This window comes from Taudactylus pleione, unplaced genomic scaffold (genome assembly GCF_031769625.1).
Source record: "Taudactylus pleione unplaced genomic scaffold, aTauple2 ptg000039l, whole genome shotgun sequence".
In the NCBI taxonomy this organism is placed as follows: Eukaryota; Metazoa; Chordata; class Amphibia; order Anura; family Myobatrachidae; genus Taudactylus; species Taudactylus pleione.
The window spans coordinates 5,503,017-5,575,105 of record NW_028284441.1 but is presented as its reverse complement, the minus strand read 5'-3'; the positions used below and the strand labels follow the sequence as shown (position 1 = coordinate 5,575,105).

Below are 72,089 nucleotides of genomic sequence, written 5' to 3'. Positions count from 1 at the left end.
CTTTGGATTTTCTACAGCTCCACGGGTCTTTACCAAAATGATGATGGTCATGACAGCCCACCTGCGTTGTCAGGGAGTCAGACTACTACCATACCTGGATGACCTCATGCTCTAAGCACTCTCCCCAGAGGTTCTTCAGTTCACGAGTGTGCAGATTACTCTGCAGACTCCGAGCCTCAGTTCACTCAGTAATGCAGATTCTGGGATCCATGGTATCCACCTTCAACGGTGGAGTATGCTCAGTTCCATTTGAGGCCTCTACAACACCTAATCCTCTAGAGATGGAATGGATTGCCCCACTGGATCAGATCCCAGACAATGATTCTCTCTCCAGGGGTTCGTCTGTCCCTTTTCTGGTGGTTACAGATGTCCAACCTAAAAAAAGGTCACCCCTTTTGGATCACAGGGTGGGTACTCCTTACAACAGATGCAAGCTCCAGGGCTGGGGCACAGTGACCCGTCAACACTCCTACTAGGGCTGTTAGACATTGGTCGAGTCAACCCTGCCAATCAATGTATTGGAACTCCGAGCCATCTACAGAGCCCTTACTCTGGCTCAGGACATTCTTAAGGGCAAGCCCATACAAGGATAGTCTGACCTACATCAATCACCAAGGAGGCACTTGAAGTCGGTCAGCAATGGCAGAAGTTTCACGCATTCTCGCATTGGGCCGAAGGTCACCTCCTGGCTATCTTTGCGGTGTTCATTCCGGGAGTTCTCAACTGGGAAGCGTGCTTCCTCAGCTATAACGACGTGCATGCCGGGGAATGGTCTCTCCACCCAGAGGTCTTTCAACTCCTAGTGGACAAGGGGGCCTGCCGGAGGTGGACCTCACGGCCTCACATTACAATCACAAGCTGCCAGTGTATGGGTCCAGAACAAGGGACACTGAATCAGCCTTCATAGACGCCTTGTTTGTGAAGTGGCCATTCCATCTGGCGTACCTATTCCCTCCAGTCTTCCTTCTTCATCGAGTCCTTTGGAAGTTCAAGCAAGATGGAGGCACTGTCCTGCAGGTGGTTCTGGCCTGGCCCAGACAACATTGGTACATCGATCTTCACAGCCTCTCCATAGATGCTCCTCTCCTACTTTCTCAGTGTCCGGACTGGTTATCTTAAGGTCCATGTCTACATCAGGACCTGGCCCTTCTATCTTTGATGGCATGGCTCTTGAGACATCCCTCCTAAGGTCCAAAGGATTTTCTAGCTTGGTGGTCGAGACTATGCTCAGAGCGCGTAAGCTGACCTCTGCCTGGATCTATCACAGAGTGTGGCACACACTCTGTGATAGTGATGTGCTTCCAGAAGTTTTTACATTCAAGTTTTTAGGGTCTCTAGAGTCCTGGCCTTCCTTCAAGCAAGATTGGACCTTGGACTCCGCCTGGCCTCACTGAAAGTGAATTTCTCTGCTCTGTCCATCTGGTTCCAGCACAGAATTGCTCCAATGCCGGATGTTCACACCTTCCTTCGTCCCTCCAGTGGTGCCGTGGGATATGTCAGTGGTTCTCCAGGCCATTCAGGACCCTTCGTTTGAACCCCTGCAATCTGTGGAACTCAAGTGGCTCACAGCGAAGACTCTCTTTCTTCTGGCTCTTACGTCCGCCCGTAGGGTGTCAGATTTAAATATATCCCTGTTATCAATGATACAGAAATAAGATCTCAAGTTGGTATTTTTCTCTCTGTGTTATTGATTTGGAATCTTTGCTAGTGGAAGCCCACTGTACTTCTACAAGAGACATATACAACAGCCAGGATCACCTTCTCACTATATGATATTTCTTACACTATTCACTTGTGTAACCTGGCTCGCGCTATCAATACTATAAACACCATAAAATTTATTTAATTATTTTATTATTTATTACTAGTTATTTATATAGCACACATAGGCCCTCATTCAGAGCCGCTCACAAAAAGCGAGCGCTCGTTCTGAATGAGGGCGGCCGTTTTTTTTTTTTTAAAGCGGCCTCCTGGCTGCTCACTAAGCTGTGGGTTACCACCCACAGCTTTAGCGAGTGACCATCGCGAGTGGTCGCGATGGTCGAGACCATCGTGACCATCGGGGCTTGCGATGAGACCCTTGCGGTAGGGTTTCGTCTACCGCAAGCCCCAGGTAGCTTCCTGCTCTAACAGAGCAGGAAGCTCCCTACTGACATCACTGGTGATGTCAGTAGGGCCGCCTTCAAATGGCAGGCGTTCCTTCAGGAATGCCTACGTTTGTCCGGCCACCCCCCACCCCGCCTACAAAACAGGGCGAACTGTCGATCAACATCGACAGCCGCCCTGTTTGTAGCAAGCCCCAGAGTGATTGAATTTGTCACTCGCTCTGGGGCTTGCACACGCGCACTACAAGCGCTGCGCGTGCGCAGGCCCTCACCATCGACCAGCTTGCGAGCGCATAGCATTTGTGAGCAGGTCTGAATGAGGACCATATTCCACAGCACTTTACAGAGAACATTTGGGGGCCTATTCATCATCGAAGGCCATATAGCCTCCGATGATGAAGTATTGAACTTGCTGCGAGGGATACTTAAGTATCCAACTTGCAGCGGGGGAAACATGACACCAGATCAATTCATAATTGCTCCGGTGCGGGGACAGCTGCTCCAAAAAGCAGTCATCCCTGTGGTTAGTATCGCAGCTACTTCTGTAGCTGCGTTACTTACCTGCTCCCCATCGTCCTGGCTACGCATAAGCAAAGCCACTGGGGAGGTAGTGAGGAGGCGACGGAGGGATCCGCTCAGATCTCTCTTCGCACCCCCGAAACTCGTTTCCATAAGAAGGAGCGGAACTATGAGAGCAAGCGCCTTCTGAAGATGGTGCTTGTTCTCGGCAACAAACGCTGATAACTTTCAGTTTTCAGAGTCTGCTGAATACAAGAGGGTCCTATCGGACCCCTGATGATGAATGGCCCGGTAACTTAAATATGCGGAAACTAGCATTTCCTCATGGTTACCGGGCCATTTATGAATAGGCCCCTTGGTCATTCACATTAGTTCCGGCCCCAGTGGTGCTTACAATCTATATTCCCTACCTCATGTACACGCACACACATACACACTACTAGTACCAGGAGGAAACCCACACAAGCACAGGGAGAATATACAAACTCCCCACAGTTAGTGCTGTGGTGGGAATGAAACCCAAGACCTCAGTACTGTGAGGCAGTAAATGCTATCTGTTAAGGAACCAGGCTCTGACGATTCCCCAATCTGGTGATCCAGTAGCATCACCCAGTGTGCCTGCTTACCCTGTCGCCCCGCATGCTGGGGGTTTGCCCAGCTGCGGCAGCTTGAAGCCTCTCCAGACACAGTGTAGATGACACCTTCAGCTAGATAAGCGATTACTGTAGGTTTCCTATGCATCAGTTATTTATACCTAGTGCACCTTAAGCCCTGAGTCCCTGAACCTAATTAGGTACCCAGATTTCTCATATTATGAAATATGTGTAGAATATATAATATAAATATATTTGCCCATGCCCAATATAAAAAGCCACAATGTATTCTCAGAGCAGATGCCTCTTTGCGTAAAGCCCCCGCTAGGATGGATTTTATATATCTCTGTAGGTGTCAAGATTCACTCTGGGACCAGGACATGGCACACCCAATGAGGCCTTTGAGTCCCCCTAAAGATTACAATACTATCTAGTCGCTAGTATTCCTGGTTTCACAATTTACCAAGGGTGTTTGATGGAGATTGCATTCCATGTGTGAGTTTGCCCTGAATTTGTAACTCAGAGATTTACTAAAGGCAAACCATTGTGCAAATGGAAATGGACGGCAAAACACACACATAAAAGTCAACAAACTATGGAACCAACACGCAGTCACTTTCAATAGACAGGAATGTAACTCACAGATTTACTAAGAATTGTATTTCAAAATACCATTGAACATGGAGCAAAGAAATCAATAGTGCCTGTGAGCTGCGTGTTCTGCTGCACCACTGCACAGATCAATGTGATCTGTGCAGTGCTTTTGTGTGTTAGTGTAAATAAAGGGTTACAAATTAGAAAAAAAATTGGCACCTCTGAGCCCATTCTGGTACTAGAAAAATGGGGGGGGGGGGACGGTGCGGGGTTCCCCCATATTTTCAGTAACCAGCACTGCTGATTGGCTGAGAGAAGTCTGAATCTTAGCCAATCAGTGCTAAGGTGCAGGAGACTAAGTGGGAACTGTGATTCTCGGGCTAGCACTGTATGTTTACTGTACATACAGTGCTTGCGTGTCTGTGGGATTGGGATTGCAGTTTATTTTTGCCAAGCCCCTGGATGTCTGCCTGGGAAAAGGGACTGACCGGCCCCATGGAGTAGGGATGTATGTAGTTTTAGTGTACGTGAGTGGTTAATAAAGAGTTAACATATTCGGTGTTTGTCTTGTCTTTTATTTTTCAAACTTTTTTTTATTGAGACAGGACATCATTGTAAAATTGTAAAAAAAAAAATGACATTCATCTCAGATTTGGCAAAGATACAAAACGAGAATATATATATATTTCTTTTGCATAATATAGATTTTTCCAGTAACAAAGAGGAGAAATGCAAATATACAATGTGATGCATATTGAGGCAATAACTGAAGCAGGTGACAATCGTGAAAAACACAAAAAAAATATCCTCAATCCTAATATTAATTTAAATGTAACAAAATGTCCATGTTCCAACCACTTTTCTAGTTTTCCTAAACCAAATAAACATGGCCGTCTCTGGTGTGAAGACCAGAGAGGGTCGGACAAATCTTTGACAAACGCTAAGTAGTCAGATGCATAACTAGAAGATATGGGGCAGACTGAGGAACATAAAACTCAGAGTCATCCATGGCAGACTACATGGTTAGATAGACTCACAAAGAAATGAAGGTGCTTAATGACTTCAAATTCTAAACAATAATTACAAGGGGGGATTCTTCGGGTGGGTGTGAGTAAAAAGGTTCTGAAAAGAAAGAGAAAAAATATATATATATATTTCCGTGCTGAGCAGCCGCACACTGAAGTAAATCAACAGTAGGTACACATAACATGAAACAAGTCCATGCCAAGGGCCAAATTAAGTAGAAACTAAATAAGCAATTGGGGGTGTGTAACTAAAAAGACTGAAGAGACAAAGGGTCTCATTCAGACCCGGTCGCAAGCGCTGAGCGCTCGCAACCGGGTTGATGTTAAGGCCCTGTGCACATGCAGCGGCCGCACTGCACGTGCGCAAGCCCTGGAGCGAGAGAGAATTTCTCTCGCTCCGGAGCTCACTACAAAAGGGCCGGCTGTCGATGGTGATCGACAGCTCGCCCCGTTTTGTAGGCGGGGCGGGGGGGTGGCTACACAAACGGAGGCGTTCCTGATGGAACGTCTGCCGTTTTGTGGGCGGCCACACTGACATCAGCAGTGATGTCAGTGGGGAGCTTCCTGCTCGATTAGAGCAGGAAGCTCCTTGGGGCTTGCGGTTGCCGAGACTCAACCTTAAGGTCTCGTTGCAAACCCCGATGGTCGCGATGGTCTTGACCATCGTGACCATCAACCTGGTCGGTCGCTAAAGCTGTGGGTGGTAACCCACAGCTTAGCTAGTGACCAGGAGGTCGCACTTGAAAGTGAAGCGGCCGCCCTCATTCAGAGAGAGCGCTCGCTTCTAGCGACCGCCTCTGAATGAGGGCCTGTGTTATGTGATAGGTGAGTACCACAGACATTTGTAAATAAGCAGTAAGTACACTCAACTTTAAATATAATCAAAATCCAATCCAATAGTCGAGTTAAGGGGAAATTAAGTAAGCAATGGTGAGTATGTAACTAAAACGACTCAGGAAATAAGAAGCCTGTGTTCTGCAATAAGTAGGTACCACTGACATTTGTGCAGAAACAGTCAAAATGTTAGCAGGGTATTTCAAAAATTGGGCTTGGACAAGACCAGTACTTCCATGTCCCCCCTTACCCCCAGTGGGTAATTAATGGGCTTTGTCCTCCTGCAAGGTTTCTAACCCCCAGGTAAGGGATGAGATTTGCATTAATGCTGAGAGGAATGGGTTAAACTTAGTCTGCCCCAGAACACAAGTGGAAACTTCCACAAAACCCACATTAACATGGTGAGGATCGAGCGGTAATTGTAGGTCATTGGGTTCAGTGCCTTTGTCAGTACCTTCAACTACATAACTAGCAAAAGCCAGGTCTGGGTCAGGTTGAAGAACAAATTAAACATTGGAATCATCTACCCCCTGTTCCTGTGTATCATGGCAGACTGGATGGTCGGATAAAGGGGTCAGGGCAAGGTCTAGAGCGAATATTAAGCAGTCAAATTGTTTATCTAATTCGTGCAGTAACAGCTTTAGCAATTCTGTTGCCAGTGTTTCAGCGATCAATGTAGTATCAAACGTTGACATATTGATACACAGAATGAATTAGACTAAACAAGTAATGAAAAATATAGCAACAGCAATATCCAATAATGTTGACACTAAAATATTATCTATAATATTAATGTGCACCACTAGATGGCAGTATTACAACATTAGAAACTCACAAATAAAACGATGTGATGCATATACAGTATTACAGAGCAATGTAAATGAAAAAGTACAAAAACTGCCCTGTATGAAAAAACAAAAAACAAAACTTATATCCCCTAGCATGTAAAATAAAAGATACTGCAATACACAGGTTATGATATTGCTAAACAGAAGTAACTAAAAACCAAACAGTGGCAGAGAAAGTTGGATATTTACACAGTCAGCACTGATCAGCAAATGGCTGTATTTCAAAGTAGCTGTATATATCAAAGAATAATGAAATAGAAAAATCAGGGAAATCAGCAACACCTGCCAACAGTGATGTTCAGAATTAGATTTTACCTCTACAAAACAACTAAAATACCAGTCTTATTGAAACCTTGAAGAGCCAGATCCACGGGTAATACAGCTGAGCTACTTTCTTGCAATAAGTAGTAGTTCACTGAGACAGATGATAGTGTGACTGTCTGCAGAAATAGTTCTCCACTGAGCTTGCACTGTCAGAACACACTGATTGGCAAATGTGGGACTCCAATCAACCCCAATATGCAATTAGGAGCAGTGTGATGGTGAAGGCATGCTCCAATTAATGGTATGTGCCAGAGGAGAGGGCAGACCTTGTAGGTAAGATGTGAGAAATAGGAAGAAAAAAAGGTGAACACTAGATAGGGAAAAGCTGGATAAAGATTAGGGTAAGGGGAGAAACACCAGGGAAGAATGGGAAGATTTAGAAGGGGGAGAAGTTGACAGACTGTGGATAGACACAATTCTTTCCCAGGAAAGCCGTCTGTGTGTAGTAGGAAGGGCAGACCTGGACCTCTCAGGCATAGCAGCCAGACAGCAACTTCTCCTCTCCTCACTACAGAAGTTCTCAGTAGGGCGATCGGCCAGAAGGAGCAGGGACCTCCCGAACACCAATCCTGAGCAGGCAGTCAAGCTCTCCTCCATAGCAGATGACTCCGACACCCCTTTGAGGCACTTGTAATTCTAAGTGCCGCCATTTCCGGGGCAGGCTTACTGGGATCTGTAGTATCACTGTAAAGAACAATACTTTTAACTATTTATATCACACATTAACCCTGCACCCACCACCGCCAGGGGTGAAGGAAATAGCCTCTTGCTTCCCCCCCAGCCCTGGTGTATCCTTGAGGGGGAGCGGGCAACTCCTTTTTTAGGGTGGTACTCACGTTCTGAGTAATCCAAGGCCTAGGGTGACCAGTTTGGGGCTAGTTAATGTGATGGCAGGGGGACCCAGTTGTGTGTGCCCCTCAGCTGGTTGAGCCCGGTGCTAGTTACTGGAAATACACAAGAACCCCACACCATTTCCCCCTGAATTTACAGTCCCAGAACAGACTCAGAGGTCCAGGGCTGGTTATACTTTTGGGGGAGGGACCAGACACCAATTATTTTCTATCTTTTAACACTTTCTGTATAGAAACAAATAAAAGCACTGCATGGATATGACATTGATGCATTGCTCATCGGAGTCTATTGACAAGGGTTCGATACGACTGAACTCGCACATGATACAACACAATATCATCATCGAATTAAAACAGACAGGCAAACGCAATTCTTAGTAAATCTGTAATTTTGGTCTCAAAAAACAAACGTGAGTCACAGCGATATCCATCGTGTTTATTCTCTGCTGAACACGGGGCCTGATTCAAAGCCGGACACTCTTTAAGAGCGCTCGCTCTGAATCAGGGCGTTTTTTTTGTTGTTGTTGCGGCCTCCTGGCCACTTGCTAAGCTGTGGGTGACCACCCACGGCTTTTGCGGGCGGCCAGGTGATGGTCGCGATGCTCGCGACCATCACGACCATCAGGGCTTGCGACGAGACCCTTGTGGTAGGGTCTCACCCGTCGCAAGCCCCAGAGAGCTTCCGGTTCTAACAGCGCAGGAAGCTCTCCACTGACATCACTGGTGATGTCAGTGGTGCCTCCCACAAACGGCAGGCGTTCCTTCTGGAACGCCTCAGGTTGTGTAGCCACCCCCCCGCCCCACCTACAAAACGGGGCACGCTGTCAATCAACATCGACAGCCGCCCCTTTTGTAGTGAGTCCCGAAGCGAGAGAATTTATCCCTCGCTCCGTGGCTTGCACATGCGCGTGGCGCACAGTACCCCACTATCGACCTGCTTGCGAGCGCTATGCACTCGCGAGCGGGTCTGAATCAGGCCCACAATTCTTAGTAAATTCACCCTGAAATGTACATCTAACACAACAGTTAGGTTAATAACCTTGTGAAGGAAATACTGCTTTTACAGGTAAGTCATTTTTCTTTGAAGCTAGGTTAAAGAATAGCACAATGTATATATGTTTAATATACTTATGTATAAGGCATGTGCTTATGATCATGTTTTGTTCATTACACTAACCATTATTCCATCACTTAAAGCATAGTAAAAACTTAAAGCATAGTGATAAATGACAGGCCATGGAGATTGAAGGTGGAACGTAATACAGACCACACTCGGGCTAATCCTGAAACCCATCCTGACACACATATCACACACCAGCCTCCCAGTGTGGTTGGTATATAACTGTATTCACAAGCGAACATGGACAATGGGGGTCATTCAGACCCACTCGTGAGCGGCAGTACGCTCGCAAGTGGGTCGATGTTCCCCACTGCGCATGCGCACGACGGAGGGAGCTCCGTCATGCGCATGCGCGAGACCCGGCGAGCGACGGGCTTTCCATCGCTCGGGGTCTCGCACCAAAGGGGGCGTGCTGTTGATGTTGATTGACAGCACGCCCCCTTTGGTGGGCGTGCCGGGGGAGTGCCTGCCAGACGGAGGCGTTCCCATGGGAACGCCTACCGTCTGAAGCTGGCCCCACTGACATCACTAGTGATGTCAGTGGGAGTGATTTTGGCTCTGATAGAGGGAACGCCTACCGTCTGAAGCCGGCCCCACTGACATCACTAGTGATGTCAGTGGGAGTGATTTTGGCTCTGATAGAGCCAAAATCACTCCAGGGCTTGTGGTTGGGAAACCCGACCGCAGGGTTTCCCTCGCAAGTCCGATGGTCGCGATGGTCAAGACCATCGCGACCATCTTTTTGCACGCTCGTATATGCTGTGGGTGGTGACCCACAGCTATACGAGCGTCCAGGAGGACGCCCCATTTTAATGGAGGAGGGCCCTGATTCAGAACGAGCGCTCTGGTCAGGCCCAATATGTGCTCTGATTCTTATACTACCTCTACCTCTTCTAATAGAGGCTTCATAACATATCAAACTATTTGGCTTTGTAGTAGTCACTGCACATTTGGCTGTGTTTGCTGTTAAACCTGCTGCTCTCAGGGGCATTAAGATGGGCTCCCCTTTGGCCAGATGCAATCCAGGGACAATGTTGTCTAAATGAACAATAGCTTAAATTTTAGGAGGGCTTTTCCTAGCTCTCTAAAAGGCGGAAGAGGCTCCATGTTACCCAAATGGGAGTACCGTGTACTAGTAAAGCCGGGTCTTGCGCATGCATATTCGGGCACCATCGACCCGCTTGCGAGCGGGTCTGAATCAGGCCCTATGTTTTTTTTAATGTCCCTGTACAGGTTGGGAAATGTTCATTGTGGAAGCTTTGCAAATGATTATTTTACAGTTAATTGTTTTGGAAAGCAGTATTCCTGGTCCCCTTCTGGGATGAAAATCTACTCCTAGCAGCAGAAGTTGGTGCAGGATTCTAAAGAAAGACACAATGTAAGACCTTAAGGGATAAATTTAATTTACTAATGGGAGAGTTTTTAGAAGAGAGTTTTAGAAGTGATGTTGCTTGCCCATAGAAAATAATCAGATTCTAGCTATTATCTTCTAGAAAGTGATGTTAAGTAAAATCTGATTGGTTGTTATGGGCAGATGCATTCTTCTGATTCACTTCTTGAGTGCAGGGAATTTACCAATAACCTTTTGACCAGTGGCGTAACGAAGGTATTTGGAGCCTAGAGAAAGATGAAAAATGGAGCCCCCTCCCCTATGTGCAGGCTGAAAAATTGCTGTGGTCATGTGCCACAAGGGGAGTGGCCACTGAAAAAATGGGGTGTGTCAACATGACACCCCCCCTTTTCCCGTCACTCTGGAAACATTCCTTTCCATTTCATATGCAGCTTAATGCTCCCAGTAGCAGTGCCTCTCTTGCAATGCCCACTGTAGTAGTGCCCCTTATGCAATGTCCCCAGTAGCAGTGCCCCATGTAGTAGTGCCCCAGTTGTGCCCCTTATACAGTGCCCCCAGTAGTGCACCCTTATATAGTGCCCCCAGTAGTGTCCTTTATACAGTGCCTCCAGTAGTGCACCCTTATACTGTGCACCCCTATGCAGTACCCCTTATACAGTCCTCCCTATGAAGTGCCCCAGTAGTGGTTCCAACTTATGCTGGCCCCCAATAGTGCCCCTTATGCAGTACCCCCAGTATGCAGTGCCCCCAGTAGTGGTCCCTCTTATGCAGGCCCCCAGTAGTGCTTCTTATACAGTGCCCCAAGTAGTCATCCCCCTTAGGCAAGCCCCCAGTAGTGCCCTTTATACAGTACCCCCAGTATGCTATGCCCCCAGTAGTGGTCCCTCTTATGCAGGCCCCCAGTAGTGCCCCTTATACAGTGTCCCCAGTAGTGATCCCCCTATGCAGTGCCCTCAGTAGTGATCCCCCTATGCAGTGCCATCAGTAGTGATCCCATTATACAGTGCCCCCAGTAGTAGTCCTCCCTATTAAGTGCCCCCAGTAGTGATACAGACAGACAGACATACATACATACATACACAATACACTTACCTGAATCCCCGCTCCTGCCGTGCCTGCCGCTGTGCACTCCTCCGTCCTCCCGCTCGGTACTATGGGAGAGATGTCATGATGTCTTTCCCATCACTCACTGCAGGAGCCAGGAGGCAAAGCTCATGTGTGAGCTACATTCCGGCTCCGGCAGTGGGTGCAGCAGTCAATGAGAGTCTGTCTGACTCTCATTGGCTGCTGAAACACACACCACCACCGTATACTACAAGTGTACTACCCAGCGCTGGCGGCGATGTGTGTGTTACTGTGCAGTGCAGACCGCACCCACTGCGGTCCACACTACACAGACTTTACTAATCGGACCTGGACCGTGGCGCACAAAGCACGACCCCCGGCTTGTCTGCCCTAGTTACGCCACTGCTTTTGACAAATATAGACTAGTTCAATAGCTGCTACTGGCTAGCTTTTCTATTAGTTCATGTTTCCCAGACATGGCTACATTACATGCTAAAATGTAAAACAATATTGCATTTGAGCATTTAAAGGCATTACAGAATGACCCTGCTTGGTTTAGGTACTACCAAGATTGTGCTAGATCACCAACTTGTTGACTCTATCATTTCATCAGTCCCCTCTTTTATAGCTCTTCCTAACCTCTGGTTTGGCCTCTCGCTTACAGTCACACCAGGAGGAGTAACAATATTATGCTCTTTTAAATTAGTATGTCCTGGAACATGAGAAGATATCTCTAGTCCTGCATACCATTTATACTACCTGTATCATTTTTCTGAGTACACATTCAACTGTATATGAACTATAGGCTTGTCATTGCTAATCACTAATTGCTGGTACTTGTTTCACTTTTCACCTATTAGGATGACAGAGCTCATAGTTTACCAGGCCAATTGGTGCTATCACCTCATCTGGCCCTACAGTAGCCAGTCACCATGAATGTGCTCTCTTGTACTAACACCGATACTTTATCCCCTTGTAGAAACGCCCGGGACACAGCTGACCTCTCAATGTTCTGCACTGCCTTTCTTGTGCCTCTTGTAATCAATTAAAAAAAAAAAAAATTGGCAAGACACACTATGAATAGGCATGCACCAAGCAATGTATGTAAATGATAAAGCCAGCAGAAAGGGAAATACAGTACGTTGGGTAAAAAGGAATAGACTAATTACAGTTAATTGATATGATAGTAGGGCATGATTAGTAATGATGATTACAGTCATGGAAGACATGCACTATTTTACCTGCAATGACTTAGCACGGATATACCAAGGTGTTGCTCACTGCTGTTGTAAACAAAAGTATGCAGTGATGCAATTGCACATGAATATACTGTACAGCATACTGTAGGTCTTGCTCATAGAGAATTACACTGTGGTTAAAAACACTACCCAGAATCCTTAGCAGGGAGCAGGGATATCTTAAAAGGCTATGTGGTCAAACTGGTTTCCTTTCCCCATGACTTCAATATGCATATAAGAAATCTGTGCTTTTCCTTCTCACAGTGAGTATGATGTACAGTTTTAAGTGATTCACCTTTATTCTAGAGAACATTACTGAGACAACTGTAATAGTTGTCATAAAAGTCCATAAAAAATACATAGCTATAATCATAGCTTCCAACTGTCCCTTTTTGGACTGACAATTCCTTTTTTTTAGCATCCAACAGCAAGATTTATAGAGTTGTACAATAACGCCATTACAACTGCAAACTTGTACGTCCTGCTATGCGAAAATAATCAATTGTCACATCTGCTGGGAGATGGTTTGGGACGGCCCACCTGCGGCTTTGCAAATCCAAACATCTGTGTAAAATGTTGCAGCACCTGCATAAAAGATGCAGCGTCAATCTCAGATTATTTGATTATCGCACTCCTGAGTGAAACTATAGTCTCGCAAAATAGTGGTGGGAATTGAAATGTCTAATTTATATTCCTTGTGTACGGGATCGCAGATGCAGGGTGTGCCATGCCCATGAAATGGTCAAGACACGCCTGTATTCTTTGCCACTATTTCTCAATACCTCCCCCAAATGCTCCCTGACTGTCAATCACACTGCAAATAGATAGTTGCTGTGGGGGAATCGATATGATTTACCGTCGGATGCCTATCTGGCGGTTGGAATCCCGACAACGGCTGCCCAACATGGGTGAAAATCCCGATCGTCCCTAAGGTAAGTATTGACTAACCTAATTCGCTCCCCTAACTCTAACCCTCCCTTAGGGGTGCCTAACCCTAACCTTCCCCCCCAGTGCCTAACCCTAATCCCCCCTCTAAGAGCCTAAACCTAACCCCCCCTTCCCCGCCACCTAAACCTAAGTCCCCCAGGGGGGTGCCTAACCCTAAGTCCCCCCGGGGGTACCTAACCCTAACCCCCCCTTCCCCTAGCCTAAACCTAACCTCCCGGGGGGTGCCTAACCCTAAGTCCCCCCTGGGAGCCCTAAACCTAATCCTCCCCCCGCGGCTATCCACGCGGAGCGCCGGTATCCCAGCATCGGTAAAATGACAGGCGTCTAGATTTAGATGCCTGTCATTTAACCCTCGCCGGGATTAAGCAGTCGGGAAGCCGGCTGTCGGGATTAGGTCCGCTGGCTTCCCGACTGCATACCGCTGTGAGCGACTACGCTAATGGTACATGTGGTATACTGATAATCACTCAACTCCGTAAATATTGGAACAGTGTACAACTCTGAATCAGGCCCCCAATTAGTATGTACTGTACCCGCAATCAGCATGTACTGTACCCGCTTGCAGGGTTAATATATATATATATATATATATATATATATATAAATAAATATAATGCAAAAGTTCGGCACTCAGATGAAGCTGCAAGAGACGGGGTGCCTTCCTAAACAATCAATACAAATTACAATGTTCCTCCTGTTTGAGGTATGGAGGCCCCCCAGGAGCAGAGCAAAACAGAGGAGGCACTCCCTTTGAGAGTACAAAAAAATTGTATACTTATGACATTGAAATTCAGTACAGAGGCATGTCTCTGTACTGAATTTCAATATGTCATAAGTATACAATTTTTTGAAGGTAGCCTTTAGATGTCTAGTTGTTATGGAACTACAGATCCCAGCATGCACTGTTAGTCTCTGTTGTTGAACAATAGTTGGAGCACCACAGGTTGCTTAATTATGATCCTACAGTGATGAAAAAGGTGGTGTGCAGTGAGGCTAAAGCTGTATACACACGTAAAGATTTTCTGTCCAACCATTCAACTAGTTGATTGGTTGGAATGAAAATCTGGTAACGTATGGGAGTAACTGATGATTAGCAATTTGCTCCTAAATGCCAGAAAATGTATGAAAATGGTCGTTCAGACAAGTTTGTTAAATGTTTGATCTAAATAATTTGTTCAAACAACAGTTTTTGTGAATTTTCCTGTGTTTGAGAGAAAATTGCTGATTGTCATTTGCTTTCATACCTTACTAGATTTTCATTCCAACCAATCAACTAGTTGGATGGTTGGACAAAAAATCTTTAGTGTGTACCCAGCCTAAGGGGTAAATTTACTAAGCTAAGAGTTTGGGAGAGTTTGCAAACTCTGGAGTGTTTAGACATTTTTTCCCACTCTCAAATTTACTAATCTCAAACTCGGGAGAGAGATCTCCTTTGCTACGGGAAAATACTGGAGAGTTAGCAAACTCTCTTCAATTCACCATCGGCAAAACTCGAGAACCTTTTCACTGGTGAAGATAGGATTCGGGAATTTACCAAGCAGAGAGTTTCTAAGCTCTCATGAGATGGGAAATCTCTCCTGTAAAAACTTGTGAAAAAAATACACTTGCCTGTGATCTGAGAGTTTGGCAGAAACATACACAGATCACTGTAATCCATGTGTTTCTGCCTGTAAATATAGAAAAAAAATGTAAATATCAGAAAAAAATGACATAGGGTTCCCCCCAAAAGCTTAACCAGCCCCAGGCTTGCCAGCCAGTCCTGGTTTCTAAAATTACAGGGAACAAAATGTGTATGGTTCCACTGTAATTTAGAAACCAACAGCAGGCTGCAGGGCCAGTCCTGGTTTTAAATATAGGGGTGAAAAAATTGCATAGGGTTCCCCCCTATATTTAAAACCACACCAGACCCAAAATGGCCGGGCTGTAATGCCACAGCCCAGAGACCTTTTCACCGGGCCTCCGGGGCCAAAGCATTATCAGCCCAAGCCGGTCAGGCCAAGCTGGGGATCTCAGGGGAGGTGGGGACCCCCCAAGAAGGTGTCCCCCCCAAAAAACCCTAGGCTTCGTCTGAAGCCCAGGGCCCTTCCCCGCACCCCTGGAGCATTGGGTAAGGGGGTAATAAAGTGGGGAAATAGAAGTAAACTATTGTATTTTACAGTGGGACTACAGGTGCCCGCATGCCTGCCCTTTGGCACTTGTGGTACTACAAGTGCCAGCAGATAGGCGGCACCTGTACTCCCACTGTAAAATAAATAGTTAAATAAAGACAAAACACACACACAGTGCCAAGTATAAAACTTTATTACATACACCTACCCGTTCACACATACTTATCTATACCAGATGCTTCTGTCCTCTTCTCCAGTAGAATCCGTAATGACTGGCCCTGCAAAAAAGATTGCATACTCACATATATCCTGGCGCTGGTCTCCGCCGTAAACCATGGACTTTGGTAAAAAAAAAAAAAACGAGCTTACCGATCCACGCACCAGGTATCAGTATGTGTGTTGTACACTATTCCGATATCTCCCAAATGCCAGCTGATGGGACTGCACGGGCTTTGCAGTCCTGCCAGCCAATCAGCGTCCGCTAACTGTAGAGCAGCCGCTGATTATTAGTTCCCACGTGGTAACTGTCAGTAGCCGGAGCCAATCAACAGCCGCTCTACAGTTAGCACAGCTGCTGATTGGCTGGCAGGACTGCAAAGCCTGTGCAGTCCCATCATCTGGCATTCAGGAGGTATCAGTATGTGTGGCAACACACATACTGATACTGGGTGCGTGGATCGGTAAGCTCGTTTTATTTTTTTACCAAAGTCCATGGATTACTGCGGAGACCAGCACCAGGATATAGGGGAGTATGCAATCTTTTTTGCAGGGTCAGTCATTACGGATTCTACTGGAGAAGAGGACAAAAGCATCTGGTATAGATAAGTATGTGTGAATGGGTAGGTGTATGTAATAAAGTTATACTTGGCACGGTGTGTGTGTTTTGTCTTTATTTAACTATTTATTTTACAGTGGGAGTACAGGGGCCCAGGGGCTGGCTGGCAAGTTTTAGCCTGGGGGGCAAATGCATGCAGGTGGCGCTGGCAGAGGAGTAGCGTGTAGCCAGGGTGCCCGGAGCACATGCGTGCTTAGGCGCCCCCCTCAAGTGTTCCAGGGAGGAGGCGGGTCCATATTGAATTAATGTAAAGTAAAAATAAAGACATGGGACAGCCCCCTGTAGTGGTGCCCATATGCAGTGCCCCCTGTGCCCCAGGAGAGGACCCCCTTATGCAGGCCACGAGTAGTGATCCTCCTATGCAGTGCCCCTTATACAGTGCCCGCAATAGTGGTCCCCCCTGTGCAGTGCCCCTTGTGCCCCCATTAGTAAGCTTCTTATATAGTATCCCCAGTAGTGGTCCCCCCTGTGCAGTGCCCCTTGTGACCCCAGTAGTAAGCCCCTTATATAGTACCCCCAGTAGTGGTACCACTTATGCAGTGCCCCCAGTAGTAGTCCCCCCCTTGTAGTGCCCCCAGTAGTAGTCCCCCCTTGTAGTGCCCCTAGTAGTAGTCCCCCCTTTGTAGTTCCCCCAGTAGTGCTCTCCCCCTTGTAGTGCCCCCAGTAGTCCCCCTTTGTAATGCCCCCATTAGTAGCCCCCCCCTTGTTGTGCCCCCAGTAGTAATCCCCCTTGTAGAGCCCCCAGTAGTTCTCTCCCCCTTGTATAGCCCCCAGTAGTAGTCTCCCTCTTGTAGTACCCCCAGTAGCAGCCCCCCTTGTAGTGCCCCCACTAGTGCTCTCCCCCTTGTAGTGTCCCCAGTAGTAGTCCCACCCGCTTGTAGTGCCCCCAGTAGTGGTCCCCCCCTCCCACAGTACACACACACATAATAAATAATAAAAAAACACTTACCTGTCTGTCCTCCCGGGCCGGGCTGCTCTGCATTATGGGAGAGATGTCATATGACGTCATGACGTCTCTCCTATCACCCACTGCAGGAGCCGGAAGATGGAGCGGCTCCCGCAGTGGGCGCAGCAGCAGTCAGTGAGAGTCTGACAGACTCTCATTGGCTGCCACTCAAAACAAACACACAGCTGCCGGAGCCGGCAGCTGTGTGTTTACAACTGTGTAGCACTGACCGAACTCCATCCGGTCAGCGCTACACGCACAGTGCAGCTGTGGCTGTCCACGGCCTGCATGGCGCTGCGGCCCGGGGGGCACATGGCACCCTGCCCCCGGCGCAGCCCGCCACTGCAGGTGCTGTCCATCTGCTGGCACTTGTAGTTCCACAAGTGCCAAAGGGCAGGCATGCTGGCAACTGTAGTCTGACTGTAAAATACAATAGGTTACTTCTATTCTTTACATTATTACCCATTATGGCTTCAGTCCAATCCTGGGGTTTCAGGGGGTGGGGACACCTTCTTGGGGCGGTCCCCACCTCCGCTGAGATCCCCGGCTTGGCCTGACCGGCTTGGGCTGATAATGCTTTGGCCCCAGAGCCTCGGTGAAAGGGTTTCTGGGCTGTGGCATTACAGCCTAGCCATTTTGGGTCTGGTGCTGGTTTTAAATATAGGGGGGACCCTATGCAATTTTTTCACCCCTATATTTAAAACCAGGACTGGCCCTGCAGCCTGGTGTTGGTTTCTAAATTACGGTGGAACCCTACACATTTTGTTCCCCATAATTTTAGAAACCAGGACAGGCTGGCACATCCGGGGCTGGTTAAGCTTTAGGGGGGGGCCCTATGTCATTTTTTTTTACACTTTTAACCAGTTTTTTGCAGGTACAACACAAGCAGCTTACACCTATCTCTGATATGTGCAGGCTGCTTGCTTGGGAGAGTTTTGCAGAGAGAAGACACTGCAATCTCAGGGGAGTCATCTCCTGCTAAACCTGCTACTCGGGGGAGAAATCTCCTGCAAAACCTGCTACTCGGGAGAGAAATCTCGTTTCATCATCGGCCATCTCACTCTCAGCTAAACTCACTTCTTTGTAAATTTGCGAGTCTCAGGAGCTTCAAATCACCTGAGTTTAGGTGAAGCTAATCGAGTTGAAAAAAAAACAACTCTCCCTGACTCGATTATTAGCAAATTTACCCCTTAGGCCTTTCCCAGCAAGGCCAAGCCCTTTTTTTCGGGCATGCACAGGAGGTTTAGTAGCTGCAATGGGTGTCACTGATCCCAGTGCCACCACTGGGTTGTTGTCTGTAGATGTGCTGCAATAGTCACCATTGGAGAGAGTAGTGGGTGGTTGGAGTTAGTGTAAAGGGTAGAAAAAGAGGCATCTTCAATCTGTGTGTCTTTGATGGTCAGACACTAGGAGGTAAATTTACTAAGATCCAATGTGTATTGATTTACAGTACAGAGATTTACTAAAGACCAAATCAACAGAAAATCTACGTGGGAACTGTCAGGGGATGCAATCGGGAAGCCGGCTGACATTATACCGACAGCCGGCTTCCCGACCGTCATATCCCGGCTAGGATGAAATGACCGGCATCTAGATGTAGACGCTGCTCATTTTACCGACGCCGGGAGACCGGCGCCCGGCATCCCGATCAAGGGGATGCCGGGCGCCGTGAGCGGACAGCTGTGGGGGGAGGGTTAGGTCTAGGGCTCCCGGGGGGACTTAGGGTTAGGCACCCCCCCAGGAGGTTAGGGTTAGGCAACCCCCCGAGGGACTTAGGTTTAGGCAGCGGGGAAGGGGGGGTTAGGTTTAGGCACTTAGAGGGGGGATTAGGGTTAGGCACTTGGGGGGAGGTTAGGGTTAGGCACCCCTAAGGGAGGGTTAGGGTTAGGGGAGTAGGTTAGGTTAGTTAGTACTTACCTGGGGACGATCGGGATTTCCAGCACTGTTGGGCTGCCACTGCTGGGATCTGTTCCTCTGCCGGCCTGACGCTGCCGGGATTCGAACTGCTGGCCATGCGGCCGGCGGTATTACATACCGATTCCCCTGTTAGTAGCCGGAGATAATCAGCGGCTGCTCTACAGTTAGCAGCCACTGATTGGCTGGCAGGACTGACATTGACAACAATAGAAATCACACATTTACTAACAATCATGTTTGTAAAATTGATCAAAATCACACCACAATGTATAAAATCAATAGACTAGTCTGTGAGCTGCATGTCAGTATGATCTGTGCAGTCTTTTGTGTTAAAAAGAGTAAAAAAAGGGTTATATTTATTTTTAAAATGTCATGGGGGACCCCTTGAAAGCATAAAATGCCTTTTATCTTTGGGCACAGTCTGGTACTGGAAATTGGTGGAAAAAACGGTGCGGGATGCCACTTTTTTTTCCAGTAACCAGCACCAGGCTGAATTAGCCAGGGGGCTTACACTATAGCAGGGAGACACACCATGTTAAAGTCCTATGTAATACATTTGTTACCAACTGATACAAATCTTAAGGGGTATATACAATTAGCCGCGGGGTTTACCCTGTGACTAATTGTTGCGCTGGTGGTGAGTCAATTAATGGGGACTCCACGTGCGAGTGTCCGCGAGTCCCCCGCTATCGTGCTTTACCTCGCACCTCATGTAGGTGCGAGATAACAGCTGCACGAAGCTGCCCTTGTCGGCCTCGCGCGCGTCAGAAAAACACACTGTTTCCGCACTTCTCGCGGAAACAATGTGTTTCCGCGAGCGAGGGCACATTTACCGCGCAGGGAAAAAGCGATTTTATTGAATAGCTTAACCCCGCACCGCGGGACTTTCGAACCCCAATTACTCGTGGGAGAAGTCCCGCGGGTAATTGTATATACCTCTAAGACATACAAAGAGCTCATTGCGAGCAAGTTGTTAGCTCAAGCGGCCCATGACACATCATCTCTTGTTTGTTTCTCCTGCAAATGCTACTGCCAGGAAAAAAAACTGACCTTTCCAAAGAAACCCACTGATTCTGATAAGTCAACTCAGCGCACCAGTGTAAAACATTATGACATCTGTTCTGGCTTAAATTAAATGCCCACATACTGTATATTGACACCTCTACCATGACTCATCTGATACAGTAAGCACCAACAGAATGGAGGAGAATTGCTTTAATGATAATGTACAAATTAGTATCTCACTAATTTATCATACACAGTGAAATGTATCACTCATTTTTGTGTTAAAACTTGTTAGTAAATAAGGCCCATTGCATGCAATTGCAAACTTGGAGTACGTGATCCTCATCATCAGAGCACCAGGGGTGAAGTACTGACAAGTGATCAGCCTCCAAACACATAATTATGCTTCTGTTTGGTACTCAGCACTGGGTTCAATATGCAAAAACATGCATCTACTGTATTTTGTCTGCTTCTACAAGTTCCGTCTCTGGCCCTTTCACACAAGGAGGTAAATTTAGTAATTATTGGGTTTTAGACCGGATAATTTAACTATAGAAACCTATGGGGGCTGCTATTGCGATCAAAAATGGGGGAACCACAGCATTAGCTGCTAGACCTCTGTAATACATCCAGGGATGGCTATATTTTGCCCAGAAAATGTGTTTCTAAAATATGCCCCAAGTAGTTAGAACTGCTTGATAAGACTCTGCGCGTTTGTACCAAATCACCTTATTCATGCAGAGTGTAAAACTGCATTTTGCGGAAAAGCTGCACAATGAGCGTTTGGTTACCTGACTGACTGAAACTTTATTCGACTTCCACAAGTAAATTCATATTTCAAAACAGATTTAATTAATTTTATTGAATTACCAGCAAATTAGGCTGAACACTTAATGCATTATGTTTCCTTTCATTATATGTATTTCTTCTGGGAGGCAAAGAACAAAGTTGCCATTAGCTGCAAGTTTCTCTTGTTTAATATCATTAAAATGGCATTCAGACAAACATAAATGCTGTGTGTGCTTAGAGAGGTCTGCTATCCCCTGGGGTGGGCCTAGGATATTTGGTGTGATTCAGAAGCTGCCATCTGTCTCTCATATATCATTGCCTTGCATCATCTTACCTTATATGCAAGCTATGTTACTGATCTCCTGGTATCATTTCATTTTCTTTATTACTTGTTTTTAATAGTTTTAGAATGATCTACGCTGTGATGTTAAAAGACAAGCTGGGGAGAGTCACGCAGGCAGGCCTTCAGCAGAACACATTTCAGAATTCCAGCTGGAGTCAATTTGGGAAAATTCATTGAGCTAGCAAAACAGCGGAACCTAAGAGCTGAGGAACAATAGGCAGCTAGTGAAAAGTTCTTGCACAAAGTTGTTGAAAGGAACCGATCAGTCAGAATGTTGTCAGACTGGTGTCCTTACAATTTGGAGGCAACTTTTGAAATAAATAACAATAATAAAAATAATAATAAATAATTTCAACAAATATAATGCTGTCTTTCTTTCAGATGTTAAGGCTGTATATAAGGTACTGTTCCTTTTAAACACATGAAAAGGTGGGTACACTCAGGGCCAGTGCAAGGTTTCTTGGCGACCTAGGCATTTCTTCAGCCTTGCGCCCCCCCCCCACCCTGGGATAGCTACACAAGCCCTTATACAGTGCCCCCAGCAGTGGTCCCCTCTATGCAGTGCCCCCAGTAGTGCCCCTTATACAGTGCCCCCAGTAGTGGCACCCTATGCAGTGCTCCCTGTAGTGGTCCCTCTATGCAGTGCTCCCAGTAGTGGTACCCCTATGCAGTGCCCCTTATATAATGCCCCCAGTAGTAGTCCCACCTACGTAGTGCCCCTTATATTGTGCCCCAGGTAGTGGTCCCCCTTTGCAGTGCCCATTATATAATGCCCCAAGTAGTAACCCCCCCTGTGCAGTGCCCCTTATATAGTGCCCCCAGTACTAGTCCCTCCCTGTGCAGTGCCCCTTATATAGTGTCCACAGTACTAACCCCCCCAGTGCAGTGCCCCCAGTAGTGGTCCCCCCAGAGCAGTGCTCCCAGTAGTAATCTCTCCCCAGCAGTGTCTCCAGTAGTCTCTCCTCCAGTAGTAGTCCCCCACCTATGCAGTGCCCCAGCAGTAATTCCCACCTTTGCAGTGCCCCCAGTAGTGGTCCCACCAGTGCAGTGCCCCCAGCACTAATCCCCCCCAGCAGTAGTCCCCCCCCCAGCAGTGCCCCCAGTAGTACTCATGCCCCCAGTAGTAGCCTCCCCCAGCAGTGCCCCCAGTAGTAGCCTCCCCCAGCAGTGCCCCCAGTAGTAGTCATGTCCCCCAGTAGTGCTCTCAGTAGTAGTCATGCTCCCAGTAGTAGCCTCTCCCCAGCAATTCCCCCAGTAGTAATCGTGCCCCCAGTAGTAGCCTCCCCCCAGCAGTGCCCCCAGTAGTAGTCATGTCCCCCAGTAGTGCTCTCAGTAGTAGTCATGCTCCCAGTAGTAGCCTCTCCCCAGCAATTCCCCCAGTAGTAATCGTGCCCCCAGTAGTAGCCTCCCCCCAGCAGTGCCCCCAGTAGTAGCTTCTCCTCAGCAGTGCCTCTAGTAGTGATACCCCCCCAGCAGTAATCCCAGACAGACACACAGGGAAGGAAAAAAAACCAAAATCTCCATTTACCTTAATCCTTGCTCCGGCATCCGCTCCTCTGTCCCCCGGGCCGGCCCGCTCTGCATGATGGGAGAGACGTCATGACATCTCTCCCATTACTCACTGCGGGAGCTGGAAAATGGAGCTCATGAGTGAGCTCCCGCCTGGCTCCGGCAGTGGCCGCAACAGCCGATGAGAGTCTGCCTGACTCTCATCGGCTGCTAAAACAAACACCCAGCTGCTGGTGCCGGTGGCTGTGTGTTTGTTCCTAGTATTGTAGTGCGGACTGCACTTATGTGCGGTCCACACTACCGCCCTGCAGTGGCCGGCGCTCTTAGGCAGCTGCCTAAGTTTTCTTAGTGGTAATGCCGGCCCTGGGTACACCTTAGATGTTATATTAGCAAATGTGTACCCACTATGGATGACCATGTGTGCTGGTCGTCCATCGGGGTCATTCTGTCAGGTCTGCATGTAGGGTCAATGGAACGACCCAGCTGCCGACACCATGCAGGTGAATGGAGCCGGTGCCTGACATATCGGACGGTCAGGCACCGAATCATGTAATGTGTATCGGCCACCAGACATGTCAACCCATCTGGCATCACATCCTTGGGTACACACATCGGTTAGTTTGTTCCCAGCTTCAGTGAAATTTTCTTCAGAAAAAAACAAAATTGTGTCATTTTATTTTTACAATCTCATTTACTGCATATACTGTACATGGAGAAGTATTTGTAGAACCTTGACAGAGGCTTTGGGCTGGATTCAGAATTGTACGGCTGCACCATCGGGTTTTCGTGCTAGTCTGAATCAGGCCCTATGTATGTAGCCGGTTCTTTCTGTGAAATTGGTGTTTCTTGGTGTCAGCTGTTTAGAGGATGCATGCAAGAGATCCGTTTCATGTGAGTGACATAGGAGAAGGGATGTGCGCTGACCCCCATGTTTTGGTTTTGGCTCTGTATCTCCTTCGAGCTTGTTCAAAACCACCCTTGTGTGTTTTGGTTTTGGATCTGTATTTTCTTTAGAAAATGTATAACAACTGCTAAAATTACATAATTTGGACAGTATTATTAACCTCAATAACATTAATTTCCACTCATTTCCAGTCAGTTTTGACCACCTCACAGCTCACAATATTGTTTTAATCCAGTTTAGACCCAAACGTTGCACCAAGCTAGCTGGCTGACTAAGCTAAGTGGCAGCAGTGAGCTGCACAAACACGTGGCAGTTCAATCCCCAACATGGCACATAAGGAAACATATGTTTTCATTAATCAAGAGGCCTGAGGGAGAAGGAGTATGTATGTAGTTAAAGGCAGGGAAAGAAAGGGTTGATTCATAGTAAATTGAATTAAATTTTTTTTATTGCAAAGCAAATTCATGAGGAAGGAGGAGAGAGCATGGGTGAACAATATATCCCATGTTTTGCCCACAAAATCAACTTGGTGGTTCAGAATATATTTTAAACTTAAAGGGGCATGCAGGAAATGCTTTCTGTGGCCATAAACATTTCTGTACATTTTCGGCATTCAGCAACCGCATGTCAAAGATTACAGCAGCTGTGGCAGTTCAACTTCCAACATAGCACATCAAGAAACAAATGTTTTTATTATTCAAGAGGCCTGAGGGAGTTGGAGTATGTTTGCAGTTGAAGGCAGGGAAAGAAAAGGTTGATTAGTAGTAAATTTAATTACATTTTTTGATTCTGAAGCAAATTTATTAAGGAGGAGGTGAGGCATTAATATTTTACTCATTCACATCGGTCATTGCCCCAGTGGAGCTTCTCAGTGGTTCCAATTTTTTTTTAAAAGAATCAAAAAGGCATGCAGGAGATGATGTTTGTCGCAGCACACAAAACGGAAACTCTGAACAAGAAGGGGGCAGAGGGATTTTAAAGTCTGGTACTAAACATCTCTTATCATTGTGCTTCTGGGATTATGTACAGATGTGTCGACATACACCTTTCCTAAAATCAAGCCGCATGGCCAAATGTGCCATGCCTTTGAATCTGCGAATTAGCCACGACTTGTGATATTTCTTAAAATGTGAAACTTTAATGTGATGCTTTATACAAATACTTTTATAGGAAAAAAAATTAACAGGAAGGGGGCAGAGGGATTTTAAAGTCTGGTACTAAACATCTTTTATTATTGTGCTGCTGGGATTATTTATAGGGAGGCTGGGAGGGGAGGAGGGAGAACATCTCCAGATACCATCACAAAATAGCCTCTCCATTTGGTGTTTGAGTTGAATCTGACCAAACATGGCTGTTATGATCAAGGAAACCAAGGCCACCAGATTGGTATCTAAAAATCAAGGTTGAAATATGGCATAAGAGTATTCTGCAAGTATGCCTATTTGTGATTATAGTTGAAATAAATACAGTATGAAACCCCCCCAAAAAAGGAAGCATCAAAGCAGTGGAACAAACACACAGCAGTTTAAAAAAATATAGGACATCTGTGAAACATTTGCCACAAAGCAGTGGCAGATGGGATGGCAGTTTAATAAACTATAAAATTTAAAATGTCAGGCAGCAATGCCCCAAACAGCACATAATGCAAAGAAAAGAGGTGCAAGGTGGAATTGTCTTTGGGCCCTTCCACCCTCCCTTATGTTGTATATAGTAAACAGGACATACAAAGTTTAACAAACCAATCACTTCAGCGACAGGGACTGCCAATTGTGACTCCAACAATTGGTTTGTTTGGGCCCCCACAAAACATGCTACCAACGGGCAGCTTACATTGCTGGCAATGATCTTTCCATGCACAAACTGGCTTTACAGAGGCAAGATGTTGTCGCCATCATCATCCGATTCTTTACCCTCATCAGTGTGTACATCATCTTCACACAATATTAATTTGTCCCTGCTGGAATCCACCATTACAGCCTCAGGTGCCTCTGTAATTTTTGGATGTAATTGGCGGTAAAGGTTGTCATCGTCATCATTATCCCCATAAGTGTGTACATCCTCTTCTTCACACATTATCAATTTGTCTAGAATCCACCATTACAGGGACCTCTGTATTTTTTGGATTTAATTGCTGGTAAAGGTCTTCCTTGTGAAATTTGTAGTTAATTTTGATGAGCAGCATCTTTTCCACATTTTGAGGAAGTAGCCTCCTATGCCGATCGCTGACAAGGTTCCCGGCTGTGCTGAAAAATCTTTCTGAGTACATACTGGAGGGTGGGCAGCTCAAGTAAAGCAAAGCCAGTTTGTGCAACGGACTGTCTGACATGCCTATTTGATTGGATCATTAAAATAGTCCTCAACCATTCTTTAAATGCTAACCATATCATATGGAGTCAAGGTAGAGGTCTCATTAATTGTAGGCAATTCTTTTAGGCCCGACCAGATGTCAAAACTTGGTTATGTTGACTTATCTGCAACACCAGTGGGTCTTTTTCTTGCGAATGTTTAGTTTTTTCCTGGCAGCAACACTTGCTGGAGAAACTGAAAGAGGAGCCATCACCTACATCACGTGCCACTTGAGCTGACAATTTCCTTACTAACAGCTCTTTGCATCTCCACAGATCTGTGTCCACTGGGAAGACATGACGTATGACTTAAACCTTGGATCCAGGATGGTCGCCAAAATGTATTGATCTGATTGTAAAGATCCTGACAACCACTGGATCCTGGTGAAGCAAATAAAGGACTTGATCTGTAAGTCCAACATGCTTAGTGAATACACTTCCTTTCAGCTCCTCCTTCAGTTTATCAAGCTACTTTTCCAACTGTCTAATTAGGGGAATTACCTGACTCAAGCTGGCAGTGTCTGACCACACGTCACAGGTGACTATTTCGAAGGGTTTCAGCACTTTGCACAACACGTATTTTCCACTGAGTTTGAGTGAGGTACATCCCCCCCTCCTCTTCCTATGTCATAGTTCGTTGTGTAACTTTGGATGGCTTTTTGCTGTTCTCCATCCGCTAAAGCATTTAAAGAATGGACTTCCACCTTGTAACTACCTCTTACTTCAGCTAGTGAGAGGGCAAATCCAACATTTCATGTAGGTGCTGCAATCTTCAACATGCACCTGCTGAATGGCGAAAATGGCCGGAAAATTTTGGGGGCCACAGTGAGCATTTACTGCACAGCCTTGTCATTTAAAAAAAAACATTTGCGCCACCAAGTTGATTGTGTGGGCAAAACATGGGATGTGTTAGAATTCACCCTGCTGTAATGCTCTCACAATATTGGTGGCATTGTCAGAAATCACAAATCCTGAGGAGAGCCCAAGCTGGGTAAGCCATTTTGCAATGACTTCCCTGAGCTTTTCTAAGAGGTTATCAGCGGTATGCCTCTTAGTGAAACCAGTGATACACAGAGTAGCCTTTGAAATCCCAGCCAAATGCAATGAATACCAAAGGTAGTATATATTGCCATTTTTGCTTCACACAAATCAATGCAGCTGATTCCGAGGAGAGTCCAAGTGGGGTAAGCCATTTGGCAATGACTTCTGAGTTTTTCTAAGAGGTTGTTATTGGTATGCCTCTTAGTGAAACCGGTGATACACAGAGTAGCCTGTCTTTGAATGAGCTGTTTCATAGATGCTGCTGCTGTTGGTGGCACTGAAGGCAATACACCCCCAGTGGGCTGTTACAGTCATGCGTTTTTTCCTGTTCCACTTGTCCACATATCTGTGGTTAAGTGGACAGTGGGTACAACAGCATTTTGAAGGACACTAATTAAGTTATTTTTAACATCCCTGTACAGGCTGAGAATTGTTTTTCTAGTGAAGTGGAACCTAGGTGGGATTTGGTAGTGGGGACACAGGATCTCAATTAACTGTCTAAAATCCACTGCACTAATGGCAGATATTGGACGCACATCTAATACCAGCATAGATGTTACGATGTCAGTGATACGCTGTGTAACTGGGTGACTGCTGTCATACTTGCTCCCCCTTGCAAAGGATTGTTTAACAGTCAATTGTTTTTTTAGAACTACTACTATTAGTCTTACTGGTCTCTTCTGGGATGAAGATCCACTCCCAGCAGCAGCAGGTATAGTGCTCAAGGATTCTTCTGAGGAATCCAGGATAGGGGAGGACTGAGTTAGCCTTATCAAATTGGATGCAGGACTATTTCTGACCATGATTGAGGATATTGTTGATGAAGGTGTTGGTGGTGAAGATGTCAGGTGCTTGGATCTAGCAGAGAGAAAGAAGCTAGCTGACACTGGTCTGCTTGTTGTTACTTTTTTAGCCAAAGTTTCTGAATTTTGCAAACACTTTTGATGCACTGTAGATGATATAACAGGGAGGAGGTTCCTAGATGGTTAGGGTCCCTACCTCTACTTACTCTGGCATGACCACAGGTACAGATGGCTTGACAATTGTTGTCCGGATTTGGGTAGAAATGATTCCACACATAAGAAGTGGATTTTTTTTGTTTTATGTCCAGGCACGACAATGGGCTTTTCCTTATCATGGGAAACAACTGTTTCCACTGGGTCCTTATTTACACAAACAACATCCTCATCAACAACATCCTCATCATCAGCATCCTTATTAGCATCAGCTACACAAATATCCTCCTCATCCTGGTGCACTTCCAGAAAGGTATCCTCAATTTCTACATCAGCATGTTGACTTGTGCTGCTCATCCCCACATTTGCAGAGGAAGCACAAGTTGTGGTAGGAGGCTCCTCTTCGAATACAGTTTTGGAAAGGTCAGGCTCACACATGCCAAACGCCAACACACTTAGACTCTCCTCAGGGATTTGTGACATTTCTGAGCGCACAGTTAGTTCCTGTGCATTAACAATTGTAATTTTTTTGAAATGTCTACAGGAGAAGGGCTTACATCATCATAAGAGGCAGAACCACCATTCATAAATAAAGGCCAGGGCTTTAGCCTTTCCTTGCCACTTTGTGTGGTGAAAGGCATATTGCCAATTTTATGACTTTCTGCAGCTAACTTTCCCTTTGATGTTTTTTTTCTTTACCAATGTAAAAGATTGTTTATTTGATTTTAGATGCCCTGACTTAAGCCCTGTATGCCCTTGGGCATCGGCTTTAGTAGATGACGTAGACGGACTAGTATAGTTATGACTTGTGGCACTGGCAGCAGCTCCAGGCCTAGTACTGATTGTTCTCCATATCAGCAAACACGAATGGAGTGGGGTACAGCACACACGTCAATTTGTACCAAATATTTAAATATTACACTGCGGTATCAATGACCTACAGTGTCACAAGATTTTTTATGAATAAGAAAAGAATAACACACTGCGCTACCACTTAGTGTCATAATATTTTTTTATGAATAAGAAAAGAATAACACACTGCGCTACAACTTAGTGTCACAATATATTTTTTATGAACAAGAATAACACATTGCGCTACCACTTACAGTGTCACAAGATTTTTAAGAGTTAAACACTGCGCTACCACTAACAGTGTCATAATATTTTTTATGACTAAGAAAAGAATAACACACCGTGCTACCACTTACAGTGTCACAAGAGTTGAATATTACACTGCGCTATCACTTACAGTGTCACAATATTTTTTATGAATAAGAATAACACACTGCGCTACGACTTATAGTGTTACAATATGTGGATGTTAAACTGCGCTCTGGCCGGTAGTTTCACTGAACAGTAACAGCACAACACTCACAAAAAAATAGATATTTTTTTTATTTTTTGAAGAATGCTAATTTTATATTTATTTTTTTTTTAAACTGGGGAAAAGCATCCCTGGACGAGGCAGCAGTCCCTTGATGTTCAACACAGCACCCCTTTATGGACAACAAAGCATTCCTGTGGAGCAGCGGAGTGCGGACAGACCACCTGCAGAGTCACAAATACTGTGCGTGGATGATAAACTGCGGTCTGGCCGATAGTGTCACCAAACAATAATAGCATAACTAGTTACTAACTAGTAACTACCTGGCTAGCACACACACACACACACACACACACAAAATAGAAAAAAATAATATTTTAATTTTAACTTTTATACACCAGGGAAGAGACCCACTGGATTGACAGAGCACCCCTGGATGACACAGCACCCCTTTATGAACTGCAGCCCTAGCCCCTTGATGGACAGGACAACACAGCAGCACCCCTTTATGTACTGCAGCCCAAGCCCGTACTTAAATACTTACCATGCACTGCTATGGCTGTCGGGATGCCTCTGTCTGTATTCTGACCACCAGCAACCCGACAGCCTGGATTTCATGCCCAATCCCATTGTAGCATGTTTAAACTAATTACAGAACAGAAATCTGTACCAATTTGCGTTTCGATTAGCAAACTGTTCTAGCAATATTCATGTAAAATGAAAAATGCCCACAAAAGCATTTTCAAACTATAAATGTAATTAGATTTTGCTTCCACATGATATTACTGTATGTCTCATTTAACACTGACTCCTCCCAACACTGTCTCCTTAGTCTGTCATGTCATATGAGGTCCCATCAGAATTGGCTTCTCCTGTCCTAAAGTGTTTTGTAGGTTTGTTCCCCTCATGAAAAAGCAGACACAAGCCTAGCCTTTAGTTCTACAGTGCACATTAGCTCTTTTCTTTAACGGAGCATCTGTGTAATTTAATTTCCCCCCAGGCAGGTCATGTTTGTTCATTGTCAGAGACAAGCTGTGTACGTGCTATCTGTCTTTTCACATACGTAATAAAATTGCAGCTGTAAGTGTGTACTGTACAGTAGCCTGAGAATTAAGGCTGTCACTATGACTAAGGAATTAGTGCAGCAGCCAATGTGCATGGTGTGTCTGCATACTTCCTGTACTGACGTACACTGCATGCTAGGCCAGAACTCTGCCAGGGAAAATGTTAGAGAACTTGAAGCCCATCAGATCTGATCACTGAGAGTCCCAGCTCTGTACACACAATGTCAAGGCTGAGTGCTGTCCCCTTTAGATCTTTGCTGAGAGGAATTTGTGCAGTTAAACCTAGAACGAGGAGTGTTCTTCCCAGGAGGCCATACTGCCAAAATGTCAATGATATGAAACCCAAAGTAGCTGAAAATGAAACTCTCACTGGTAAGTAGCGTGATTTAATGATTCTACATTGGCTAAACCTACTATGCTGTGTGGGTTAATGAAGTTGGTCTAACAATGTTTATAGTTATGCACTGTGCAACTTGCAGCTAACTGACATGGATAAATTGTGAAAAGCACTAAGCAACACTTTAGGAACAGGCATAGTTGTTTGCATCTAATAACTACAATACAATGCTAGTGGTTAAACAATCATACTTCGTGTTTAAAATTAATATGCTGCAACTTGCATGTATGGTGTTGGCGGTGTCTCTGCTTCTAAATACTGCCGACATGTACTGTAGCGCTTCATGAGCAGGTGACATTGATCTATTCTTCTGTATTATTGAATAAATGCCGATATCACAACTTTTGTGCAATTATCCATGTTTGTTTTTTTTCTGTGCATACCTGTTTTCATACTTTGTATAGGCAGGTCGAATCATCTAGAGTATAGCAGGAGCAGGAAACCTTTGGCACTCCGGCAGCTGTGGCACTATCAATCCCAGCATGCCCTGCCAGGGTTTTAGCATGCTTTAACAGCAAACTGTGGCAGAGCATGCTGAGACGTGCAGTTCCACAGCCGCTGGAGTACCGCAGGTTGCCTACACATGATCAATAGCCGTGTTTCTCAAACTCTGTCCTCATGGAACCCTAACAGTGCATGTTTTCAATGCTTGCAAAATCACAGCGCTTATATTTAGGATGAATTCAGTGGGGTACTACGTACGGCACACACAAGTTGTAGAAAAAATTGAACAAGTTTTTATATTTAAAGTTTTTGCACTAATGCCACCTCACACTAATGCCAAGCCACAACGCTTATATTATATTTAGGAGGAACGCAGTGGGGTACTACGTACAGCACACACAAGTTGTAGAAAATATATCATTTTTTTTTTTTATATATAATTCTTGATTTTGCGTGGTCAACCAAAATTACAGAAAAAAAATATCAATAGTATTGTGACATAGGAAAGAGAGATATACAGAATATTTAAAGAGAATGCCACAGTGCAACCTAGTCGAATCTTAAGGTGAAAAATTACCAAAAAATGAGCATCAATATAGAGTAAACATAAACAGGTGACCAATTTTTCAATTATCAATTTTTCTAAAAAAAAGAGATATATAAATTAACAGTAGGAACAAAGTGAATGCGGGTAAGAAAGGAGGGGGATGAATATAGGAAAAGGGGTGGGTGGTGGACCACGAAATAAGGCTATACCAGTAACCTCTGACTAAGTATCAGGATTAAAGGAGAAAATTAAATAAAAGAAGAAAATGGAGCAGGTTAAAAGAAACAACGTTTATCACTCATGGGTTGTCTAGGAGGGACAGAGCATAGATACAGAGGGAGAGAGTAGGTTACCACCTCCATAGCCACCATATGCCGTATATCTGGTGTCTAAGTGCAGAGAGAGATGGAGGGGAAGTGTTCTTCTAATTCAAGGCTATCAAAGATTTGTCTGCCGCCAGAATGTGTGCAGCCAGTTTTGTGGAAAATTAGTTCTTAAAAATATTCCAGGGGTCCTTTTTCACTGGACCCTCAAAAAAGGAATTCATGAGAGTATGAACCAAGTCGCAAAAAGGATCGATAATAGGCCATGTCCACCATATGTGTAGCATAATACCCCTGCAGCCACAGCCCCGCCAGCAGTCAGGAGAAGAGGAGGGGAACATTTTGTTGTCTTGTAGGGGTATAGTACCAACTGTAATACATTTTGGACAAGGTTTCTTTTATTTTGGTTGACATAGAGCTTTTAGCTATCCCCAGTCTCATGTCCTCCCATGCCTCCTCATCTGGAAGGAGTCCGAGATCTTTCAAAAGGGGTAAGGTCTCGGAGGATGGCAGATGGAGGCAAGGAAAGCAAGGAATGGCGATTCTGGAAGAATTCAAAGGGATTATGTATCCGGGATGGGGAATTCTGTTAAAGCTCAGCTCACCTTGACAGGCAAAGTCTGCAGGGAATTTAAGGCCCGTCGGGATCCAGCCATGAGATCTTGCAGTAGAAAAACCAGGGGGAAATAGGGGATTGTGCCTTATAGGAGTCAAGGGAGACAGTGGCGTGGTGAGATTCATTTTTAAAGAGTATAAGTCCCATATGTAGAGTCAAATTTAATAGTAGGGAGCGATATAGCAGTAGCGGGTCATTGTGGGGAGGGTAGGCCCCATAGTGGGGTCAGGTCAGGGAGATTAACACAGGCTGACTCAATATCAAGCCTTGAGATGGAGCCTGGGGGAGCATAAGAAGCAACTATCTGAGAGAAATGGGAGGCCAGGTAATAAATTTAAAACATTTTATAAAGTGTTTTCGCAAATAACACCGGCGCTGAGAGCAGACGGTTGCTATTGCATTGTCCGTGCTCAGCCAATAAACTACATAGTAGAAGTCAGCAAATACTTACTTCGTATTCCAGCGGCAGCGCTGCACAAATAACTGGGAAAATGGCGCAGCGACCTGTACAAAAATCGCACATGCCAATCACTATTGTCGCCAGCTAGAGAGGAGAGGGCCTGAACGGAGATTGCACACAGGCCCCCTCCTCATTTACACCTTTGCTATGGAGAGTGTGAGACATTTAACGTTGGGAACTGTCTCTTACTGGTTGTGCTCCATCTGGCAGCTTTGTTTTTTCCCCCGCTATGAATTATCACCCATATAGACCAACTCTTAGTCATTCCTTTCAGCTAGTTTTAGTGTCTGGTCCTTTGTGTGATCTGGCCATAATTTGGAAAGTCACGTATGTCTGTGTAGAGTATGAAAATACTGTGGGGGAGACGTATCAAATATTTAAGATAGCAACCAATCAGCTCCTAGAGTAGCTATCATTTATCTCGCATGGGGGGAGATGTTTGAAGCCCAGAAATGGTATCAGCGCATGTTAGGAGCGCTGATACCGCTTCTCCCTGATGTACAATCGGGGGTCTGGGTGGTAAATGACAGAGGCGCTATGCGCCCCTGTCATTATTGGCACTACTATCTACAAGATAGCAGCGCCGAGCGGCAGGGCCATGTATGAACGGTCATACCGCATGACCATTCGGCCGGCTGTAGCTGTCGTTATCGATAGCTACAGCCTGGCGCTAGCCTATCCCCACAGCAGGGACAGCGCTGTCCCTGCTGGGGCTGCTGTCGGCTCCAGGGCTGCATGCGGGGATCTCGCGATGCTTGTGAGATCCCGCGCATGCTCAGTGGAGCCGACCGGGACAGAGACACAGCGCATCAGCACTAGGCTTATGCGCTGCTGTCTCTAGCGGGTAGCGCAGGAGGGGGGAGTTAACGCTCCCCCTCCTCTGGCCGATGAGATGTTCTGACATCTCATCGTTACTGCTTCCTGCTTCGCCTCGGTAAAGAGGCGAAGCAGGAAGCGGTATAGCGGCACGTTAAGTGCCGCTATAATACATCTACCCCATTGTCCATGTAATGACAGTCAGAAGCTGATTGGTTGCTATGAACAACTTCTGCACTTTATCTCTCTCAAATGATTAATGTTTGTAGAGTCACATTTGCTGCCGTGTTATTTGTATTTCTGATATCTTCATATATCTGTTGATTTTTTTGCCTGCCCTCTCCAGGAGGGTCACCCAGATCGCCTATGGAGGAAGGAGGGGGTGGTGGTGTGGCAAAGTAGTTGGCATGCGTGAGTAGGAGGAGGCACCATATGCTAAACAGTGCCAGTATTAGCGGGGAGCAGGGCTACAAAGCATATTTGCCTACTTTTGAAAAAGCATTTTAGGGAGATTGTGAAAGCAACACTTATGAGCACGGCGGTAAAGTGGGCGTGTACTGCTACATCTGTGGGGCGTGTCATAATACTGACTTACATCCAAATGGAAATGAGCCCCAAAGCAGTTAGTAAGATCTACTTGTTGTTGAAAACACACTGATACTTTTCAGAAAATGCATGTAACCATAGGGATCATTGTGCCTTATAACCAATGCAGGAAAATTATACTAATGATCCCATTAGAAGGTATATATCTCTGTTCTTTCTTTTATATAACAGTGTCATAATGGGTGTAAGGTGAAATGAGGGAGATTGGTAGACTCTTGAGGGAGACAGGGAGATTGCTGCTATTTCATGGAGTCTCCCTGACAATGAGGGAGAATTGGCAAGTATGCTACAAAGACACAATCTCTTGCCCACTCTTCTGGGCGTCCAGGAGAGCCATGTGATATTCGGGAGACTCCCATATATTCTGGTAGAGTAGGTACGTATTCTCCTACATTCAGCCTTTATTAACTAGTTCAATACTTAAAAGATACTTTAATCATGTGGAAACAGCCTTTTCTGCATGATTTTGACTTCACAATTAGGCCCCTTGAGATTGTCATAGAACTCCAATCGGCGTCTTAAGGGGGCCCGTGTGCACTCCCCATGCGGGGCCCCCTCCTCTCTCCCCGGTGGCCGGCAGCCGACTGATGCGGCTGGCCAGCCATCGGAGTATTAGTAGACTCCGGGCACTAGGGTGTGCCCGGAGTCTATTGCGCATGCGCAGTACACTATTGCGGCCATTTTCCGGTGTTCTGAGCAGTGCTGACACCCGACACGGGACCACGGACAGGTGAGTTTAAAATAATACGGGTGCAGGGTGTGAGGTGTGGGCCCCCCATGGACCTGGGGGCCCGTGTGCCCCGCACACACTGCACCCATTATAGATACGCCACTGACTCCAATATTTTGAATGTTGACTTTTTAATATCCATGCCCTATCCAAGAGTTATAACAGTTAGAGGGGTAAATGTAACAATAACAGCAGTGTGAACAGTGCAGACAATTACAGTAATGGTACTACATAACATTATGAATTTATATTCCTTTTATGTTCATGTGATATACCACATGCAATCTACATCTGTTTTCTGCACAGTACTCCCTCTGTCATTCACCTTCCTCGCTTCACAAATGCTGGTGACATGAGCAGTCAGCTGGCAGGAAGCGAGTATAGTGCAGAATGTACAATAACATTTTTAATTTACTTTCTATACTAAGATAGTGCAGTAAAAAACAGTTTAAACTAAAAGGTGAGAGGTCCGGTCTATGACTGTTTGATAGAATGTCATAAGAAAAGAGTTAAAGATTGTATATAAATCAGAAGCATTTGTCTGTCTTCCCTTTAGGTCACAACATATATAGAAATCCAAAAAGACCAACAGATTTTGATAAAAAGGTTCTTGTGTGGTCTGGACGTTTCAAAACACAGGAAGAGATTCCAGAAGTCGTCTCGTGAGTAAATTTCTTAAATCGTATATTTAGACTTGCTGGGGAAACAGGTTGTTGAGATCTATGGTTCATTCGATGCCTCCAACAGTGTTTGTGGCACAAGTCCTGATCCATTCATCCCGAATTGGGCACCGCTGCCTGGAAAATTCCTAATAGCTGGATTCACCCGGGAGCACCGTTATTAGGACCAATGATAATATTCCTCCATATGTCCTCTGTAGATTATAGTGTTGCTGTTAAATTGTTTTAATGAATTCTTTGAACACCAAGGGGCTCATTCTGAGTTGAGAGCAAAGCTAAAAACACAAGTAACTGTGCAAACCATGTCGCAATGCAAGGGGTCCAGATACATATACTGTTTTCTGCTTGGTAAATACTGGCTGCTGTTGCATACTGTATAGGGAGTGATTCAGCAAAGTTTGCAATTGCAAAGCTTCATACAAGCAGCTTTGCAATACCGTCCTTGCTAATATGCAAATGCAGCAGGAGGTGTATGACACCCTCTGCAACATTTGCAATCCCAGCACTGCGACCGAGGTCACAGTCTGGGACCACCATCACGACCATCAGTGGTCGATGGTTGCGATGGTGCCGGGCTGCCGGCCAGCTGAGTAAGCCTCACACTGGCCAGCTTGCGAGGCCAGGAAACTGCGTCTCTCAAGCAGTCCCTGGCCTTGCCACTCTCAGAAAGCGGGGCCTAGTTTCCGGGATGGCCGGCTGACCATGCCCCCGCATCACCCCTTAAATGCCTCTGCCTGTTTGATTACGCAGGACCCATTCTGCACACTCACAGAATAGATCCTGCACATGCGCAGATTCCTGAAAATCGGAGATCCGCGTGCAGCGTTGCACTTGTGTGCAAAGCTGAATTAGCCCCATAGTCCACAAATACAAGACAGCTTTATTTTTACACTGCAATTTATCATTTACCTTGGGGACGTATTTATTATGGGGTTCTAAGCCCGGGATGCAGCTCATTTACCGGCGTCTGGAATGCCCGGGCGCTGGAAGCCCGACTCTGAACTAAAAATAGGCATCTAATCACTTAAGCCTCCTCTTTCCCTCTCTCCCCTTGTCCCCCTCTCCTTGGCTTCTTGTCCCCACGGCCGCTTTCCTCTCTAGCATAGATGGTTGCATTGTTATATGTATCTTTAGACCGATGGATAAGAGTACAACAGGTATTGTTGATTTATATTTGGTAAATTTCTGGTCTCAAGGGAGACATTTGTATTACTGGAAAGTCTGTGTGTATTTATCTTTTCATTTTTTCTCTTCTATTATACGCAAATTGTATAAATATACACAAGCACAAAATGAAAATTGCTGTAACTGTTCATTTTATTCAATGATCAGATGTTATTGTATCAGTTACATTATGTATCTGTTGATTTTATGGTGTTTCAATAAAAAAATAAAAGCTTAAAAAAAAAAAAATAGGCATCTAAATACCGACGCCTATCTTTAGCCAGACGAAGAAATCCCGACAGCCGGCATCCCGAATGAAGGTAAGCAGGGACTGTTAGCTGTTAGCCACGGGGGAGGAGGGTTAGTTTTAGGCACCCCCGAGGGACTTGGGGTTAGGCACCCCCGGGGAGGGATAGGCTAGGGGAAGGGGAGGTTATGGTTAGGCACCCCCCAAGAGGGATAGGTTTAGGGTGCGGCAAGGGGGGGTAAGGGTTAGGCATCACCAGGGGGGAGTTTGGGGTTAGGCACCACCAAGGGAGGGTTAAGGTTAGGGGGGGGGGGGGGAGAGGGGAAGGGTACTTACCAGCCCCAGTCGAGATCCTGACGGTTTGGGCTTCCAGCATCAGTATTTAATACCGCGGCATTACTTACTGATTCCCTATACCTGATACTTATCATTTCTTATCGCAGTGATCTAATATATAAAATTCATTAGTCTGTTTGTCCGGTTATGCATTCATACACCCCTGCACTGATTGGGATGAAACCAACGCATGGTGGTCCAGTTGGATCCTGGCCAGGCTTTAGGGGGTTTAGGGTCCCGGTCAGACCTCCCATTGTTGTACGCTGGGCAAATCTGTGTGCAGCCCTTCACAACCATCCAGGAATCTGATCTATGCCTGTGAGTGTCCAGCAGGGTGTATTTCAGAAACCCTTACTCATTTACCTAAGATGACACTCACATTTTCAGATTGGTATGCTACTTGCTCCTTATGAAGCTAATTGTTATTTTCATTTGTATTTTTACTGTTATTTCTTCTATACTCAGTTTTAATTATACTAATACCACTCCTCTGTGAGTTTATGAATAAATATTTTTTTTACCAAATATATGGTACATATATTCCATTCAGTGCCCAGATCACTACATATATTCTCTGAAACTTTCATTTGATGGGGTAAAGAGATACCCCTAGTTGCGATTCAAGGCAGCAGAATTGGTAAAGTTGCACTAATGATACTTTATAGTTGCAGGTACTCCCAAAAAACACCCACAAATATTAATTGATAAATAGGCCCCTAAATTTCACATTTACGTCTGCCCTAATCATCCCCCAAAGGTCTGAGGTAAAGCGAGCACTTTGCTACTTGCCGTATCATCAATTTGCACTGCACTAGATCTAGGCTGCAACTAAAAAATGTTTGCATTCAGCGAAAATACTTCCTGCCTTTGCATGTACAGTAGTACATGAATACTGGCCAGCTTTATTTTCACAGAGTTAAGCTATAACACACCCCCTCTTAACTGTAAGGGGTCAATACAATTAGATGCAAGTTGGGTTCTATGACACATTCTCACGGCGAACTCGAACTTCATTTGCAATCAACTTCCAAACTCGCATTGCTTTTCCAGAGGAAATACACATTGTTTTGTGTGCACCCCTCTGAGCTGCAGATCATTTTTTAACCATTATTCAAAAGTGCAAAAAATTGGACACCCTTAAAGAGAATCCAGTAGTTTCCTTATGGCCACTAACAGCCTTCTATATGATCCTGCTATCTCATGGGGGTGTGACCTAATCACCATAGGCAACGCCCCCTAAATGACATTATTTGGGGGCGTGCCCGCATGGCACGTCTCCCGTTAACGTCATGCTGGGGGCAAGCCCAGCAATACATCAGTAGCTGGGATGCTCCCAGACCTTTTCCTGCATTATGGCATCCATTCCTCTTCTCCGAGGCACAGCTGCGGCTGTGGAGGTGCCCAAACTCCCGACCGCCCACGGGTCACTTCATCCCGCGGGTGGAACAGCAGGGCAGTGCCCAAGCGAAGGGGACTGTCCCACTGAAATTAGGAATGACTTGGAGGGGTGCACCCTTTATGGAGTGGCGCCCCTGTAAGACCGCACTGGTCGAACATGCCTCAAGCCAGCCCTGCGTGCATTAGTGCGAAGTGTGCGAGTTTCATGAAACAAACTTGCTCTCGCAAACTCACTCCTAATTGAATTGACCACATACAATTTATATTTATCAAAATAAACCTATAAGCAAGTAATTCCTTACGAAAATAACACCGTCCTGATAGTGAATACACATTGGCGGTGCCTGTGCCCAGTTTGCTTGGCCTCTGTGACTGGGGGTATATGGTGAGCATGTGTCAAGTTTTTGGCTATTTGATTGGAGTACTACAAACTTCTACAGGTAGCCGCATATATTTCCCAGTGACACTAAAAGCCTTTAGGAGGCTTCCATGTCTCCATGGGACAACAATATATTTATTTATTCAAATATGGTGAAATTAAGAGTTTATATTACTGTGTGTTTCTTTTTCTAGATGGGAGACAATCTCAGCTGCCAGAAGCAATGTTCGGGTAAAGGTCTGCATGTTGATGATACTGTTTACAGTGATTGGCTGTATCTTAATGGTGCGATCTGGCAAAAAGGTAAGTTATTGGCGAGGGCACACTTGCCAAGACCCCTCTCCTTAGCTCTTTATGCCAGCCTCAGCATGAAACAGAACACTTTACGATCATCCCAATGTGGGCTGCTGCGAGTTGCTTACTATCATTACTATTACTTACTATCTTTGCTGGTTGGGGCAGGAGTCCATCATTGTGAATTGTGCACTACAGTAATTCAATCTGGTCATGTGTCCTCAAGAGGTGGTAAATCTACGGTGACCATTGTCCACATCCAATGCACCTGGTTTTTCGCAATATTTTCCTTACACTAAAATGTATTTCTGATAAAAATGAAAGCTACAAGTATTTAAAAAATATATAAAATATAACATCAAAAAGGATTTTTCCTAGTTAAAATCATCATGCTGGGTCCTACAACTTAAAGGAAAAACCACTTGCCAACAGGTCTTCAAATGTTAAGAGTGATTATCATATATACAGTAGATGCTCCTCACTTAACAACCTACTCATTTAACAATTGCTCGGACCAGTACAATGACTAAAATGTTATTCTGAATGTCTTTTTTTCTTATAACTTTCATTGTACTGTACAGTAAGTAAGAGTATTGCAAAGTAAAACACAGTTACAGTATCAAGTTTGAATTTCCTTTAGACCTTTTCTTTATTCAGAATAAATAACAATGATTACCTGTATCAAGTATATATGGCTCCTCCTTTAGTGACCAATTCGTTTAACGCCTAGTTGTAGGAACGGAACTTGGGGCCTGATTCAGAGCCGGTCGCTATTTGCGGTCGTTTGTTCAACAAAAAGGGGTGGCTATTCAAATGAACCGTTCGCTCTTTGCGGTCTGTTCATGCCTCTATGTCTGAACGAGCGAACAAAACTTGCGGTTGTAATTTTGAAAAAGACGCCCCCTGGCCGCTCGCACCATACGTCATGTCCGCTATTTATTAGATTAATCGAGAACATCGAACAGCGTATGAACTGCTCGCTATTCTTGGGGCTGGTGTTTGCTACCACAAATTTGCGAGCAGTTCTGGCTATAAAATAACCCAGTGACGTAGTCAATGACGCTCCAGTATTAATTATGCACACCCTTAAAACGCCCGTTTTGACCTTTAAGCACGCCTGCGTTATGATTTCCACTCCCCGTTTTCAAGCACCTTCCCCTGTTACCACCCACATACGCCTCCTCCTGTCACTCATATTAGCAGGCATTCGCTATTTAGCGAACAAACGATTTTCGGCCGCACTGACTGGTTCGTGCATGCGTATAACGATCCGTACGCATGCGCAGTTGGGCAAGCATCGCTCGGAGCGAACGAGCGGCCGCTTACGAGCGGCTCTGAATCAGGCCCCTGGTCCTTAAGTGAGGAATGTCTGTAGAAGAAATATTATTGGGATGCATTTCTTAATTAACTCAATTATCAGCCTTATCAAAATGTTTAATTGTAATGTTTATGGTTATCTATAAAATATATTTTATAGATTTGGTTGACCTGGCTTCACAATGCTAATTATATGGGAAAGATCAAAGCACAAATCATGTTCTCTTTATCTGTTCTGTGCGATTAGAATATTCAGTACCGCTATATTGCTTTCATCTTTGGGGGCTTATATAACAGGTTGGGAGCTGCGTGAACTCCTGCAAGTCTTCTCGTATTTTCAAAGCAGCAATCATTTTAAATGCAAAAACAAGCTAGTTTTGCCTTTAAAATGATTGCCGCTTTAAATCTATGGGAAGACTCACAGGAGTACCTGCAGCGGCTGCAGCTCGCAACCCATTACAAAATCCCCTTGGTGCTGGAATTACTGAGAGCATCCCTGATTGAGAACCGTGGTCAGATACGGATGTGTCCTCTTGTATCTTTGCAGCCGGCGACTGGGTACGTGCGCTGTGTTCGCACCCACGATCCATTGGATGGCATGGTACGAACACTAACGCGGCCTGGCGTACAGTGGCACACGCAGCAAGTCGCATCATACGATACGTGTCCACGTTTGCCATCAAAGCGGCAAAGATGGAAGAGGACACATCTGTATGTAACAAAACCAATTATCTTGTATCTTCCCATCCAGGCCCTTAAGGAAGAAAATACACTGATGCAAAGAAATGCAGAGAAAAAGGCAAAGTGGAAAGAAGAAGCCGTACAAGAACAGTCAGCTTCCCTAAAAAGTCACTGACCTGAAGCTTCTGTGCTATTGCCAAAGTACTTTTCTACTCTTACCTAGTCGTTTCAACACCTACATTTTTGTTGACTCACAGGAAAAAGGCAACTTTTATTATGTCTATGATTTATTACAGTGTCCAGAAAGTCTAACTAAATACGTGTACATAATATATCTCCTGCCTCCTTACCTCTCTGCATTCTGTAGTAAAGGTCACAGGGAAGTCTGTGTGGGACATACCCAACTTTCAGTTTATTCAGTATGTCAAAAGTCGTTCTTCTGCGGCAAGAAGATCGGTGTTTATAAACCTATTGGACTCTTCTTTTTGTGTTTATGTGATAATAGAATGGATATTTTGGACAGGATTATCTTGTACTGTAGCTAGAAAATCCATTGAATTTGAATGAACTTGTATCATTAAATACATTAAATCTACGGTATATACATGGGAATATAATATATAAATAAAAGTGCAAAATCTATGAATGTAATTTGGTAGTTTGGTCTTTTTCAGTATTCCGATGACATTTGATAAGTCCTAGTTTTCCTCTCTCATTCACAGTTGTTTGGACTGGTCTATAAACGTTAAAGTGTTAGGGTTTTATTACACTACAATTAGCCAACAAAATTTGTGTTGTGAAGACAACTTTTGCTGCCACCTAAAGGTTGTCAGATACCTTATGGTCCGTCTGTCTGCCTGCTTGTAGAATAACCTTGTCCATATCAAATTTGGCCACACAAAAAGGTGACCAAATCTTACAGCTTTAATCGTGTGTACTTAAACTCTTGACATCTGTGTTTATGCTGGTCCTTCAATCACTACTGGAGGGTTCTCTATGATTTGTCAATGTTCAAAAAGTTGACAATCATACTGTTGACTGCATTATGTCGACAGGTAAAACACTGTAACATGGTGGAGATGTCAACATGTAGATTGTTAACATTTTAACCATGTTGAAATTAAGAGATAAGCGGTTCGGTTTTCCTGTAAAACTAACACACCCAAACTTAGGGGTTCCGAGTCAAATCAAGTCTCAACTGGTATCATTTTTGGCGTGACAAGTAGAACCGAATCCCGGCTTGGATTATTTTTGGGGTGTCGAGTAGACCGTAATACCAGATACCAGACTGGATTATGTATTGCTATGTGCAGATCTATGACATTTTGAATGTAGTAAAACTTAACTGTAAAATTGGGTTTTGTATAAATCAGAGGCATACATTATTTTCCTTATGCTGCATTTATATCAGAACCAGGAATTTGCGTGTGTTCAGTTGTATGGAGCCTGGCATCTGGATACCTTGTCACACTGTAATAAAACGTGCATATTTCAGGTAGCTGTCATGGCTTGCCTTGTTTTATCCCATAGCCCTCAGATTATGCTGGCATTTCAGATTCAGCACTTCCTTACCATTTGTGACAAGCTGTCTTTAGTGATGACAATCTCTATAAAGCCTGACAACACTTGTTCATTTCCTTTATCCAACCGTTGCTGTGCGTGATCAGCCTAATCATTCTCCTAAGTAGTTATGGCTTTTTGAACTAGTATCTGTAATCTGATCTCTAAATCGTTGCATGTCTTGATCTTATAAACAGAGTAATGATCATTATTTATCACATGTAACATGGCCTTTGTAAGATCCTAATATCTGAATTGAAGAACTTGACTGCAGATAAATTCTGGCTCAGTCTTGTGCTTTCTCCAGAGACTGCAGAATTTCAGGACTGATTCGGATTTCAGCAGACAGTGTGTGGCTGGGAAATCAGGATGTGCTCATTCTAATAGTTTTGCAGATCTAGGAGTAGATGTACTAAGCTTTGGAGAGAAATAAAGTGGAGAGAGATAAAGTACCAACCAATCAGCTCCTAACTGCCATGTTACAGGCTGTGTTTGAAAAATTAGTTAGGATCTGATTGGTTAGTACTTTAGCTCTCTACACTTTATCTCCATTCAAGGCTTAGTACATTTCCCCCTAAGTAACATCAAATTGTTATTTTAACAATGGACTTCTTAAGCAAACATTTTACCAAGTTACAGGATATTGGGACAGCACGGTGGGTGTAATGGCATTACTGCCTCACATCACTGAGATCTTGGATTTGCTTCCCACCACACAGGGCCGGCTCTTGGGGTGTTCGACCGGTGCGGTTGAACAGGGGCGCCACCCCATAGAAGGCGCACTCCTCCCCAACATCCCATTTTCAGTGGGATAGCACTGTCCCACTGTTCCACCTGTGGGCCAAAGTGGCCCGCGGGTGGTCTGGTCGGGAGGTTGGGTACCCCCACCACCGCAGCTGTGCAGCAGTACCGGACCCCGGAATCTGAATGAATGCTGCGCGCATCACCCATTCAGTGCCAGGAGAGGGCTGGGGGAAGCCCAGCTGGTGCTGGGCTCCCCCCAGCCTGTTCCACAGGAGGCGGACCGTGCGGGCACACCCCCAAATAACATCATTTAGGGGGCATGGCCTATGATGATTAGGCCACGCTCCCATTTTCGGGCACGCGCGACTAGAGGGGGCGGCCATCACCCAGGCGGCACAGGGCACTGCTTCCCCTGGAGCTGGCCCTGCCACCACAGCCCTGGGTGAAGTTTGTATATTCTCCCTTTGCTATCTGTGTTTTCATGATACTGGAGTTAAATTGTTTATCACCCCTGATTCCCACTTGGATTTCCAATATTGCTCTTTAGTACACTTTCTATGCTCCCACCCCTCATGCTACAGATTGAACCCCCTCAGTGTTCCATCTACATAAAATAAATTAAACAAATGCTGCTATGACCCAAATGGACTTTTGGATTGTATATGCTGTAAAATAAAACTTAAACACTTAATCCATGTTAAGCAGTAAAAACATGTAACTTAGTAACTTTATATACTTTATAGAAAGAGCAGGACAAATACTGGATGATGCCTCTACAATGACAAATCTGTGTAACAACCTATGAGCCAAAAGGAGCAGTGATATTTCTGAAGAGAATTACCGCCCCCTGCTGGCTGATGTCACCAGGTGTGCATACACCAGAAGGCTCACGGTGTTTGTAATAAAGTTATCTGAATTAGCAAACAGCCAGGTTGCTGCTAATGCTTACTGTTTAAATAAAGGACTAGCCACTAACTCTGAAACAAAAGTAGCTTTATATGAGATCTATTTATTGTTTAATAAAGTATATCATTTTAAATACATGTGCAAACATTTACAGTGCTCATCAAAGCCAAGTATACAAGTGGTAAAATTTTGTTAAAAAAAAAAGTACGCTTCATTTGTTAACAGCCATCTAGGGGGTCAATGTATCAAGCCATTTTAGCGCTCAAACATAACCCCTGAATTATATACTGCAAAATAGGGCTTTATTCCTCCATTATTATCTTACTGGTTTTCCCCCAGACAGTAATTCAGTAAAATTATTTGTAGAGGCACTTACATCCTACATTGTTCAGCTGTTATTTATTGGGTTTTTATTGTGTAGCTTCTGGGGCATTTAAGGATTTATTGATCCAAGCTGAATAAATCAATGAAAACTGTCTGAGTGACTGATATTGTCTGAGGTCAGAGGATAAGTAGATTTGTTTGTTATCTGTATACAAGTGGTCACAATGAACGTACAGTAAAAGTGTAGAGAAGTAGAGAGCAGTCCCTTGGTGGTAGACCCTTGTGGACATTTCCTATAGAAAACAGTAGAAGATTACAAGCTATTTTCAGAATGAAGCATGGAAAGCGCAAAGACTGAAGAGGGAATCCAGGTGACAGTGGGTGTATGAATAGCAAGTGGATGCTCCAAAGTGTGAATTGTAGAAGACAGATAAATCAGTACTACTAATAGGGACTAATGTTCTCTGATAGTAAGAAGTTTTACCTGAGAAAATGGAAATAGAAGACACAAGTTTAAAAAAAGTGGTCAGTGTATGGCTGGACCTGTCCACCAATCAGAATGCAGGATTCTGTCTACATGTTATGATGATGTGATAAGCTTATTAGTGTTCAAAAAGTCTGATTTTGCAGGTTGTAAACCCTTTAATGCACCAAAACAGCAGACACTGACAAACAGACTACCGTCCTTAAGCTAATTATTGTCACTATACATATAGGAGACATTTTAGCAATATGTACTGGGCACCTAGCTTTCGAGGGGCTCTAGACAGTGGAATATTCAGGTAAGGGCACACTGAAAACTCATAGGGGGCTGAGGGCTGTCTGTCCGCACTTTTCTGTTTCCACCCTCCGATACAATACATGATGCTCCCGCTGTGCTCCAGCTTCTGGCTTATAAGGCGTGAATGTGATATCATGATGTTGTACCGCAGACCATGAAGAGAAGCCAAGATTAGCAGCAAGAAGAACACCGACAGGATGGATGTGGGAAATCCCAATCAGACAGAGAAGACTAAGAACAGGAGAGAGAAGAGTAAAGAAAGAAGAAGTAGTAGTAGTACTAGTATTTGGTTTTTGTAATGGATTTTTACATGCTGTCAGGTCTCTTTATCAAAATCCTTCCACCATGTTCACTTCTTATGGTATTTGTTCCGAGGTGTTAAGGCTGGGTAATGGGACTTGACAGGGATGCCCACTCTCGCCCCTGCCTTTTGCATTATGTATTCAACCATTAGCCGCATACATTAGAGCTAATCCTGACATATCTGGTGTATACTTAGGAGGTCACCAGTATAAAGTATAACTATTTGCGGACTACATACTTCTTACTTTGACCAATCAGACTGTGCATCTCCCATCGTTGTTTCAGGAACTGGGCCAATTGGATGCTCTTTCTGGCATTGAGGTTAACAATGGCAAATCAGAGGTTCTCTCCCTGCATATACCAAGTCATATCAGGATTGGGTTGGAATCCACATACAAATTTCAAAGGTGTCCTATGCAGATACGTTATATAGGGGTTTATATCACCAAACAATACTCCCATTTGTACCATGCAATTTATACCCCACTTCTTCGGAGGCTACATGAGGATATTGCCGTAGTTCGCGTAATGGGTGGGCCGGCCCTGCCCGTTACAGAATTACTATTATGCCACACAAATGAGTCATGTTATCTCATGGCACTCTCCTCTTGGCATAAATAAATGGGTTGATATTGAAAATGCTTTATCCCCAGAACTAGGAGTAGATTTTCTCCCATGGTTACCACGTATTCACAGACCAGCCTCGGCCTATACCCATCCTTCTAACCAATTTACATTAATATCCTGGGACACAGCAAACAGACGTTTCTTGCTCACATCTTATCCATCCCCTCTAATGCCTATTTGGAAGCACCCTTTATTCCCCCCAGAGTTTTCTAATAGAGTTGCTGCACCCTGGCGTTTATCCGGGATTACATGTATTTTTGCAAATTTTTGGCCAGTTTGCTCCCACCACATTTGCGGAAATCAGGAATGTTATCGGTTCCCATCAACTCTTCATTATACCTACTTACAAATCACTCATTTTGTACAGAACCAGTGTCTTCAAGGACGCTTCGTTGTCCTTCCCCATTCGAACGTCAGTTTCTGTACTCAGTGGGACGTAAGGGTGCTATATCAGTGTTATGCCACTCCATTATAACCCCTGAATATTCACCGAAGGAAATCTTTGAACAAGCATGGGAAAATGATCTTGAACTTCAGCTGAGCGATGTGGAATGGTCTCACATCTGTCAGCGGATTGCTAAAACGTCCCTTATTGTCAGTATCAGGGAAACATCTTGCAAAGTATATACTCGATGGTACATGACCTCTGATAAGATACATAATTTGTACCCAAATTCTTCTAACCAGTGTTGGCGAAACTGCGGTATGGTGGGCACTTTCTTCCACATCTGGTGGGAATACTCAGTGATCCAGCAGTTTTGGTCGCTGGCAGTTGACCTTATGTCAATGGTTGCCTCCTGCACTGTTCCTAAGGATCCGCTAGTGCTTCTCCTGCAGGGACCCTTGCGTTCAGCGTCTAAGGGGTCTATTTACTAAGCAGTGTTAGGAGACAGAGTGAAAAGTGATAAGAAAGTGATAAGGTGCCAGCCAATCAACTCCCAACTGTAATTTTTCAAACACAGCCTGTGAGATGACAGTTGGGAGTTGATTGGCTGGCACCTTATCACTTTCTTATCACTTTTCACTCTATCTCCTAACACTACTTAGTAAATAGACCCCTAAGTCTGACAACAAATTGATTATACATATGTGTAATGCTTCTAATCTCTGAATAGCCAAACAATGGAAATCCCGTCACCCTCCCACTTACTCTGCCCTTGTTAACCGGTTGTGGTACATTTCTTCTATGGAGTATTTTACATCTCATTTAAACAATACGCTGTCTACGTATCATCAGATATGGTGCCCGTGGTTCACTCTCCATAAATCAACTATGCCTGGAGTCCATCCTTGATACCTTTCTTCTATCTTACTATGGTTCTTCCCCCCTATTTTTTTAAATATATTTTTGCCACTTACCACATTGGGATAATTTCCCCTATCAGGAGTAATCACTAGTCTGTCACTTTTGTATGTTATTCTTGCTACTGTTGTTACGACTACTGGTATAGGAGAGCAGTTGCAGGAGAACTGATGTATATGCAATTATTCCTATTGCCATAATAATAGATTTACATGCTGGTACCACTATAGCAAAAAATTGTATGTCCTTAATATATATATATAAATATAAATGTCTATACAGTCATTATCACACTTGATCGAAGCTAATTATGTATTAGGACATTTGCTTGATAACAAGAAATACAGGGATCATCTTTTTGACCTATTGGTGGTTAAGGTTATATTTATGCTAGAAAGGTATTGGTAAGAAATTCTAGTATATAAGGCATTATTGATCCGATTTCAATATCATTCGTATATGTATATCTGGCATCTTTACATGGTCTGACCTGAGACCAAATACTTGTGGACCAGCAAATGCTAGTAGCAACTTACTGTATCAATACCTTTTGTATGATTATTTTATCTAAACTGTGTTCTGCTGTTTATGTACTAGCCAAGCGCTATTAATTTTAATGAAGAAATAAATGTTAGGTTTTACCGTATTCTAGTCCTATTGGTGCCTCACGCCTCGTGCCCCATGGAGTAGTTCTGTTCTGTCTCTCCTGGTTTTACATGGTCTAAACTTATTCATAGGAATGTTACATTTACATTGTTCTGTCGCTTTCATTTGTAGTTGCACCCTAGGTAATATTTCCCAGTATTCATCATCTGTAGTAGTTGTTGACTGCCTACTTCCCCATCCCATCACTATACTTTTGTTATAACTGTATTTTGAAGTTACTCAAAAAACGATACCCAAAAATGGTAGTATGACTTTCTTTTATTGTACCCGCCAAATTATATATGTTTTGTATTATTGAAATTTACTTTACATGTTATGTAACCTTTTTGGATTTATTCACAAATTGTATAATACATTATTAAATAAAGATATTTTAAAAAAAGTAGAAGTGGAGGAACACACCAATAAAGCAGGTAAGTGTGTGTAGGAGACTGCTGCAATCTGCACAGAGGAGGGGAGAGGAGAGGACGGCACAGTGTTTCATACAATGGGAGCTGGGGGCACAGTGTTTCATACAATGGGAGCTGGGGGCACTGTGTGGCATACAATGGGAGCTGGGGGCACTGTGTGGCATGCAATGTAACTTGGGGGCTCTGTGTGGCATGCAATGTGACTTGGGGGCTCTGTGTGGCATGCAATGTGACTTGGGGGCTCTGTGTGGCATACAGTGTGACTTGGGGGCTCTGTGTGGCATACAGTGTGACTTGGGGGCTCTGTGTGGCATGCAATGTGACTTGGGGGGCTCTGTTTGGCATGCAATGTGACTTGGGGGGCACTGTGTGGCATGCAATGTGACTTGGGGGCTCTGTGTGGCATGCAATGTGACTTGGGGGCTCTGTGTGGCATGCAATGTGACTTGGGGGATTTGTGTGACCAGAGCCGGCCCAAGCATAGATTTTTTGGTAAGCGAATATGGATTTTAGCGCCCCTTATATTTATGATAATTGTGTGATTTAGATAAAATATTGGAAAAGTAATTAATGCTGATATGAGCGGCTAAGGTCATAAGTGTCCATTATACTAACAATACAATGAACCCTATAGCCCTGCGACTCGCACACCCCTACACACACACTCCCATCTACCCTAAAACACCAACTCTTGAAGTCAGTGCAGGATCATACTTATTATAATTTATTATTAGTCTTAACTTCAAACTCTGTCCTATGTGCCCTCCATATTCTTTACAGTGCTGGTGACTACTCTCTTCCAGCTCCTCTACACTAATTTCTGTCAATGCTACAGTGCCACTACACTGGGTGCATCTCAAAGGTGCCCATGATTGGTCAGGCTATGCACCAATAGGGAGGGTTGGCACACATGCAAGTCCTGGCATGCTAGGCTGAAGTCCCATACATCACCCTGCTCCTTCCCTCACACTCCAGCCTCTCCTCTTCTCCATCACCCTGCTCCTTCCCTCACACTCCAGCCTCTCCTCTTCTCCATCACCCTGCTCCTTCCCTCACACTCAAGCCTCTCCTCTTCTCCATTACCCTACTCCTTCCCTCACACTTCAGCCTCTCCATTACCCTACTCCTTCCCTCACACTTCAGCCTCTCCTCTTCTCCATTACCCTGCTCCTTCCCTCACACTCCAGCCTCTCCTCTTCTCCATTACCCTGCTCCTTCCCTCACACTCCAGCCTCTCCTCTTCTCCATTACCCTGCTCCTTCCCTCACACTCCAGCCTCTCCTCTTCTCCATTACCCTGCTCCTTCCCTCACATTTCAGCCTCTCCTCTTCTCCATTACCCTGCTCCTTCCCTCACACTCCAGCGCCTCTTCTTCCTCACCCTGTTCATTACCTTGCACTCCAGCGTCTCTTCTTCCTCACCCTGTTCATTACCTTGCACTCCAGCGCCTCCTCTCCTCTATCACCCTCCTTACTTTACAGTCACAGCGATAAGTAAATATCAGAGAGCAGGTCAGCAGTATTGCAGCCACTCCTCCTGACATGCCACCATGCCCATCCCCTCTACCCTAGCAGCTTGAGTGGTCAGTGTGTGTAGTACACTGAGCCAATGCAGACTGCCTGTCACTGCTAAAGTGAGGATGCAGGCACAGCTCAGTGATTGGCAGTGCCCTAAGCATGGCTGCAATGCTGTCACTGTGTGGGGGGCGGGGCACTGGTAAGAGAGGGGAACAACTCAGCGGCAAGTGCCCAATTCTCCCGGTGGCCCAACCAGCTCCTGGTAACAATCCCACAGGAGACAAAACGTGTCTACAGGTCATTTTGAACAGGATAATATTGATGACATGAAAGACAAAGGCCCTCATTCAGAGCCGTACACTCTGAGCAGAGCGCACGCTCTGAATGAGGGCCGGGCTCCAGTTTCATGGAGCGTCCTCCTGGACGCTCGTATAGCTGTGGGTCACCACCCACAGGCTATACGAGCGTGCTTTTTGATGGCCGCGATGGTCGAGACCATCGCGACCATCGAAATTGCGAGCCGGAGCCTGCGGTTGAGGTTTTCAACCGCAAGCTCCGGAGTGATTTTGGCTCTATCAGAGCCAAAATCACTCCCACTGACATCACTAGTGATGTCAGTGGGCCGGCTTCTGACGGGAGGCGTTCCCGTGGGAACGCCCCCGTCAGGGAGGCACGCCCACCAAAGGGGGCGTGCTGTCATTCAACATTGACAGCACGCCCCCTTTGATCGGACACAACGAGCGAAGCACTTTCCTTCGCTCGTCGCGTCTGGCGCATGCGCACGACGGAGCTCCCTCCGTCGTACGCATGCTCAGTGCATAACATCGACCCACTTGCGAGCGGACAGCCGCTCGTGAGTGGGTCTGAATCAGGCCCAAAGTGTCATATTTTGTCCCTATTTAGTTTAATACTAAATTAATCTCAAGGTAAACCTGTTTATCCAAATTATTTGTAATCACATTTAAATTCATCTGCAATCAAAGCAGTTCCAAATGGTGCACAAAATTTAGTATTGATATTCATGCGGCATTGACTGGCATTCAAGATAAATAAAGCAACAGGAGGGTGAGACTTAGACTCATACATGGAACCCTGGATTTTTCACGTGGGAAACTCAAACTTATACTGGGTACACACTTAACAATGTGTACTCAGCCAATGTGTTGTGTGGCTGGCATACAGGTCCGACAGGCGATATTGTCAGCAGGGCCATGCTGCGGAATGCAGCCTGGCCCCTGCTGTCACGCCGTCGTTCCTGGTATCGGCAAGTGTACACGCACTTGCTGATGACGGGACCCCTGTCGAGTCCCACCACACGACACATCAGCTGGGTACCCAGCATAGGATGTTACTGACGACATGCGGGAGCGCGCATCGTCCGCAACATATAGGGTACACATTGCCCGATGTGCCCAGATCGGATGACATAATCTACAGCAGGGGTTCCCAACCACGATCCTCAAGGCACACTAACAGTCCAGGTTTTAAAAATAACCATACTTGAGTACAGGTGTGTTAAGTAGTACCTCAGTTATTTTTATTTAACCATCTGTGCTCAAGCATGAATATCACTAAAACTAGGACTGTTAAGGTGCGTACACACTAGGCGATCAGGAAAGACAGTACGATTACGACATCGTAATCGTACCGTCGTTCCTGATCCCCTGTAGTGTCTGCACTGAACGATCAGTCTTTCAGTGCAGACACTGTCCATCATTCCTGAACATGCCAACCGGTCGTTATCGTCAGATTGTGCTGCATGTTCAGGCGATGGACAATGTCGGAAATGACCAGCGGGAGTGCGCATCGCTGGTAGTTTCCGACATAAAAGTGCACGATTTGTGCACGATTACTGAGCGATTGCACAATTACGATGTCGTAATCGTGCAATCGCTCAGTAATATCGTCCAGTAATATCGTCCTCAAGGCACACCATTAGTGTGCCTTGAGGACCGAGGTTGGGAATCACTGCTGTAGTGTGTACTTAGCATAAGTATACCTCGCCTTTAAAGATATATTGTACACATTACATATCAATTGCAATAAAGATCATGTATTTTCCCACACTGATCATTGCTGCTGTCACACAAGCAGCTTACCCACTGACTCCCTCCCTTGCCATAGTATCTTGCAGCATACTAAAAGTAATGACATTTAAGATGTCTGATGCCTCAATATGTTTAGTGTAATATATATGTATTTAATAATCACATTGCTTACATATGACACATAATACACACATGTATTTAATCACACACATGCACAATAATACATACACATGACACAGCACAGTACATACACTGGATCACAGAAGCAGCAGCAGCTTTCCTCTTTAGTTCCGAACTTTTCTCCATCAGAACTTCAGCTTCAGAGGGATGCTGCAAACAGTCACTGCTGGGGGCCACTTGAGGGGGTTGCTCAACAACAATATTTCTGCTCGAAAGTTGCATGAAGCTTTAAGTGTACAGGGAGGGAGGAGGAATACCCTCAACACCCCCCCACTGGTTTCCTGCTGACCGATCAGATAGCTGAGCTCTAATCGCAGCTGCCGGCAGTGTGTTTATGAATCAGTCTGCCCGTGCGGGGGGAGGACTGAGGAGACACTGACAGGGATTGTGGAAAGCTGCCGGCTTCCGTCCAACTCTCCACCACCGCGCTGCCGCTCCTGCTCTGTTAGCGCTTTGTGCTTGCGACGTGACGTCATGATGTCACGTCGCCCCACACGAGCAATCGGACGGCCGCCCATTAATACAACCGCGGTGCAGCTGCCTCGCTGCTGGCTGTATTGTTTAAGTAATATATCAGCATGGTCGCTGCAGCGGCGCCCTTCACTATGTGGTGCCCTACGCGGCCGCGTACCATGCGTAATTATTGAACCGGCCCTGAATGTGACTTGGGGGCTCTGTGTGGCATATGATATAATCATTTTGCTTCCATGGGATTCAAAAGACTCAATTTTCAATGTGAACGGAGTAGATTAATTCATGTTTGCACTTTAGACTTTGTACTTTACCTTAATTCATCACACTTTTGTAATTTAGGCCCCCATTTAACAAGAAAGCGCTCGCTAAAGGTTTTATGCCTCCCTTTCTGGATTTAACAAACTTAACGCTGTTTGTCAAGCATCGCTCTTACCATAATTTTAGATGGCGAGTGTGATGCTCTCCACATTGCCGGCAATGGAGACCTGGCGGTGCCTTTCCGGCTTCAGCGAAGCCTTCCTGGGTCTAACATACAGTAGATAAAGAAAGTTTAGGAAAACTGGAACCCATTATAAATCTTTATTTAAAACAGCACATTAAAAAATAACAAAATCTGATTGGTCACTAGAAAGAATACCACCTTTTTCCTGTGCACCAGTTATAAAAAAATATCTCCATAGGTTCCTCTTTTAAGAAAAGTATGGTGACATATGATCATTTTTGTTAATCAGTTTCGGATATTTAGGAAAACTGCATTGGTATGGAATGGAAGGAAATCTAGGTGAAAGCATGGACACCTTGACCAAACTGCTTTATTAAATGCAATCAAACAGAAGATGTGCAGTACGTCAGGTGTCTTTGGACCCATTCATGTGAAGCCCCCTGCAGCTGGTAAACCCCACTGCTGTGAAGCTTGCTGAATGAAGTAATGGATATTAATTTAAGCGTAGATCTCACTTTGTTTTAATGCAGTGTGATTTATATTTTGTATATTATCTTCAACTGCCTTGTTTTAGTAATGCTTTATAATGACCACATGGTGTCACTATTGCTCCTGTTATCGTTCTTTTTAATGTATCTTGTAATTCTGGATGGAGGCTTTTGTTTACCGTGTTCTCTCAACCTGCAGCCGTTCAATAAATGATTAACAATAAATACATACAAATCTATAAGATGATATCTATGTATAAGAAGTTGTACACTGCTTAGAATTGTATTGCCTGTAAGATATAAATGCATAAATTGATATACATATATCATATGTGCTGCAACTATTACTGCTGTAATTATGAGTCACAGTGGTGACTTCATTACACGGTTAGGTGTTGGTTTTCGCCTAGTACTATGTACTAATTTTCTGCTAGAAGCATTCCACTTTAAAATGGACAACTATGTTGAGCCAGGTATCCTATACAAATATTGGGCCGTTCAGTCGATAATACTTGGCTGATCGGCCTGATAACTGTATAGTGTGTATGCCAGAGCGTGAGCCAATAATAGGCTTTAAATGCTCCTGCAATGGTCAGATTGGGATCTGAAGTGCTGCACACGCTATCTGGTCCCCGACCTCCTGATCCCGTTGAAGAGATCCGAAGGAAGTAAACACTAAGCTAGAAATTGCTCCGTGTGTACTGATGCACATCGATCCGATAAACGCTTTGATCCAACAGAGCGATTACCGGATCGGCAAAATGTATCATACATTAGTCTTCTTAGGTATGCAACTATCTTTCTTTTTTGCCTTCCTGTAGTTTAATCAAAGGAGAAATACAATATTTGTATGGTAGGGGGGCACTTTTGATGAGGCTGACAGGGTGTGTGTATGTATGTGTGTGTCACCTCTCTTTCCATTGCCGCATATACTGTATATAAATATTTATTCAACATTGGGCAGAACATGGGTGACAGGATATCTTGCAATGGTTCTGACAAATGTCGTTATGGCCTTGGTGTTGTTCACAGGATATACATTAGAGGCCGCCCTGGAGAAGTAGAGAACCCAATATCTTGCATTAGTTAGAAGCACTGATTATATAATTCTAAAGTAATCAAATAATAATGTGAATTATGATCATAGACATTGCAGATTGTAGAAAGAGTAGGCATTTTAGACCTGGAGTTCAATACAGAGGCATCTAGAGAAATACCCTCTTACCTACTCTATACAACCCATGTTTGTTCTATTGTCCTGTAATATTCTAGATCCTGTTCTAGAATCTTCATGTGATGTTAGTCTTGCCATAAGCCTGATTTCTGTGGCTTTTGATTATGAATAGCAGGGATCGTGCCAAATGTTGCATATTCATTAGTCCATCAGTATCATTGTTAATAATTGGTTGGAATCAGGAATAGCAGTAAAAATAAAGCCTTTCTGTAAGTCAGGCACACATCCAGTTTATGTGTGAATAACAGTGTAAAGACATCCATATTTCTGCTCAACATATGCTAAAACACCTGCACACTGTAATGCAAGGTTTATTAATTACTAATTAAATGCTATTACAAAATAATTATTATTCAAGACACTTTAAATTGAGATGATTAAATGAAGAAAAAAAAAGAAAAAGAAAAAAAACCCTTAAGTTTATTGTGTTACACAGAGATAAACTAAGAGTTATGACATTGTCTTCCATCAGTGAATAACAGCAGATCAGGACATTGGGTCTGATTCAGAGCTGAACGCTATTTTGACGTTCACGCAGTTGAGTGATTATCGGTGGTCTGCACATGCGTCCCAGCTGCATTGCGCACACGTTGTGAATGAATTGCGATCACGCACACTGTGAGGATTCACTCACAATTGATTGACAGGAAGAGACTTTTATGTGAGTGGTTACGGGGAGTTCTGGCCAAAACGCAGGCGTATCGGGGCCATTTTCTGGCTGTGTACTAGCCAGCGCCTAGAACCTCCAGCGTCTCGATCGCCAAAGCTATTCTGAGTGACCATAGACTTACTCCAGCTGTTGATGTTTTGAAGATCTGCGTACAATGCTGTGATTGTGGACGCTGGTGCGGGCAGCTACGATGGCACTGGTGGGCGTTTCAATACAAAGGGGTCTATTCATAAAGAGTGTTCAGTTCCTCGAGGTAATTATCATTTCACTTCGCACTGTAAAAATTAATCAGTTAAGAAGTAATTCATGTACGGTCACTCCTCCTAAGATATGAAACGAAAAGCCCTGCCCTCTGCGAAGTGGAGATTTGCTGTGCGGTGACATCTCACTCTCTCCTGACTCTGCAGCCCCCTAAAGATTTATCTGAGCAGTTAGCCGGCCACTACCGAGAGACAATCTCCAGACACCAGAGACGGGGCTGATCTTTTTCACCTTACACAACAGTGAGCCTGCTGAATTACACTGCCAGAGCCCTGCAGACACTTGTTCCTGCACTGCAGAGCTAACGGAGACCTTCAGAACATCCAAGGGACCCGGTGAGGAATCTGTTGCCCAGACAGGACACAGCCACATCCCTTCCTGCAGCGTGCCGCCAACCGCCCCCCCCCTCCATCATTCCTCCTTGCCAGTTAAGCACGGGTACTCCCAGGTTACCCTGCCCGGGGATGTGAAGGGGGGGGGGGGTGCTTGGCAGTAGAGTGAGGTGACCTGGCGCTGGGTCATTTGACATACAGTATACAGTCACCTGAGTGTGACCCGACATGCAGGGTCACAATGTACTATTGAACATTTCTAAAGCAATGGGTTAAAAATGTCTACTGTCAGATCTTACCCATTGCTTAAATGGCAGTGTAGGGATGGCCATCGACCATCAAAGCTTCATAATCATCAATGATTTATGGCCAATGTCAAATGCTTTTGCCATCAATGAGAGAGAACCAGATGGTTTCTCTCCATCGATGTCTAAGCATAACCAAATTGTTTTGTTTTTACCAAGTGTTGGGGCAGGGAGCATAGCTCCGCCCCGTCACCAGTGAAGACACGCCCCCGAAGTTCTGATTGGCCCACAGGCCAGTCAATCAAAAGACAGGGATGACCATCGGTTGGTGAAACCATCGATGGTCATCCATTGAATAGTTTATAACCATTGATGGCTACTTGCTATTTTGCCATCGATGGTTACACCCCCGATGGCCATCTATAGGCAGTGCTGTTCAGGGCCACAGACATTAGAGGGGGGCAGAGCGACTGGTGAGACCTGATTGGCCGGCATTGGTGGGGAGAAGGCGGGAAGACAGCAGTCTTCCCTGCTCTTCTTCACTCAGGATGCACATTACGCCATCCTGAGATGGAGAAAAAAAATGATAAGCACGAAACGGAAAGATGAGTTTTCCGTGCTTGTATGAATTGCTCTCCCCATACTTGTCTATGGGGGAGCAATGTGTATACTAATCAGGGGCACCACTGGAAAAATCTCAGATTTGGTTACTTCTTCTATGAATAGGAAGAAGCAGTGAAAAGCCCAATTATCATTGATTAAGGGCTTTTCACTTCTTCATGAATAGACCCCAAAATCTACCATCTGTTGCATTAGCATATTTTAGCTACTGCAATCCATGAGAGTATGCAGCTGCATAGGCATTACCATCCACCTCTGAATCATGCCCATTGCACGTGTTTTGCACTCTGTTTATGTGTAAAGTGTCTTAGATCACATGTTTTGAGTGCACTGGGGCACTGGAATAGGCTTTCTGTAGGCACTCACAGGAGTCTGCAAGGATGGTATAGGTTTGCAGTGGGTTTCAGTATGATAGAAATGGACAAATATTTTTCAGCCAGATAAAATGTAAGTTGGGTCAACATTTTAGGTATCCCACACTTTTGCACAACCTGGTTGCTATCTACCTAGACTAGCGAAAGCCTTTTATTGGGAAAAACAGCCATTGGCAGATCTGATGACCTGTATGGTAGAGCACATTATATTATACGAATACCAGTGCTGGTCTTTTTCATACTGACCTGCTTTTATTGGATGTGAAAAGGGACTGCCCACTTCTAAACAACATTTGCCCCCTATATCCATCTTATTTATTTATATTGTGACAGGTTCTTTTATATTGTGTGACAGTATCTTTCTTTGTGCTTTATTATTGTTTTTTCCCAATTATAAAGCACGACTGGGTAATAACAGACAGACAAAAAGGTAAAGGGGACCTGCTTGCAATTATTCATATCCCTCAACTGTCCATGGGCGTAGCTATAGTGGGTGCATGGGGTGCCACTGCTATAGAGCCCAGAGGCTTTAGGGGCCCGGGACCCAAGTTGTAGACTGTAGTTGTATGCCAATTCCCTGGATTTGACTGCTAAGCAATTGATTCTGGCCTGTTGCCCAGCAGGAATGGGGACACATTCCATTTTCATTGAGAGTTGTGTATAGTGGGTGGTAAGGGGGCAGTGTAATGTGGCATAATCTGAAATGGAGGGCACTATAATGTGGCATAATCTGACCTTCTCATTGTAATGTGGTATACTATGAACAGGAGTGCACTATAATGCCACGTATGAACTGGGGCAGTGTAATGAGGCACAATATGAAGTGGAGGCTTGATAGTGTGGCATAATAGGAGCAGGGGGCACTGCAATGTAGCATACTGTAATATGAACTGGGGACACTGTTTTTCATGATGTGAATTGGCGGTGCTGTGTGACATAATGTGTGAATTGGCGGTACTGTGTGGCATAATGTGTGAATTGGTGGTACTGTGTGGCGTAATGTGTAATGGCAGCCCTACAATGTGACATAATGTGAAGTAGGACACTACTATGGTTCATAAAATAAACTAGGGTACTACTATGGGACATAACATTAACTAGGGCACTACTATGGTTCAGAAAATGAATAAGGGCACTATTATGGAACATAAATTAACAACTGCTACGGAGATGGGTCACTCTAGAAGCATTAGGACAGGGACCCCTTCAAGATGTTACTATGTGGCCCACAAAGTTCTGGTTGCGCCCCTGCAACTGTGCCAATATTGGCTGGACAGTCCTGATTAGTGGACCTCAATAGTGGTAGAGTATTGTCTAAAGGAGGGATTCCTGGTGAGAGTTGGGCTTTGGGTGGATCATAGGGCAGTTTGAATGGAACTAGGACAGGGTTTGCTGGAACAAGGGTATAGTTTGGGTAAAACAGGGGAGGGGTTTGGCACACTGGAGTTGTGACTTTTTGGGCTGAATTCTGTGTGTGTAAATGGGAAGTATGCCATTGTATGTCCTGCCCCCAGGGCCGGTGCAAGGTTTCCGTGTGCCCTAGGCAACATTTCACCAACTGCCCCTGCTCCCTCCAATACATATGCCAGGCGTCAGTCTCTCCAGTTAAATAACATGCCACACAGCTGTGTCCCAAATTCATAATATACTAAATAGAATATTACACACATCAGAGTGCCAAAATCATAATATACCTCATAACACTGCATCATATGCCACTCAGCCATGAATTAAGCCATTCATTTTTTTTTGTGGATTCAGCAGCGCCCTCCAGTAGCCGGCGTCCTTAGGCAGCTGCCTAATGGTAACACCGGCCCTGCCTGCCCCTTATGAAACCCTGTCCCAATTACCGTATATACTCGAGTATAAGCCGAGTTTTTCAGCACATTTTTTGTGCTGAAAAAGCACCCCCTCGGCATATACTCGAGTCATGCCTGCATGGCACGCAGCTGAGCAGCGAACCATGCGGGCCGCAGTGCAGACTGTGTCTCTGTGACACAGCTGCACCGCGTGTGTAGCGCTGACCGGACGGAGTTCGGTCAGCACTACACACTGCCAAACACACAGCCGCCGGAGCCGGCAGCTGTGTGTTTGTTGTAATCAGCAGCCGATGAGAGTCTGTCAGACTCTCATCGGCTGCTGCTGCTCCCACTGCGGGAGCCATCTTCTGGCTCCCGCAGTGGGAAATGGGAGAGACGTCATGACGACGTCTCTCCCATAATGCAAAGCGGCCGGAGGAGCTGATAGCAGCGGCGGGACCAGGAGCGGGGTTTCAGGTAAGTGTTTTTTTTTATATTTATTAGGACTACTGGGGGCACTACCAGAGGGGGATTACTTCTGGGGGCACTAACAGGGGGGGATTACTTCTGGGGGCACTACCAGGGGGGGATTACTTCTGGGGACACTACCAGGGGGGGATTACTTCTGGGGACACTACCAGCTGCTGCATTTCCCACCCTAGGCTTATACTCGAGTCAATAAGTTTTCCCAGTTTTTTGGGGTAAAATTAGGTACCTCGGCTTATATTCGGGTCGACTTATACTCGAGTATGTATGGTACCAGCTAGCTGGAAAAAGACAGCATTGTATCCCAAAAATATTGAAAAGACTCAGTCCTATTCAACAGAACTAAAAAATATATTCCTATGTAATTTTATTGCTTTCCTACGGGGCTTCATAACACATGTGCCAGGCCCACTCATGTCCAGAATAGGCCTTTGTGTTGCTCTCCCATAAGTGCCTTGTAACAGTGGCACCCCATCCATTGGCTGTAGTTCTGGTACTAGGCAGTAATTCTATTTAAAAAAAAATGGACAATTCCAAGTCTGCTAAAAAAAAATAAAAAATTGACAACTCCTTTAACAGGTTTTTAACAAAATATCTTATTTTAATAACCTATTGTGTAGTATGTAACTGTATGTTACTGTCATTATTTTCTTGAACTGTAATACATAAATGATTATTTTTTTCTGCCAAGGTTTGAGTTGGTTCAACTGCTAAGATGTGATTCTCTACTGCAAAATCCACATTAAATTAGTTTATCCAGGAAATGCTGCAGAATGGAATCTACACATCTTTAGACTGTCTGCTGCGGTCAGAACACTGATAAGGAAAAGATACAGCAAATACAAGAACCTGAGGAACTGGAAGGTTTTATTGTAGACAACTGGACAGTTACATTTATACCTGTATGATGCTTGGGAAGCGCTGTTTAAATTGTCTTTTACTTAAATGTCAATAAAGGAAGTGAAATAGACATTTACAGAAAATTAAAGTTCACTTATAAACAGACAGTGGGTCTCATTCACAATCACTGGTGGACGTACTGTAGACACGACGGCGGTTACAAATTTTGTTGGTCGCCCATCTGAGACCTTATGCAAATACAGCTAAAAAATCTTTCCCTAGTGTACTTCCATGCTTAAAAATGCACAAAGACTGAGACGCGCAATCTTAGCATTTGTAGATGCTGTAATACTGCCTGGTGCATCTTTACATAGATTTATGGCACCCATGGAAAAGGCTGCGCTATTAGATCATACCAGTAGCGTGGAGGTACATATACTGCAATTAGGATCTTTCTGCCTTTTTAGGTGACTGGGACTACAAGTGATAAAGGTTGCCAATAACCAGTGAAATACAACATCTGGCCATGAATATAAGTGAAAGGAGGTAAATACATATCATTTTAAACTAGGGATGTGCGCCGACCCCGTGTTATGGTTTTAGATCTGTATCTCCTTCATGTTTTGGATCTGAATTTGGTTTTGGCAAAGCCGCCCTTGCGTGTTTTGATTTTGGATATGTATTTTTTTCTTAAAAAAACATAAAAACAGCTAAAATCACCTAATTTGGGCCTGTTTTTGTTCCTACAGTATTATTAACCTCAATAACATTAATTTCCACTCGTTTCCAGTCAATTTTGACCACCTCACAATATTGATTTCATCCAGTTTAGGCCAAAATGTTGCATCCATCTAGCTGACTGACTAAGCAGAGCAGCAGCAGTTGGCGGCACTAACATGTGGCAGTTCAGCTTCTGACATGGCACAGAGTGGTACTGCAGTGGTAGAGAGGATGGCAGTTTAATAAACTATATGACCCACGTCTCTCCCATAGTGCTGAGCGGGAGCACGAAGGAGCGGACGACGGAGGGTGCAGGAGAGGGGATTCAGGTGTTTTTTTTATTTTGTATGTCTTTGTTCTATATATGTAACTACTGGGGGCACTGCATAGGGGGGACCACTACTGGGGGCACTGTATAAGGGGCACTACTGGAAGTACTGCATAGTGGGGACCACTACTGGGGGCACTGTATAAGGAGCACTACTGGGGGCAATGCATAGGGGGGACCACTACTGGGGGCACTGTATAAGGGGCAATACTAGGGGCACTGCATAGGGGGGACCACTACTGGAGGCATTGTATAAGGGGCACTACTGGGAGCACTGTATAAGTGGCACTACTGGGAGTACTGTATAAGGGGCACTACTAGGGCACTGTGTAAGGGTGCACTACAGAGGGCACTGTATAAGGGACACTGCATTAGGGGCACTGCTACTGGAGACATTGCATAAGGGGCACTACTACAGTGGGCATTAAGGTGCATATGGAATGGAAAGGAATGTTCCCGAAGTAACGAGAAATGGTGTTGTGTCATGTTGACACGCCCCCATCTTCATTGGCCGCACCACTTGTGGCATGTGGTCACACCCACTTTTTTGGTGAGTGCACATACTTGGGTGGGGAGCTCCATTTTTTAACTTGCCCTGGGCTCCAGATACCCTAGTTATGCCACTGTATATACCTTATAAAAAGAAACATTTACGTGTGCAATATATTAGAAGTTTACTTTTTTCTCTGAAATAGAGGGCAATAAAAATCTCAACTTATTTCAGGAATATTTTTAAAAATCATCAGCGTGAATTGTTTTAACAAATTTAAAAGCAGGAAGATACAGGGCTCTGGTGTTTTGGTGTCTTATGTTAGGTTTGATATACCATGTTGACGTGCATTAGGTTGACATGAGAATGTCAATATGGTTGACATGTCAACATTTTTCATGTCTTCAAGGGTGATATGTCGACATATTAGAAAGTCGACCTAACGTCCCTGGTGGCCCAGTGGTCACTTACTTGCAGCGGCACAAGCTTCTTCTTCCAGGCCATGGCATTTATGCGTGTAACAGTTTTGGTGCAGACGTCTGAGGAGCAGCGGCTCTGGAAAGCATTTATCCCCCAACCCTAATAACTTCCTCTAACCCTCCCTCTAGTGCCTAAATGTAATCCCCCTCCCCTGCAGCCTAACCATAACCTTCTCCCAAAGTCTAACCCTCCAGGCAATGCCTAACTGAAGGCATTCTGAGAATGTCAACATTTCAGATGTCGACACTGTGAACATGTCTATATTCTGAGGAATGTTAAATTCTGTTGACATTATAATGTTAACATTGTGGTGTTGACATAGTCATGGTCGCCCATGTGACCGGATCCCCTGGAGTTGGTAGGGACTTGACCTTGCATGGACTGGAAAAGTGGAGGTGTTGATCGCATGAACCTATAGATTGTAGCTGACGAAAAGTAGAAAATTCTACTCTATTATGCGATGCGATCAGATATGAGCATTAACTGCTGCCTCGGGGCTACTTGTGCGATGATCACGGGTCTGAATTTGAATAGCCGCGGGCACTTTACCTCAGGGCCGTAACTAGGGTAGTGAGGCCGGTGCCATCGCACAGGGCACCACAGGGCAGGGGGCGCTATTTGGGCCTGACAAAATTCTGTTTATTATCAGTCTCACTTGTAGCTTCCTCTTATTTCATCCCCAGCATCTCCTGGCCTCCCGTATCTCTTCCCTGGCCCTTCCCCATAAGGCCCTTCCCCTTTTTTGGGTGCATTATGTCCCTTTGAAAAATGCTCTGGCACAGGGCACCAAAAAGTCTAGTTACGGCTCTGCTTTACCTTCAGGAACAGATTGCATGGCTCAACCTGTGGCTATTTTAATCTGCCCCAGCATTCCTGATTCAGAGTTGGACGCAAAAGCCCTCAAACTGGGTGAATGGAGCTAAATGCATATATTACCCCCGTATGCAGAGTTGCACAAATCTGAACGACCACACCACCCCTATCCGTCCACTTGATCAAATAGCAGTCATCATTAGCAACGTGCACCAGCCCTATTGCTGGTACAAAAATACATCAGCAATCAGGTGGATCTCTTTGCATGCACAATTCAACATAGCTCCCAATTCCATATACTGTACATACCTTCAAAATGCACTCACGTAATTAGCCTATGTGCTAACACCCAATTGTGCTCCATTTAGTCACAAGTGGAGCTGTGACTGAGATGCATATGACTGAATCACTAAAACTCGCAAGATATATTTGCAAAATGTGAACTTGCATGCAAGTTCTGTCATCATTGGCGCCACAATGTTTTTAGGTTGGCGGGGGAGGCAAGATATCATTTCATTTTGGTGGCCCTAAAATTCTGAATGTCGTCCCTTTGGGGGCAGCTGGAGTAACCCACCAAAACACCTACCTGATAACAGAGATCAGTAAGCCTGAGCGGTCTTTTTTTTGCTGATGTGGCCTCTGTATGCAGACATCACTGCTCTCTCCCTGCTTCCTCACTCACTGAACAACACTAACACAGCGCTGCCATGCAGCCAAAATCATGTCCCTGTGCAGACAATTTATCCAAACAGCACCGGGAGTGGAGGAGGGCGGTGACCTGTGTTCTGCCGGGAGTTGCAGTTTGGCGTAAGCTTATGAGCTCTGTACCTTGCTCTAAGACTACAGAGATCATTATACAATGCAAGTTCGCCATGAGAACGGCTCTCAGGGCCCTACTCGCATCAAATAGGATTGAGCCCAGTGCTATTCCCTGTACTATACAAACACAAACCTCTGCAAATATTCTGTAGGTATAAACAAGAAAAAAATTTAAGGATGAAAAACAATTATACGTAGCAAATGCTGCAAACTTTTCTCCATCCAACTGCCCTATATATATAGTACATACATGACCAGTCACATATAGTAACTACAATGTCAGACTCCACCCAAATACAGACATGGGGCTCTTAATCCCTCCAATCCAGCAATTCATGCAACAATTAATAATGCAATAAGTTTAGAACAATGGGGGAGATGTATGAAGCCCAGAAGCGGTATCAGCGCACGTTATGTGCACTGATACCGCTTCCCCCCGATGTATGATCAGGGTCTGGGCGGTAAATGATGGGGCGCTATGCACTGTCCCTGCTGCGGCGGCTGCCGGCTCCAGGCTGCACGCGGGAATCTCGCGATACTTGCAAGATCCCACGCATGCTCAGTGGAGCCGGGCGGGACAGAGACACTAGGCTGATGCGCTGTGGTCTTTAGCGGGTTGCGCCAGAGGGGGGAGTTAACGCTCCCCCTCTCCGGCCAATGAGATGTTCTTACATCTCATCGGTAGTGCTTCCTGCTTCACCTCGGTAAAAAGGCGAAGCAGGAAGCGTTATAGCGGCAAGTTAAGTTCTGCTATAATGCATCTATCCCAATAGGTGCAGTACAGATTGCAATTATGCCACACATGGGAATTTCTATCAGACACCACTACACACACTGCGCTGGCCTGGGTACACCCAGAGGAGAGAGACATGCTCATACTGCACCTTATATTGACCAAAAACCAACAACAAAAAATCTAATACTATAGGAGGTGTCATTAGTATGTCTTGTGAGTTGGCAAATATGGTAAAAAATAAACAAATATGCAAACTAATTTTCCCTGTATGTTATCCTCCAATGAGTCAGACATGTTACTTAAAGGCGTGTATGTGTATCCAACACAGTAAATACCTCAGTGCTTCAGTTCATTATGGTGGCTCCATTCTTCCTCAGCATTCAGCAAACATGTCCAGAAGGAACTGCTGCCTGGCTCTGATGATTACTTCCCATGAGGCTGCTGCTGATCACCTCCACGTGTCAGAGAAGCATGTGATGAGCTCCACCAATCAGAGCTCAACACATGCCTCTCTGACCTTTGGTGGTGTCTCATGGGACTTAGGCCCTGATTCAGAGCCGGACGCTCTGACCAGAGCGCTCGCTCTGAATCAGGGCCCACCTCCATAAATATGGAGCGTCCTCCTGGACGCTCGTATAGCTGTGGGTCATCACCCACAGCATATATGAGCGTGCATGATGATGGTCGCGATGGTCTTGACCATCGCGACCTTCGCCACTGCGAGCAGAAGCCTGCGGTTGAGTTTCTCAACCGCAAGGCCAGGAGTGATTTTGGCTCTATCAGAGCCAAAATCACTCCCACTGACATCACTAGTGATGTCAGTGGGGCCGGCTTCTGACGGTAGGCGTACCCTTGGGAACGCCTCCGTCTGGCAGGCACGCCCCCGGCACGCCCACCAAAGGGGGCGTGCTGTCCATCAACATCGACAGCACGCCCCCTTTGATCAGACACTACGAGCGAAGGAAAGTCCTTCGCTCGTCGCGTCTCGCGCATGCGCACGACGGAGCTCCCTCCGTCGTGCGCATGCGCAGTGCAGACCATCGACCCACTTGCGAGTGGACAGCTGCTTGCGAGTGGGTCTGAATCAGGGCCTTAGGGCCTGATTCAGAGCCGGACGCTCTGACCAGAGCGCTCGCTCTGAATCAGGGCCCTCCTCCATTAAAATGGAGCATCCTCCTGGGTTACCACCCACAGCATAAACGAGCGTCCAAAAAGATGGTCACGATGGTCTTGACCATCGGACTTGCGATGGAGACCCTGCGGTAGGGTCTCCCTGCCACAAGCCCTGGAGTGATTTTGGCTCTATCAGAGCCAAAATCACTCCCACTGACATCACTAGTGATGTCAGTGGGGCCAGCTTCAGACGTTAGGCGTTCCCATGGGAACGCCTCCGTCTGGCAGGCACGCCCCCGACACGCCCACCAAAGGGGGCGTGCTGTCAATCAACATCGACAGCACGCCCCCTTTGGTACGAGACCCGAGCGACAGCTTGGCTGTCGCAGTCCGGGTCTCACGCATGCGCACGACGGAGCCCCCTCCGTCGTGCGCATGCGCAGTGGGGAACATCGACCCACTTGCGAGCGTACTGCCGCTTGCGAGTGGGTCTGAATGACCCCCTTACTCAGCTCCCAGTAATGCATTCAGTAGGGATGACCATCGGTGGTGTAACCATTGATGGTTACCATTGATTGTAAAATAGCAAGTAACCATCGATGGTTACAAACTATTCACTGGATGACCATCGATGGTTCCACCAACCGATGGTCATCCCTGTCTTTTCACTGACTGGCCCATAGGCCAATCAGAACACAGGGCGGGGCTTAGTGGGTGTCGTGGGGTGGAGCTATGCTCCGTGTCCTTGCACTTGATAAAAAAAAATCAGAAACCATTCGGTTATGCTGTTACATTAATGGAGGGAAACCATCTGGTATCCCCTATCGATGTTAAAAACATTCCACATTGGCAATAAACCATCGATGATTTTAAATCATCGATGGTCGATGGCCATCCCCAGCATTCAGTAGTGCAGTCAGTGTGTCCCTGGTGCCTCTCTCAAAGGTTGGGGGGGATGCAAGTCACACCCCCTGTTGCAGCACCTATGTATGAAACCTTTTTCATGCATATTTGTGATGTTTTAAGTAGCTTTTTTACTTACGGAAATCTTAGTCTTGTGTCAGTAAATGTAAGTGTGGTACCCCCAAGTTTGTTCCCAAATAGGGGTCACCCAATATTTTTTTTTATATATGTACACATAGATATACTGCAGCACCATTCCATATAATAGGCAGGTATAGTGAACTTTGACTGACCCTGCTCTCCCTGAACCCCACTGAGCATGTGCAGACAGGGAGGTAGAAAGTGCCCCTTGGTCAGCGACCCATTTTAGGAGGGAAAATCCTGCCCCATTGATTGGTAGCCTGGGTGTCTGGGTGGAGATCCCTGTGGGCGGCCTGTTGCTGGATCCCCTCTGTCCACTCATGGATGCTGGACCGATGGGGAGGAGAGTGGGGGAGAGTTTGTATGGTACCTTTCTCGGGGCTGTCAGTGCTGAGTCTGGGAGGAATTTCTGTAGAAAGAGTCTGGGAAGCATTTCTGGAAAAAAGGATTGTCTGTGAGGATTTGTCTGGGGAGTGCCACTGGATCTGTGAAAAGAGGGGTGCTGTAACCCTTTTATTTGCCCTGGATTACAAATACTGCACTTGGTGCTGGCTGTAAAGAGTGTCTGTGGAGTATCCCTGGATCTGTACAAATAGGGGAGCAGTAACCCCTCTCATTTACCCTGGATTACAAATACTGCACCTGGTATGCTGTCTGTAATGAGTTGCTGTGGACTGCCCTTGGAGCTGTAAAAATAAGGATGCTATATCTTTAATGTTGCCCTGGATTACAATTACCAGACTTCATATTAGCCCGAAAGGCTACCTATCCAATCAGCCAGGGGAGGTGCTCTGATGCTCTATGTGAGTCCCTGGAGGAAGCTTGCCTGGGGATTTGTATAGAGCACCCTGCTTTGGAAGAAGCCCCCTCGGAATAAAGGACTGCCTCCCTAAGTGCCTGTTATCAGGAGTCACTGCATATGGTAGTCTGCGCATGCTGGGAGAGAAAAGGATCTGTCTGGGAAGGAGGTCTCATCGCTCCATTGTCACGGATGAAGCCCCAGCTGAGGAAAAGGTCCCGCCAGTGACGAAAACCCTGCTGGCACCCGCACGGGCAGAAGAAAAGACAGCCCCAGAGGAAGAGTGCCTCAGGACCCCTCCTGCTGCTGTGTTTGTTTGCTGGACAGAGCCCTGTGGAAAAGGGATTTTGCACCTGTTGCTCCTTGTAAAATATCTGCCGGAGGTCTGCAGCTCGGAGCTCTGGTGCAGTGCCTAGCATCCCAGAGTTGCCCTGGACATCGGAGGAGGCTGAATAGCCACTGCCAGGGGTGAGATCATACCAAAACCTCCCTATACTCTGTCCCTCCACAGCTCCTATCTTCCCTCTATTAAGGCCCTGCCCCTCTGTACACCTATCCTATCTGGGTCCCCTGGGTCTATTGCATTATCCTTTACCTTGTGGCTAACCATGATTAGGCTGGGAGACTAGGTTTTGTGTAAAAGCTGGGACTGGGGGTTAGTCTCCCACACAACTGGGTGTAGAAAGGAGTAATAGTGTTTTATATTAGGTAAAGTGTGTGTGTGTAGTGATGAAATAGGGGGGAAGTAAAAGATAGGTCACCCCCTCTTTCCATAAGAGTTGCACTGGTGGTCATTTACTTTCCTGTGAACCTCTGGCTCATGTCCAGGAGGGGACCTGCCTTATGGGTGTCAGCTCATGTCCGATGCCACTGTGGGTGATGTACAAAGTATTTTATGTCTAGCTTTAAAGTAAATGTAATGCCATGTGATATGTATTTGGCTCTGTTTACTGTTTGACTCATGTGTTAGCTAAAGTGGTTGATAGTGGCCCTCCGTGGCCCTTTATCTGTTATAGCACTCTGTAAAGCTGTTCACTGCTCGCTGTGTTATTATTGTCAATGCTGATTAATATTTTGCTTGCATGAAATGTTTGAATCTTTACTGATATTGGGGTTAATATAAATTGTCTCTTATACACTGCTTGGCCCGGTATCCATTTCAAAGTCCATTCATGCTGCTGTAATTTATATTACTTGTGCTGTCATCTCATTAGCAAAAGATGTATGCTTACTGTGAATCTGTTGCTTTGTCAATTTCCGTGATGTAATGTACATTACTAGTTTATTTAGCCCTGTGTAACCCCGGCTGGCAATTCTGGTAGTAAAAGTTGCATTATTGTGCTTGGGCCAATTACTCTGTGTGAACTGTTAGCCATTACAGCTGGAGAACTACAAGTACCAGCCTAACTTGTGTGTGCTTTATTGAGCTCGGGCCATGTACTCTACATGAACTGTTAGCCGTTACAGCCGGAGAACTACAAGTACCAGCCTAACTTGCAGGTGCTTTATTGAGCTTGGGCCATTTACTCTGCATAGACCGTTAGCTGTTACAGCTGGAGAACTACAAGTACTGGCTTAACCTGCGTGTGCAATATTGAGCTTGGGCCATTTACTCTGCATGAACTATTAGCCGTTACAGCCGGAGAACTACAAGTACCAGCCTAACTTGCATGTGCTTTATTGTGCTTGGGCCATTTACTCTGCATGAACTGCTAGCTGTTACAGCTGGAGAACTACAAGTACAAGCTTGGCCTGCATGTTTTTTTTTTTTCACGTTATTCCTCAGCAAAAAGGGAGCGTTAACACAGACTGAGGCCCTCATTCAGAGCCGCTCGCTAGCGGCCGTTCGCTCGTTCCGAGCGATGTTCGCACATCTGCGCATGCGTACGGTTTTTAGTACGCATGCGCGAACCAGTCAGTGCGGCCGAAAATCGTTTGTACGCTATATAGCGAGTGCCTGCTATTTTGAGTGACAGAATGAGGCGTATGTGGGTGGTAACAGGGGAAGGTGCTTGAAAACGGGGGAGTGGAATTCGAACGCAGGCGTGCTTAAAGGTCAAAACGGGCGTTTTAAGGGAGTGCATAATTAATACAGCAGCGTCATTGACCACGTCACTTGTTTTTTTTTAACTCAGAACTGCTCGCAAAATAGCGGTTGAAAAAACCAACCACAAGAATAGCGAGCAGTTCATACGCTGTACGATGTACTCGATTAATCTAATAAATAGCGGACATGACGTATGGTGCGAGCGGCCAGGGGGCGTTTTTATCAAATAAACGAGCGTATGTTTTGCTCGCTCGTTCAGACTTAGAGGTGTGAACAGACTGCAATTTGCGAACGGATCATTTGAATAGCCACCCCTTGTTTTTGAACGACCGCAAATAGCGAACGGCTCTGAATCAGGCCCTGTATTTTTAAACTATAGGCTGCTGGTGTACTACTGATATAAGCCTAACCTGCATGTGTTTTTCCCACGTTTTTCTCATCAAAAAGGGAGTGTTAATACAGACTGTATTTCACAGCTATAGACTGCCGGAGCACCATTGATTCAAGCCATACTTGCCGACATCTCGGCAGGGGAATCCGGGAGGGGGCTGGCAGGTCCGTCCAGCAGGGAGGATGGGGGCGGGTCAAAGAGGCGGAGCGGGGGCGTGCCGACGCGATCGCGTCATAGTGGCCCCGCCCCCCGCTTTATAATGGCAATATTACTGGCACTATAAGGCAGTGGGCGGGGCTATGATGACGCGATTCGTGCTGAATCGCGTCATCACACCCCCGCACCACCCACTTTTGCGGCTGGCGCGGGGGTTAGCGGGGAGCCGGCATCTATTCCGGGGGACTTGCCTAGTCTTGCGGGGTGTCGGGAGCGGCACCCGATTTTCGGGAGGCTCCCGACAGTCCCGGGAGAGTAGGCAAGTATGATTCAAGCTAAACCAGCAGGTTTCATATTTAGGTCTCTCATTTGTTTTTTTTGGAAAAGTTCTGCAGGAATTGTGGTTCTTGTTGGTTTCACATTGCTTGCCAGCTGGGATCACCGGTAGATGATGGGGAGGTAATAAATACCTTGTCATTGAATAGTGTAATTAATTTAATTCCATATGTATATGGTAAATATGTCCTGTAATTTGTTGTTAAATATTAACAAATAATAAAATTGCGTTGCACCTTCCCTCCT

General features: G+C 45.3%; 1 protein-coding gene across 2 annotated transcripts; it reads left to right on the top strand.

Moving 5' to 3' along the window:
* The first annotated feature begins 30,609 nt into the window (after positions 1-30,609).
* LOC148538572 (protein FAM162B-like) lies at positions 30,610-42,565 on the top strand. 2 transcript variants are annotated; one of them, XM_088452586.1, is made up of 4 exons: positions 30,610-30,873; positions 35,997-36,102; positions 39,839-39,947; positions 42,007-42,565. In XM_088452586.1, exons 1-4 carry the CDS (start codon positions 30,723-30,725, stop codon positions 42,109-42,111), a joined length of 471 nt encoding a protein of 156 aa, XP_088308712.1. In that variant the 5' UTR covers positions 30,610-30,722; the 3' UTR covers positions 42,112-42,565. The 2 variants fall into 2 exon arrangements, with proteins under 2 accessions (XP_088308712.1, XP_088308711.1); XM_088452585.1 differs by having other exon boundaries at positions 41,803-42,565.
* The last annotated feature ends 29,524 nt before the right edge of the window (positions 42,566-72,089 follow it).

Excerpts from the sequence above, each read along its gene's own strand:
- LOC148538572 (XM_088452585.1), top strand. The coding sequence starts at position 30,723 with ATGTCAAGGCTGAGTGCTGTCCCCTTTAGATCTTTGCTGAGAGGAATT. Across the intron at positions 36,103-39,838 it reads GAGATTCCAGAAGTCGTCTC|ATGGGAGACAATCTCAGCTG; the intron begins GTGAGTAAATTT and ends TTCTTTTTCTAG. Across the intron at positions 39,948-41,802 it reads TGGTGCGATCTGGCAAAAAG|CCGGCGACTGGGTACGTGCG; the intron begins GTAAGTTATTGG and ends GTATCTTTGCAG.